General features: G+C 35.3%; 4 protein-coding genes across 6 annotated transcripts; 3 read left to right on the forward strand and 1 right to left on the reverse strand.

The window, feature by feature from the left end:
* Positions 1-2,172: 2,172 nt before the first annotated feature.
* On the forward strand, positions 2,173-5,140 carry LOC132283365 (uncharacterized). Of its 2 annotated transcripts, none has more exons than XM_059785306.1 (2): positions 2,173-4,305; positions 4,812-5,140. In XM_059785306.1, the coding sequence occupies exon 1, from the start codon at positions 3,379-3,381 to the stop codon at positions 4,285-4,287; it is 909 nt and encodes a 302-aa protein (XP_059641289.1). In that variant the 5' UTR covers positions 2,173-3,378; the 3' UTR covers positions 4,288-4,305; positions 4,812-5,140. The 2 variants fall into 2 exon arrangements, with proteins under 2 accessions (XP_059641289.1, XP_059641290.1); XM_059785307.1 differs by having other exon boundaries at positions 4,878-5,140.
* Positions 5,141-7,133: 1,993 nt separating this feature from the next.
* LOC132283822 (NADH dehydrogenase [ubiquinone] 1 alpha subcomplex subunit 1) lies at positions 7,134-14,212 on the reverse strand. Its single transcript, XM_059785847.1, has 3 exons — positions 14,030-14,212; positions 13,799-13,896; positions 7,134-7,526 (listed from the first exon to the last, which is right to left on the reverse strand). Exons 1-2 carry the CDS (start codon positions 14,135-14,137, stop codon positions 13,807-13,809), a joined length of 198 nt encoding a protein of 65 aa, XP_059641830.1. The 5' UTR covers positions 14,138-14,212; the 3' UTR covers positions 7,134-7,526; positions 13,799-13,806.
* Positions 14,213-17,019: 2,807 nt separating this feature from the next.
* On the forward strand, positions 17,020-26,870 carry LOC132282864 (KH domain-containing protein At3g08620-like). Of its 2 annotated transcripts, none has more exons than XM_059784676.1 (7): positions 17,020-17,333; positions 17,466-17,560; positions 18,986-19,137; positions 24,621-24,737; positions 24,860-24,976; positions 25,174-25,317; positions 26,266-26,870. In XM_059784676.1, exons 1-7 carry the CDS (start codon positions 17,254-17,256, stop codon positions 26,410-26,412), a joined length of 852 nt encoding a protein of 283 aa, XP_059640659.1. In that variant the 5' UTR covers positions 17,020-17,253; the 3' UTR covers positions 26,413-26,870. The 2 variants fall into 2 exon arrangements, with proteins under 2 accessions (XP_059640659.1, XP_059640658.1); XM_059784675.1 differs by having other exon boundaries at positions 17,022-17,333; positions 17,463-17,560.
* Positions 26,871-30,014: 3,144 nt separating this feature from the next.
* On the forward strand, positions 30,015-32,204 carry LOC132281941 (putative Peroxidase 48). Its single transcript, XM_059783589.1, has 4 exons — positions 30,015-30,311; positions 30,731-30,928; positions 31,386-31,551; positions 31,646-32,204. The coding sequence occupies exons 1-4, from the start codon at positions 30,015-30,017 to the stop codon at positions 32,146-32,148; spliced, it is 1,164 nt and encodes a 387-aa protein (XP_059639572.1). The 3' UTR covers positions 32,149-32,204.
* Positions 32,205-72,089: the final 39,885 nt, after the last annotated feature.

Below are 72,089 nucleotides of genomic sequence, written 5' to 3' on the forward strand. Positions count from 1 at the left end.
ATATCAATGTAATTGTTTCATATGACTGCAAACATGATTCTACAATAACGAGTTTAGAATAATGAAGGCATATTAGTAAAACGAATATAAAAATCTTGTTTTCCTTCCTTCTGACCAAACAAAAAAATGTACCACCCCATCCATTATTTTTACTATTCATTCCTTTCAACCAAACAAAAAGTGAGAGACACATTCTCTTCCTTAATGATGCCTCATACATCCCTTCCATCTAAACAAAGTTTTCAACAAGGAGAGTTTATGCAATATTATTATTTTACCCTTATAAGCTTCATATTCTAATTGAAGAAAATAATTTCACAACAGCAAAACTGGTATTTTAGGATTTCAACTTACTGATGTCAATAAAAAAAATAATACTAGCTGACAATGTTCGACATTCATGATGTATTACAATTTACAAAACTGCCTGGAACATGAGATTTAAAATGGTTTGATCGTACCATTTTTGTAAAGACTGACTGAGTTAAACAAGTTGAATTTGGCTTTGACCAATACTATCTTCCTTCAAAGCAAGTGGTGGACATATTTAAGGATGTTAAATTTTAAAGAATAAAATTTTTTTCCGGCCTCCACCACATGACCCCACTCACAACATATCCCTTATTCAATATCATTCAAATCCGAAAAATGTTTAAAGTCAAATATATATATATATATATCTGTATCGTTATTTGACGACTCATTCTTATATTCACCAACCTTCCAGTGCAACGCGGAGTTGGGGTGAATGAGGCAACTAGTGAACAATGAACATATTCGTAATGCCTAAGCAAGTGGTGAAGACGTGGGCCTTAAAAGGAAGACAATAACAAACAAAGTGCCCTTTTTTTCACACACACACATTGCTTGCTTCTCACAGAGAGATTAAAAGTCCACTACCAAACAACACTATCAAAATATATTACGAGTAGCAGCAACGTCTTGACGGCCTATCACGAGCCTCCACTTGTTGGTGAAGAACAAAAGTAAAAAATAAAATAAAATAAAAATGAGAGAGAATATACATTAAGGAAAATATCCAAAAATATCTTGACTTGGCACTACTCCTTGACGGAGACACATGATATTCTTCCGCTCATGGATAAGTTCAATCACTGATGTGATGAATGGTCTAATGGTTTAGAGTCTCAGGGTATAATATTTTCGAGATATTGTAGAATTTTTCGAAATAAAAGAAGAGACCATCTACTTAAAGTAATGACTTATAAATTGTAACTTTTTCATTGAATATTTCATAAATAAAAAAAAAAAAAAAATAGGATACATTTTGTTTATTATCACTTTAGAAAAAAAAAAAAAATCAATAAAGTTTATTCAGATTTCAAAGAAGTAGATCTATATTTAGTCTTATATATCTCTTTCAAAACAAACCATTAAGCATAAAGTGCCGTTTGTGTAGGACCCAAAAAAGAACGTTTTATTTTTGTAACACTTCTAGTAAGTTAATCATGTTCTTCGCAAACCTGCCAATACATAAATTCATTTATCACCCCCTTTAAAGCCTTTTTGTTATTGAATTTTAACTTCAAATTCAAAATTTTAATTGTTAGTTGTTTAAAGCCTTTTTGTTATTGAATTTTAATTTCAAATTCAAAATTTTAATTGTTAGTTAGAAAAATAACGATCTCTTGTAACTAACTTCCTTAACTGATTCCTTCCTCATCAAAATCGATCCCGAAGAATTTTGCCATTAATAAATGAACTAAGCTGAACTTGAGCTTCTCAAAATAATAAGTCAAGGTCAAACTCAATTTTTTAAATTTATCACAATTTCAAATCGATCATAAACTGAACCCACACGTAAACGAGTTGAGCCCAAACAAATTTAACCTCAGCTGGGTTCATTTGAGACCTATATTTGCAAAACACCTAGGGCAGAATAGCTAAACATCAAGAGAACCTGTCATGTGGAAACAATGGAACATCATTGACGAAATTACCTTTCCTTTCCTTCCTTCCTCTATTTCTATTTACTTTGCGTTTTTGTCCTTTTTCTCCTGTACACAGCTGTACCGACTACTAAAAACATAAAAGTTTGACTAATTGTGACTGGAAAATACGTAAGTCTTTATACATAAACAGTGAGGGCAATAATGTCAGCACGAAAGAACTGTGTGGTGTTCATCATTTATTGCTCTTATTTTGCATTACCTGAAAAATCTTTCCTTTTCTGTATCACTCTGTATCATAAGTAGAAGTAACAGCAATAGTATTGAACTATTGGGTTTTCATTTCAAACAATTTATTTATTGGATTTTTGATCTTTTTGATCTTTCTCTCTCTCCACTAGTTCAGCTGTAAGCTTATCTCCAAGATTTGTTACCTGAGAGAGACAAAAATTCTCTCACTTTCTCTCTCTCTATATACATATATATGTACACCGCTCAGCCTCTCTGTTACTGGTGTTCTTTAATGCGATATTTTTGGGTCTCTGAGATCATGCAAGGCACTTCTCTGAGCTGCATTTCTCTCTGTTTATTTTGATTAGATTCACTCATATTTTTGAAATGCAGACCGATATCGATTCAACCCCTTAGGGTTTTGGGGCTGTATTCACCACTGTGATCAAAACTGAGTGAAGAAGGAAGATTATTTAATTTTCGAAAATTCGTGGTGTTCTGGGCGAATTGTGGTGGTGTTGGGTGATTTGGTTTCGCATTTGGTTTGAATAAATATTAGAGTTTCTTTGGAGTTTTAAGCCACTCATTGCTTGCTGGGCCTCGGGCAGAGAGGAACACATTTCGCCATTGTTGAACTATCAGCTCAAGTTTAAGGTTTTCTGGGTTACAATTGGACCAGGTAATAATCTTGTTTTGCACCTGAATTGTATTGATTCTACATTGATTTACTCCACCATAGAATTAGAACCATTATTGTTTGGAAAAGATTCTGAATTTTTGCATATTTCAATCAGTTTTTTTGGTTCTCTATTGGGGATACTGATTGAATAATTAGGGTTTTCTTCTACGAAAGGTGGAATGGTGGAAATTTCTCACCTCAATTCTCTTTTAGAAAGGACTCATAAGGGGAAGGGAAAAAAAATATGTGAGCCTCAAGGTTTGAAGCTTTAATGCTGCTTTTTTATTCAGTTTGATAAATTTATTGTGTAGTGAGTACCAGTTTGAGCTCATTCAACAATTAGGATCGTCAGCAAATATATTTTTAGAAGTGGGTTAGGAGTGAGTTTGAAGCTTCTTTGCTCTCTTGGACCACAAATCTGTTTTAAATTTTTGTTTACTGTGGTACTCTGGATCTGAGTGTAAACTCTGTATTTTGGGGTTGACTTTTTAGTCTGTCTGGGATCGACCGGGTTAGATTGATTGGCATTGTGCTGGTTTTCAACACTAAAAAGCATCGATGGGACTTCTCCATAGAAGTCTCGCGATGCTTCCCCTTTTGATATGGTTCTGCTTGTTGTCAAAGCTCAGAGCTCAATCCTTTGGGTCTTCAACAGGCCCTGCAAGGGCTTTAGATGCACTTCTCCAAGATTATGCTTACCAGGCATTTGTTAATCCGAAGACTGGCATTCCATTTAATGGGGATCCGCCGTCAAATTTAACCGGGATTAAGATTTCAGCAATGAGGCTCAGGAGTGGAAGCTTAAGGAGACATGGTGTTCGTACATACAAAGAATTTGGCATTCCTGTGGGTGTGATTGAAGAGCCATACGTGAAGAGGCTTGTTCTGGTCTATCAAAACTTGGGCAATTGGTCCATGATGTATTATCCTTTACCCGGGTACATGTATTTAGCTCCTGTATTGGGTCTCCTTGCTTATGATGCTTCGAATCTATCAGCCAAAAATTTACCTGAATTGAATATCAGTGCTTCTGCTCAACCCATATCAATCAACTTTTCTGATGTGAAATTGGTGCCGGATGGGTCAGTTGCGAAGTGCGTTTGGTTTGACTTAGATGGTTTGGCCAATTTCAGCAATGTAATATCTGGCAATATATGTTCAACCTTTCAACAGGGGCACTTCTCTATTGTGGTTGAGGGTCCAAAAGCGAGTGGCGGAGAAAAGAAGAATAATAATAAGGTCTGGATTATTGTTGGATCGGTGCTTGGTGGTTTGGGGGCGTTTGTTTTGTTGGGATTCCTGGTGTTGTGGGTGCAAAGGTGCAGGCAAAGAAAGAAAATGCAACAAATGGAAAATGCTGCAGAGGTTGGGGAGGCACTCCACATGACCTCGGTGGGGAGCACAAAAGCACCAGCAGCAATGGTGATACGGACGCAACCAACCATTGAGCACGAATATGTACCCTAGTTTCTGCATTTGTACAAGGTCTCCTTTTTCATTCATATTCATGTTCAATTTATGCGTTTAGATATTCTTCTGATCACACCTGTTTTTGTTGGTGTCTTCTTTCTTTGCTTGTTCGTTCTTGCTAGGCTCTTCGTTTAGTGTGGGTACAATAGAGTTTTTGTGTATATAATAATTTGTTACCAGTCACAAACACCTTCCATGCTTCCCCTAGTGTGCATGTAGACTTGTAGGTCGGAGTGATTCTGTATGTGTAAGAATTTTGCTGTCCCATTGACAAGGAATAAATTTTTTTCTCCGGATTGTTGTCGACATTTATGACTGTAGGATGAACTTCGTTTGATAACTTTGTCATTGTGGAACGAGATAATAAAAATAGTTAGGTTAAATTTTGCTGTGTGAATGCACTGAATGGTGTAATGTTAGGCATGTGCAGCGTTATTGGCTTCATCATGTTCACATCTATATACTGGTATGGTACTATTGACAGTGCATAATTTTACAGCCTGTTGCACTACTTTATGCAGTGCCTAACCTTTTTGAATGGTGCCATACACAAGCATTCATTCTGTCTGAACTCTGATGGGTTTTAGGGAAGGAACCAGCTGTTATGTCTAGCTGTGACCCTGTGGATCATAAATCACTTGCTGCTTGTGACAGAAGCCTGCCCTCAAGGCCTGAGCAACCGACCGGCCACACGTAATTTGCCGGCTGCCTACCGGGGCACATTGTGCAGAATGGACTTGGCCTTTTAGCTATTCATATGTGGTTTCTTTCAATTATAGACAATTATTCTTTGAGGCAGATGATGTGAATGCTTCCTTTCCTTCTGCAGAAATTTTTTTTTTTTTTTTTTTGTAAAGTAAAATAACATTAAAACGCGCTCAAAAGGAGAGTGTTCACACAGATTGTCCATTAAAACCCCAGAAATGTCTTGATGCCTAAGATTTGTATGTATCTTCTCTATTTGGTGAGACTGTTGAATGCTTCAAAAAAAAAAAAAATTCCCCATGGTTGAAGTGCTATGCTTATCATTTTTGTAAAGATACGTGATTGTGACTTTTTCATAATTTTATGATTTCTTTTCTCTTCTTTGCTGAGTGCCATGCTTGTCATTCCCCCCACAATGGAAAAAGAAATAGCGACGTGGTGCCAAGATGCTAATAAAAATACAGTAATGAAGTGATTTGAAACATAAAAAAGTGATAACAATAAACAAATAGAGAGAGGAAAAGGAATCTACACAAACCTTTCTACTAAGCCAAATATGTGATTACAATAGGATGGGGAAGAAGAGCATTTTTGGAAATGACGCAATTGCCATCAGTGGGCGTCGGCACATCCGAGTAATGTACATAAAACCATCCCAACCGAGCAAGCAACAACTTTTTGAACCCATGACTTTTGTTTTTGTCTGGTTGTTTTGTGTATGATTTCTTCAGCTACAGTATTTTGTGGTTAGTAAACTCTGCAATAAAATATCCACTTGTCGAATACTGCATTCAATGTTTCTTGTTAGACATGTAGGTAAAGCAATATTCTCTTGCTCTTCGCCTCTGTTTTTAAAAGAAATAAAATGGCATAACTCCCTTTCAAAACACGCACAAACACTATAATATTCACCCACCTTCAAATATATATATATATATATATATATATATATATATATTTTTAGTTAGTACTTACACACATATAGTTCCATTGAGGCTCCAAACTCTTTTTGAATGTCGCTAGAGTGTAAACACTCGCCTCTTGCTCATTTTGAGGGGATTTTTTTATTTCATTTTTTTTTTTTTTTTTAAAAAAAAATTAAGTGGAGAAAAGAGGAATGCTAAAACTATAGCTCAAATTTTTTATTATTATGAATATTTAGCTTCCTTATGCTTGAGAATATGATAAATAAGAGGTTTGAACACACAAATAATTACAGTTGACACACATACCCTTCAGAAATCTTATACAGGTACTACTTTCACATATTGCTATCAAACACATGCTTTCACATTTAGTAGTTCAAAGTTTCATACCCTTTATTAGTTAACAATTTTCAAAACAATGTCAACCGACCTAAAATTCAACGAACTTACTTGAGACATAATAGACAGTAGACGAGTCATTATCAAATTTATTATTTCCAAAAGCTCCAAGTTCCCCACTCACCAGAAAATTTCTCAATAATGCTTAAATTGAATGCCAAAACATTCTCCTTCTATTCCACGTATGATGATTTCACACTACACTTTAAAGACCATCGGTTTAAGTATTCCAAATCACCTCCTATAAGGATCATCATTTGCATCTTATAAAGAGGTAACAGTGACAAAAATCAGAATTAACTAGTGTGAGAAACAAAATCTGAGTCTCAAAGAATCACTCTGCGCACAATAATCCGAATTACTAGATCCCTCCCCAGTCTTCTCCTCTGGACAACCCACCCTAGTTAAGCATCACAATTGTCTGTGCCAAGAATTGTGTGTATAAAGGATTGTAGTATAGTGATATTTTCTTAGCCACATCGAAACTTCAATAAAGTGAGCGTGCGAGATTCTTGTCCGAATAATAATAAACAGGGAAACAGGGGTTTCCGGTTAGTTTGTCAGGTCACGTGGAAGCAGAAAACAATGGGGGGTTCAGAATCACTGCCACCCTTGCACTTGACCGGCACTTGCATCCCTCATTACATAAATTTAACTTCTGCTTTGAAGGGGGTATCAATTGTATCAATAATGACATTCATTGACTGTGTTTGCTGTCAACAAGACACATTAATGTCATGTAACGACCCCCTGCGACATTGATTTTCAAGCCATCATCACCATTTAAAACTCCAAAATTTTCAGTACACGAGGTTCTAGAGAACTGACATCTATAACATTTTATTAGAAAAGAGCTGTGGTAGAATCAACCAAACCAACTCCAAAACAACTGACCATCTCACAGACATCAGATGCATTAAACTAGGACTCATATCGGTCCCATTTAGTACATAGGTCTCAACTACCTGTGGTGATTCACAAGGTAATACGAGTATAATTTAAACAACCCAAATGCTATTAAGATTTTATATGTTAACAACATCAAGATGTAAGCTCGACCCTTAGGAAGTTCAAAAGCTTATCCAGGTTGATACAAGAAAGATGAGAAAAGGAATGCAAAAGGTGACCCAAATCATATCCAGAGAACTTGAAACATCATATGAGCACTTTATTCCTGATGAGTCCAACGGCAAAGCTTCCTGAATTCTGCACAACCACCTTGTAATGTCAGCAAAATAATACATACACACAAACATAGTTATATGTGTGGAAGAGAGAGGAACTTTAAGAATTTCTAAAAGACAAGCTTCTAAAAGGTAGCATATGATGTCCATCGTGTTGTAGCACCATGGATATGTAGGTTTTCTACCTACCAAAAGGAGAAGAAAAATCTGTAATGCACATAATAGATCTTGGGTTGAAAGTTAAACTCTTTAAACTTTAAAGTAAATCATGGCACAATGCAGATATAAAACTCAAAGTTGTGGGGCAGTGAAGTAATTAAAAACAATTTCAAAATTAAATCTAAGAGAAGACGTGTATAACAGAAAAGAATGAAAAAAGAGAATTCATGTGACCGACCGACCCCATTCATATGGGACAAAGGCCCTTATGATGATGATGATTAATCAAACTGAAAACTAAATAAGAAAGACAATGAAGGAATCTAGAGAACTTCTCTAAATAAATGGAGATATGATTTGGATGAAACCCTTGGTAAAGGGACCAAAACTTAAAGTGTCTTTCATAGAATAGAAGAGGAGAAAAAAGAGAAGTTCTAAATAATTTATCCACTCTCTTCTCAACCAAACAAGGTAAAATAGTTTCTCTTCTCCTCTCTTCCCCTCTTCTCTTCTTCACCGTGTTTAAGCCCTACCATACAAGTCTTCCCTTCTCCCAATACTCCCCTTAAAAATATAAAAAAGGGTTTAACCAGAATTCTATCACACCCTCTTGTACCTCATAGAGTCAAATACGGATTGACCATGATTACACGGAGAGCTGCTTGCAGCATATCCTTTGATAACACCACAAGGACATCCACTTTCTTTTTCCCTGTTGTAGAGAATGACCATTACTTATGGAATTACCATTTAATCAGAATCTGAAGAATATCTGATTGTGCAAAGGAATATTAAGTATGGTTTGGTTACCAATAGACCAGTGGCCTAGCACCACTACTTTCCAAAGGGAGGTCAGGGGTTCGAGCCTCAATGAAGGCATGTGTGTGTGGATACCAACTAAGAAATATATATATATATATATATATATATATATATATATATATTAAGTTTGGTTGACTAAAATGCAGAACATAGTGTCAAAAAATGGAAAATATCATTTGACAACAAGATGTTCATATGTTTATCTGAGCAAGAATGCAAGAAATTTCTGTTTGGCCATTTAGGGGAAACTATTTCATGCTGTTAAAAAAACCAAACAGATGCTGAAAAAGTAAAATTCTGCTCCGAAACATAAACAATAAAATGGTGAAAATCTGCTAGTAAATTGCAAAAATCCTCATGAAATATTCTTTTTTTGCAATAACTCCCCAGAACTAAAGCTCGTGCCATGCCAAACAACCCCCTTTTTTTTAACCAGAAAGTTAAAATCCAGGCTTTGGCAGTATACTACACTTAGTGACGAATTGACAATGCAAATTATGAAAATAGCCTTCCTTTACATTAAAGTAAAATGATTAAAAAATTAAAATCTAATTTTGACACCGCAAAAATTTATTCAGTATCCCCTTATTTTATATATAGGTACTAACTACTAAAATACATTTTAGCATACTTTCTTAATTGTTGTGATCCTATTAAATGATTTCAACATCCAAAACAAGACTTCATCCCCTAGAGACTTCCAAGCTTGAATAGAAATATCATCTAGTCCCAAAGTCTTTCCTACTTTTGTCTTCCTTGATGCATTTGTACTGCACATACTTTAATTTTATTGAAATAAAAAAATAAAAACTGTTCCCCCTAATCTCACAATGGTTGTCATATTTTTCTAAGCCTTACTTCCTATTTGATGTTAACATAACTTTGCAAATTAACTTTTCACATTTTCGGGGAGTTTTTAAAACTCTAGCTGTACTGTGCCCGGTGTCTTATCCTTTACATACCGAGACCTAAGTCTAGAAAAGAGGAAGGTTATATTAGGTAGCCAATAGCTAATGCCAAACTGTTAGACCGCCAACAATATACAATGACCATAACAGTGGCTGCATTTGTGAAAATTTTCAACCATTACCACACAAAAAAAAAGCCCAGAACGTACCGATACACTTACTATAGAAACCCATAATCCAATAAATAAATAAATATATATATATATTAATTGATATTAGTGACTAATCATGGGTTCCAACTTACAATATCTGATAATCATGTTCCTGTCGAGTGCTCAACTGGAATAATTATTCTTACTGTTAGATTGATGATATTATGGTTATTGAGAATGATGCACAACAGTACAAGTCATTAATGATCATAAAATGCACTTCATCTATAACATTTTCATATGAAATCCATTTATTAATTAAATAGTTTCTAGGCATCAAAGTTGCTATACCAGATCAGGAGATTCTCTTTCACAGTGAAAGTATATATTTTGATCTTCCAGGGACAAAACTAGTTGACATTGAACAGGTTATAATGTAAAATTTGAGTGAGTAGTTCATTCTTTTTTTATGATTCTGGTACGGAATTTAAATATGTAGATGTTATTCATCCTGATATTACATTTGCAGATGGAGTAGCTAGGCAATTTGTATATAATCTAAGACCACCCTTTGGTCTCTTTAAGTATCTCGAGGGAGTTTCAAGAAACGCCTTAATGTTTAAGCCTTCTAGTCGTCTAACTGTTGTGGATTTTTCTGATGTAAATTGAGCAATATCAGTTTCCATGTATTGTACTTTAGTTGGTGATAAAATAATAGCATAAGAAAGAAAGAAAAAAGGTAATGTAGTAGCAAGATCATTTTGAAATTGACTATAGGGCTGTGGCTAATACAACTTGTGAAGTGATGTCAGTCAATTATTTTTGCATGAGATGGGTTTTACAAAAGATGTGACTATGAGGATGTTTTGTGATAATCAAGCTGTTTTCAACATTGTTCCTAATCCAGTATTTCATGACAGAAACAATCATATAAAGGTTAACTCTAATAAGGCAATAGTAAAAAAATAGCTATGAGTTATGTTTGAGTTTGAAGACTAGTTTAGGTGACTTGTGAGAAAAGGCATTTTTTGGGCTTTGTAACAAGCTGCTCATGCTATAAATCTCTATGCTCCAACTTGAGGTGAGTGCCAAGAGAGTACTTATATTAAGGGTATATTAGTAATTCCATGTTTTTAGTAATAATAAGTCTAACCCAGTAAAAGATTATGCGCTCTCTCTCTCTCTCTCTCTCTCTCTCTCTCTCTCTCTCTCATTGCCTATGAAGTTATAAATTTGTGATATTGATTTCATTACAATAATTATGCAATTGCCTCATTAAAGGTGTAATTCTATCGTCCTCAGCACTTGGATCTTCTTCCCTTCCTTAAGTATTTGTCTGTGTCTTTTCCAAAAAATAGAATTTTTAGTTAGCCAGTAGGCCCAGTACACTTGAGTAGCATAGTATTTTTGCAAGATCTTCAAAATCTAACATATACATCCCAAAGAGTACAACCTACTCGTGATTTCTTGAACATACAAAAATTTGTTCAAACTCAAAAGCTTACGGAATATAGAAAAGTGAAAGGTAAAAACCTGAAGAAATGACATATGAGTGGTATACAATAGTGACTTAAGAATGCAAATCAATAATAAAACAATAGCCGTAGCAGGAGTTACAGAAGATTTGCTGCAAACACAAAAATGAAGCAGCATCTTCAGTAAACAAAATCCTGTAATTAACTAGGATAACAATCTATTTCCCATAGTTTAAACAGGTATGAGAAATACAAATGTATTTTTGATTAGTATAAGCTTATATAAAGCACCAGCATTTAAATCATACCTTTTGACTTAGTTGCGGATAAGGCTAGACTAAAAAGAATTCACAGGAAACAAAGAGCATGGTGGAAATGCAAATGTTCAAGGGATTTTAGATAAATCTAAAAGGATAAATTTGAAGTGAATACATTTGTGAGAAGATGAAAATACACCAAACAGAAATCAAATGAGAGATAATCCCCTAAGATGGATTGGCTATGTACAGTGAAAATCATTAATTGCACAAATGATGAAAAGTGACATGATTCACATTGCAGGTAATGCTAACAGAAATGAAAGATCAAATTAATATGGATTGAGATAGTAGGAAATGACAGCATATGGTTTAACTGAAGTTATGACCTTGGGGAAGAATGATGAAATAAATTTTCAAATAAATGACTCCAAATAGTCAAAACAAGGCTTTGTTGAGTTTAGTTGAATAAGCCATTCTCATTGCAAGCTATTTCATTGTCTGCCTGTTCTGTACTTAATGGTCAAATCCTTATTCAGTGATGTTCCCATAGCATCCTTAATTTGATCTGCTTCCTAATATTTTTGGTTGTATTCGTTTTTCTCATGATCTTACTCCAGGCCTTGACAAGTTCTCATCTCGTTGTGGGTTATTCTCGAACCCAAAAAGATATAGAGGCTGAAATATTCATTTTTGTCACTATTGCATAAGTATAAATGTCACTTTTTCTAGGTAGACCTTTTCATTCTCTACTAGTGTATGGAGTCCTCAGTTGTTCCTTTAGTAGTTGCTTCACTACCACTAGTTTATGATGCCCCATCACTGACAGCTAAACCCACCATAACACCATTCTAATTGTGCATCTCATCAATTTTCTGATTCACCTAGATGTCCTATAGTTCTATATGCAGCATGCTTCCGAAGACCTTTCCATTGCATTTAAGAAAGATAATCACTCTTGTACACATTATTAACTACATAATTTTGTTTTTCTTTTTCTCATTTATCACCATCTCTTTGTTCATTTGTTTTTACCTTGACCTGTGTAATTGTTCATCGGAATAGATTTAAGGCATTATTCTCTCCTACTTCAAAGAAAACAATAGATGGAGATGCTGCATTGCATCACGACAACACTTGGGATCTTACGAGCTTAACTCCAATAACTATTTTGGTAGACCAATTTGAAACTTTTTGCCTGTGGTTCGTTCCATGTATTACTCAGTTGCAGTTGTGAAGGACTAACCTCTTAATCAACAATTAACTTCAAATAAAAAATACTCACAGTGATCTACAGGAGAAGGTTTACATGGAATGATCTTCTGGTGTGTAGAGTAACAATATAAAGGCTTAATACTCATGGTGAAGCATAACCTGATAAAGCATTATGAATCTCTCATCATCATCGTCGCCTCTCTGAAAATTTGGACATATCAGCCAAACAGCTCCACCAACAGTGTGCAAAGGATTAGAATTAGGTCTTATATTTTGAATTGAGCGCATTCCCAAAATGTATTGCCATAGTTAGGTTTGTTACATCCTACTGTCAAATCAAAACCTCACAACACCCACCCATATACACCAGGAATCTCTCACCCAGAACATAAGATTGACAACCCCTCCCAAAACCAAAAATATCAAATAATAGCTCTGCATCACCTTTGCTTCATATCTTCACTTCAAACTACTTTCATCATCTTTATCGATATGATGCAGAACTCAACTTCTCCATTATAAGCCTGTTTATATTGTTAATACCCTCTTTACGACAAAAATAAATTTGCTCACGATATGCACTTTGTTTAGCTTCAATTATTACATTCCTTCTTTCTTTATATAATAATTATATCTTTCTAGGTTAACATCAGTATTACATTGAAAAAATTCAGGACATAACATGTCCCAAAATGACTTTTTGAAATTCATAGAATTGCAACCATTAGTAATTTTTCCTCAAACACAATTGACCAGTTCCGTGCACAATTCTATAGGTTTTTCATATTCCATGTTCCCATTTCATCAGTTAACATCTTAGATATCAGCATTGTATTAACATACAGAGCAAGATCTTAGCCGCAGAGCAGAAACACACATACGATGCATTCCTTCAAGGCCATGTGGTATGAACCTAGCTATTGAAAGATCGCAATGCAAAAAAGTGACAAGATACTGATCAAACGATAACAAATAAACCCAACTAAACTTTCATATTTATTTTTCTGGAAAAGAGGTCATTTTAAGAGTACCCCTTAATTACAGAAAATAATAATAATAATAATAATAATAAAATTAAAGTAATCCCAGAGGCTACGAGATATAGAAGACCTATGCCACCCAGCTCGAAGAACCAACATATTGTCATTGAATTTTGATAATAATTAAGAAAGCCAACAATCTTGTAAATTATAACATCATCAAAGCTGGAAAAATACGACCTAAAATTTATCCTAACTAAGAAAAAAAGAAGACTATAATTCACAAACAAGAAGAAGAAAATTAGTCAAGAGTTACAAAAGTATACCGGAGGGGCTAATTTGGTGAAGCCGCCAATTTTTCCACGAGTGTCTTGTCCCGTCTTTCCATTGCCACATCCCACATATCGTTGCCGATGTGCTTCGGCTATGATTCCAATTAAACAACAAAATAAGAACCCAATTCGTTTTCGGCGACGAAAACACAAAACAACTCGACAACAATTGGATTAGATCTAAAAAGAGAGAAAAAAATTAGTAATTGAAGTGATAAGAAATACCCGGCCATGGGCAGCTTTGTGGATTTGATACTGAGCATTGCCCATGATGCAGAGCATCCCTGCTATGATCCCTAATGGCAGTACTGCTTCCAACCACCGCAACGACATCTCTCTGTATCTCTCTCTATCCCCAACCAGTCTTCTTCTTTCTCAGGTGTTGCCCTCTTCCCTCTTTTACCCTCATTGTCCAATCGGCAATCTTTAAGATATTAAATTACGGTATTATTTTTAAATAAAAATAAACAAAATGTCCCGACCATTTAATAATTTTTTCTAAATACAAAGAATTGTGTGTTTTTAAATTTAATATACTCACACCCAACATTGAATTATTTAATTAAATAATTTTTAACTAATATTTTATACTAAATATAATTAAATAGAGGGTTCAATTTCTTTATTTACTGCACAATTTAAAAGAATAGGTTTAATAATTTACTGTAATTGTTCTATGCAATAATTATTTTTCTTTTAAATTACTTATTATTATATATATATATATATAAGCTTGTTTTTAATAACATCAATTTATTATGCAAGCACTTGAAAAATTTACTGAATTTAAAATTTTGCCCTTAGTGATACTTTATCATTATAAAAAGTTTATTATTTTAAATTTTCACGAGGACATGTGTGTGAGACCGATTTTTTTTTTTTTTTTTTTTTTTTTTTTTTTTTTTTTTCAAAAACAAAAAAATTCAAACTCGCTTGTTAGATCAATAAACCCCAAACTGATCGGATTTCGGTTTCAATCCCATCAATTTTGGGCCTAATTTGACTATAATTGAATTGTAATTGTTACAAAGGGCCTATTCCATGATATATATATATATATATATATATTACTTAATAATTACCAAATAATTGTATACACACGCTACTAATAACGTATATGTTAATACTTGTACCTATTAATGTAATTGCGGACATATAAATATAAATCATAATTATTTAATTATTTGTATCATTGCCATGGATAAAATATAAATAAATTATTATTAATATCTACTCATATAATGCTACAAGTAGGAATTGGACAATTAAACACATTCTTATTACACTGTCTTGGAAAATTTTGACATATAATTTTGGAAAATTCACTAGTGGGAATGCTTGAAACTGTTTTCATCCAGCCCAGCATGTTTTAATTGTCAAAAGGTATTTGTTTACGTAATTATAATGGTATTATATTGAGGCTCCGTTTGTTTGAACATAAAATATATATTTTTATTTTTTGGTGTTTGATTGTCGTATTTACGAAAAAAAAATATTAAAATTTAATAAAAATAAATTATTCATCAATTTTCGACAAGTTATTTTACATGTCCGGCCCTATAGAATCGGGCTTTAACCTTGACGCAGACCTTTGCCAAATACCGACAAAATAAAAATAAAAGAACACTTTAGCTAAAAAAAAATTCAAAAAAAATTATTTTACGTTGAAACAAACTGAGCCTTAATCTTAAATACTATATAACTCCTATTTTTCATTTTTTTATGAGTAAATTCATTTTTTAAGATAGTGAACCAATGTTATGGTAAAAAGTTTGTTAGGCTATGTTTGATGACATGGAATTAAAGTTTTGTAATTAAAATTGATAAAATTGGAGAGTAAATAATTCAGAAAATTAAATTAAAATTTTATTCGTGTACTAATTTTAATGTATAGACGTAACATTTGCAATTATGAAAGGTTATGCATCCGCGCTAAATTCTTTAAATAATTTATTAATCATTTCAAATGAAAGAAAAATGGAAGAATTTTAGTCCTTTCATTCCAAATCCCAGAGGTAAAAATAAGAAGATAAGTGCATTAATAGTGTTTTCCCACTTATTAACAACCTTTTGACTTTCATGTATTTGGTTCCCTAATGACATTTTTTTTTTTTTTTTTTTCTTTTTTCAATCTTTAAGCGACTAATTTGTTATTCTAATGATAATATTTAACTACTCACCATATATTCATGTTATGATCTAATTGCACACATATTGTTTAATTATAAAATTAATATATAAGGAAAATAAAACTTAATTGACCTGACTTTCATTTCTTTATTTTTATTATTATTATTATTTTTAAATTAATAACTAAAAGTAACGTGTTTGTATAACATTGAACAATTTAGATTGCATTAGTGTTCAATATCGGTAGGTAAGTATTATATTTCTTTTAAATACGAGTAATATATTATGGCTTACCTAATTAAACAATGGATGACATGTATACGTAAAGTTTTACGGGTATTTTTTTGTCGCCCTTCCTTTTACAACTCCTTCGCATTTTTACTCATTATTGTGAATCTCCCTGTAATAGATAGAATATAATGAAAAAAGATAATTTACATTCATGTGAATTTATATCATTATGGATATGCCTAGTGGGTTATTACTTATTAGTAGGTCAACCGTCAAACACGGACTCATTAAAGCTTCAGTCCAACCGGCCGCCCTCACATAAAACTTTTTATTTATAATTTTATTTTATTTTTAAATGTCTCTACTTTTTATAAAATTTTTAAGAATGTCTTCATTCAATTTCAAATATTGCCTCACTATATATTATTATTGTTCAAAGTCGCTCCTTTTTATATAATTTTTTTAAATACCTTATCATCTTGAGAGAGGAAGAGAAATTCTAAAGTGGATATTAATGTGTAAGTTATTTAAAAAATAAATTATCTTTTTTTGAAACAATAACAAGATGAGTTAGTTTGCCTTTTTATTTTTTTGTTTTAATTTTTATCCGCACACGCGATTGAGAAATGATACTCCTATAGTGGGACTGTGGGATTAATACATACGGGAAAACGATGAATAAATTAAACTAACGTAACCTTGGCAAATGAATTCACGATTATTCAATTTAGATTTTTTTTTTTTTTTTTTTTTGAACAAAATTAGCCTACGATCTTTTACTTTGTCGTTGAATAGAATCTAGAATCTGATATAAATTTTCCTCCTATTTTCGGATTTTAAGCTTATAATCTTATTTCCCCACAATAGAAATATACGGGTTCCTGTCGTTGAAAGGTATCTAGAATACATATATATAATTCTAAAAAGATTTGGCCTCCTTTCTTCGAATTTCACATCCCTTTTCAGTTTCGACCTCTTTACTGGCGCAATACCTTTACTTTCTCGAATGAAAATATTGCCCCTCTCTCTCCGATTCTCTCTCTTCTGCAACTAAGCAGAACCCTTTACCATTCCATTGATTAAAAGCCATGTCAGGTCTGTATAATCCTAACTTCTCACCTGTAAGAGCTGTTTCTCCACAGATTAGATGTACCCAAGACCTCGATAGGTATACTCTATATCTATATTTCTTGCTTTTTAATATGGGTGTGCTTTTTAGGTCACTTGAAATGGTCCTCTTTTTTTGATCTGTGTATTTTTTTTAATTTTTTGTTGTTGTTCTTTCTTTGCACATTAGAAGTACCCAACAGTACTTGTCAGAGCTGTTGGCAGAGCATCAAAAGCTTGGACCTTTTATGCAAGTTCTTCCGATATGTAGCAGGCTTTTGAATCAAGGTTAGTTTGAACTGAGTTATATCTATTAGTTTTGGATCTAGGTTTTCTGGGTTTTGTGGGTTTTAACTGCATTTATTGGCATGTGACTTTGTTTTCTTGTTTGTCAAAAATACAAAGTTAGATCCATTTGGTAAATTTATACTGTTCCTAATTGTGATCTTTGAAGCAATTCTGCACATGTATTTATTTATTTCTTTTCATTTCCCTTTTTCCCATGGCGAAATCATCCATAGCATTTCTTGTAGTAACCGAAGTACGTTCTTGGTTCTGTGTAATGGGGTTTTCACAAAATTATGTGAGGCCAAGTATACCAAGACCTTTACCTAAATACCAAGTGATCTATCTTCAAACTAGCATAAATAATAACATATAGGCTCGAGAAACAGCTTTGGAAAACGAAAATGTATTTGCTCTGTATACCAGGGAAACAAAATGAGTTTGAATAAGTTTCCATGAGAATGCTGAATGACAATTTTATCTCTTTACCAATTTATTAGAGTGTTATGATATACTCCTAGTTAGTTGTCTCATCAGTGTTGGTGCAAATCTTGGTGACTATTTTGTTCGATTTGTATAATTTGTGACATGGCTAGGGTTTTCAAACTAAATTTTGGCTATATAAATACTTTGTATGCTTATACTTATCCTTAGGGTTGTATGGAAGTTTAACATATTTGTTTCAGAAATGATCTCTAAGTTGGTTGAAATGGAAAATGTTGTTTATTTTAAATCATGACCTTAAAAAATAGAACTCATTGATACTAGAACTTTTCTGCTGCGTGTTTGCAAACTTTTGGCTGATGCATGGGTTTACAAGATGTTTAACACATTCAATTGGTGACAAAAAAGCTGGTGAAAAACCCAGGATAGCTTCATAAAGAAAAATTCATTTGATGTAGTGAAATAAAGTTCACTGTTCTGGATATTTTTCAGTTTAATTAATGTTCTAGCACTCTCTTTGAGAGGAGCCCACTTGTGCTGTGGTAAAATTGAAACGAAAAGAGATGGTGAAACCTTAAGTGGACGGGCTTGATGTCCTTATTAGGCTCCTGTTCTGAATAGTGACTTTAATTTGGGATGTTAAACCTTGTGAACTTCCCATCTATTGATTTCAGCAGTAAAAACGTAGTCTTTCATTGTCTAAACAGGATTGCAAGTAAATTCAGTACAGTTGTATCTTTTTTGTTCTCAGTTGAAATGAGCTTTTAACTAATTTATGTTTCGTCTTGATTATTGCCTCACCTCTTCCTCTGTCTTCTCCTTATTCTTGTTCACCTTGCATGACTCCGTATTTTTCTGGCAATGACTGTGTATTGTTATGAAAATGGTTTCAGCTTATATCATTTTTCTGGTGTTCTTATTTTTGATTTTGGAGAGTGGTTTTTATATTGAAGTTATTCCTTTTCTCTTTTTCTTTTTGTTCAGAGATATTACGACTTTCAGGGATGATGCCCAACCAAGGTTTTGGTGAAATTGATAGACTGCGGCATCGAAGCCCTAGTCCCATGGCTTCTTCAAACCTTATGTCACATGTTGCTGGGACAGGATTAGGTAGCTGGAATGGCTTTCCTCAGGAGGTAAATAGTTTCCTCATTTTATGTTTATCATCAAATTCTGCACCAATCCTTTTTTTTCCCCTTTAAGCTGCAATTGTATACTTTTCTAGTGTTTGTACACTTTGTACGCTTGCAATGCGAGTCATGCCTGCCTAGAGCTTGACATTTACTGTGACAAGGGAATGATCTGGTATTGATGCTAATGATATGAGGTATTCATCATTCATAATCTGCATCAACATCATACATTATAATTGTTGAAATTGATTATTGAAATGATTTTGAAATCAAAGGGTTGATTTCAGTTTCTGATTCCTACCATTGTGGAATCTTTCTGCTGTTATGTCAAGCATCTTGCATAATATACAGCTTTGGATCTGACTTCTTTTTTGGCATTTCACATGGTAGAAATAAGATAAATTATTGAAATTTTCTGCTGGTATGCCATGGATTTCCCTAAATAAAGCTCAATATCAAATTGCTTGTTTCTACCAACAAGAAGCCAGAAGCCTAAAGAAAGCATTTAGAAAGAGAGAAGTGCTCTGTAAAGGTGCTATACATACCGTGACACCATATGATCTTTAACAATAGGTTTCATATAGTGTGCTTGCTATAGAAAGTAAATATACGAGTCACGAGTAAAGAGGAGGTTGGTAACACTCGATAGATTTTAGTATTTGCTGAAATCGTATAGCGAGCTTTCTGACCAAACTACATTACTGGGTTATTGACAAATGTGAACCACGGTTGAACTTAAGCCCGATGTGAACCTTAAAACAGTTTTGCACAAACAATTATCTACTATGAGCCTGTTAAACATGTAATGGGAGGTTATCGGAAAAAAAACATGTAATGGGAGCCTATATTACATGGACTCTTTAATAGTAGGTGAAGTTCCCGTCTCCAACACACATTGCTTGGAAATGGGAATGGGATATGTGCTGTCTGGTCTTTTTGGTTGGACATGCACTCGAAAACCATGTTGAATAATTCAATTGTATCATATTATTGCTTCAAAATTAGTGAAATGCCAATATTGAACACTATGTTACATAAATACATTATTTTACCTAGAAAATAAAATAAGAATCTTAAATAATATAAATATTTGGCAGTGTTCATGCGTCTTTTTGTTTGGGGATTTGACACATCCGCAAATGGCCAGATGTACAGTCTCGGTTGTTCCATCCACTAGAGTGTCAGCTCGGTTAGGAATCCGATTAAGTTGTATGCCCGCGCTCGACACATGTACCAGAGTCCATGTAACATAGATGAGAGCTTGAAGTAGAGCAAAACCAGAAAGTAAGAACTTGTTTGGTTTAGTTTTCTTAAAGCAAATATAAACAATATTTCTATGAAAATAGGCCTTTTTTTCCCCTTTTTAAAACTTGGTTTTCAGAAAACACTCTTTTGAAAACTGTTTAGTTCTTCAATTTCCTATTTTTCAGTTCTCTAAGAATGGGAAACTGTTCTCATAAAACTGAACCCAACAGGCTGTGATTATCCCTGAGTATTCTGTTTTGCTCTATATATATTGTCGGTTTTTTCTTAAAGAGAAAGAAAGAACAACCATAAGTTCAGTAAATTTTTTTTTTTTTTTTTTTTTTTTTTTTTCAATGGCTTTATTTGTCGAAACTATAGGGAAAAAGATTGTTGTCCTACTTAATTACAGGATATTGTTTACTGAAGATGTTACTTCATTTTTGAATTTGCAGAAAATCTTCTGTTAGTCCTGCTACTGCCATTGTTTCTATTGCTGATATGCTTTACGAAACACTATCATTTACCACCCATCCATCCTTTTTTCAGGTTATCGCCTTTCATTTTTTATATAACATAAGCATTTGAGTTGGAACAAAATTATACGTTTAAAAAAGTTATGAATGGGGTGTACTCTTTGTGATACATATGTTAGATTTTGAAGATATTGCAATGTTACCGACTATGTTGCAGTGTAGTTGTAAAATTTTTATTTTATGGAACATGCATGAACAAGTACTTCAGAAAATGGGATTGATCCATGTGCTGAGGGCTATAGAGTTGCACCTTTAGTGAGGCAACTGCATAATTATAATAACAAAATCAAAATCACAAATTTATAATTTCATAGGCAATTAGGGAGAGGTAGGGGTACTAGCAACCATGGTTATCCATAAAGCTACAATTGTTTCCAATTCAAAAATTATGAAGGTACCTAATTATGCCCAATTTGAAAAAAAGCATTTTATGATTCACAGCGGCACTAACTATTCGTAAATTGGAAGGTCCTAATTATGATTTCATAAACACTAATCTTTCCAATTTTTAAAAAGCTCAAACTGTAAAATCTAAAGGTGACAATTATTTGAGTTTGTGAATAATTCTCACTATTTTCAAGTTCTTACCTTTTAATTCTGGAAAGAGTGTAATTTTTCCAACTAAATTGTAAGTTGGTTTAGGATTTCAAAAGTAAATGGTTTGAAACCCCCATAAATTGTGGGAGAAGACAAAAAGAATAAACAGAGGTTGGAGAAATGAGAGGCTCATTACTCAGTGCGTTACTAGATCAAGACCTAACATTTGGCATTAATTGCACACAGTGGTTGCTCTCATTATTTGAACCTATCTTTCGATCTTGATAGCCTGAGCATTTACCAGTGGCGGTCCAGTGCACCAAGCAATTGGCCAAAGGTTGCAGAAATTATATATAAAAATTGCACTGTGGCTCAATGTAGATGGTTAGATTACCTCAAGGCTTACTTAGATGGTTGCAGCCTGTGGGAACTAGTTGGAGATGGTTGTGGGAAGCAGCTGTAGATGCTGTTCCTCTCTCTCTCTCTCTCTCACACACACACACACCCCCCCACCCAAACACACACACACACTCAGAGTAGGAGTCAAATAACTAAATGGTCAAATCCCACTTATCTATTTACCTGAAACTTGTATGTTTTCATTGCTTTGACCTCTTTATCTTTAGAATTTCCTTAGAAAATCCCCTTGTCTTGCCCAACATTGTCCGTGCATGTTGGACTCGTGTTGGTTTCGTGTCAATCGCTCATTTGATTCTGAGAAGATAAAGCATTTGATATGTTTGACACGTCTTACACATGTTGGTGTGTATCCAGTATCATTGACACGTGTCAGGCACTGCTATCATGACCTTTTATGTGTTTATGTGCTTCCTAGTTTCAACCTCTTTTGAACTTTGAGTTGATGCTCAATACACCTTGCAGCTTTAAGATTTTGTAACTGTTATTCAGAATCTAGAAAGATTTCTGTTGCAGGCTAGAGCAGTAGGTATAGACAATTACTACCTCTGTCCCAAAAGAGACATTTATTTTGGGGCAGAGGGAGTAATATGTAACACATTACACATTTCTGGTCCTTCCATTCAAAGTATAGCAAAGTTGTTTCACAAAATATATAATGCGTGTCTACATGTTGAGCAATTGTCGTTTCACCAGATTCTGACATCTTTGTTCAACATAATGGAACTTTTTTATTTATGTTTTTGATTTATCATTTTTTTCTTTTCTTTCTGTTCCCTTTTTTTTGGTGTGCTTCTTTCAAACATTATATATTTTGGGCTTACTAATAGACAAACCTGATGTAGTTTTTTTGTATATTTTGTTGATAAAAGGAAGGGATAACAACCCCAAGGGGCTGTCTCAAGTGGGCAAGTCACTTGGCCCTGGTTCCTCATGAAGCATCAGGTCTAATGTTTGACTCCTCTTGGGTGCAAAATATTCCTTTTTTTGTTGTGTGTGTGTTGGGGGGGTAATTGAGTAAACTATGAAAAAGAAAAGGAAGGGAATAACATGAGGTGTAAAAGCACAGCAAATGTCTGGTCCCACTGATTTGATTTAATATTTTGTTACATTTGTTTAGTTTTTTGAAATTGGTTTGGAAAAAGTCCATTGTTAGTGATAAATTGGTAAACATTTGCTTCAATTTAAAATGACACAAGTGCACTGAAGCCAGCAATGAGATCAGTTGCGGTTTGACGATTTCAAAAAAGGAAAAACAAACAAAGAAGAAGAAAAAAAGAAAAGAAAAAAAAAAAGTTGGGTTTTGGACATGTCTAATCATTATCAAATGCTTCACGCAAAAATCAGATGATTAGAAATCATCTAATCATTCAGGCCGGTTGTTTGTGTAAGCCATCCACTAAACAGGGTTCACTTTTGGTGGATAATTCTAGTTAAAATTAGAGGACTAAAAATCACTTCACCTATCAATTATTAATCAAAGATGTCAGGAATATTTTTCTGTAGAGGACGTGTGTTAACAGAAGAATTGAGCTGACTTTAACACCCCAGTAGGCTGAGTCAAGTTTCAAGGCTTTTGGAAAAATTGACTAATTCTTTTACTCGGATTAGTTGCATACGTATGTTTTTTCTCCTGATGTCTCCAATGTGGGCTGGGAAATAGCTTTTCAGTTTCCTGTATGTTAAATCTGGTGAAGGTCATAGTTTTAATCCAATGAGAATTTGAAATATTTGTTCTAAAAGCAAATATTGGATATACTGCACCTTAGCATGTAGAAGAAAGGGAGAGAAGCGAAACAAAAACAAATCAGTCTTGGCATTCATGACTTCACCAACCCTTTTTGAGTTTGGATAAGTCCAATTAAATTTCTTGGCACTGTTTATCACTTTGCTGGTTTATTATTCCTTCTCTCTCTTGGTATAAATGTACTGGTGCTGTAGATAGATAAACATTTTGATGGTTTTGCTGAAGGCATACGCATTACGAGAAAGGTTGAAAAGATATTAGTGAAATTCTATCCGATCTGATTCCTTATGTATCAAACTAGTAAACTTCCTTCTTTTGGGATTGTTCATGATCTCAAAATGTAATTTGATATTCTTCTACCCTCTGTAAATAGTGCAAATATTGGCAAAATTGCAAGATTTATGCTTGCATGATTATTGGTTTTGAAGAATTTAAGCAACCCATGTGACCTGAACGTGGGATAGTGACACCTGTTGGACAATACTTAATGACAAACCTTGACTCTGCCACATGTTATAAACAACAGAGAATTGGGTGCTATAATTTTATGATCATTATTTGGATTTGCAACAAAATTGTAAGTGGGAAGTAGGGATGCCTTGCAAATTAGTATAATGCGAATAATCTCATCTGTCAGATGAAATTATGAATATCCTTGAAAATTAGAGTTATGACCTGTGATAAGGGTGTTGGTTCTATGACTACCCATTTTCAAGTTCCTGGGTACACATTTCTCTTCTTGCAGTTGTTGGCTGAATAGTTTTTTTTTTTTTTTTTAAGTAATTGTTTATTGAAGTTTCACTTCAGTTGATTTTCTAAATGGTCAATATTGAGTTCACTGGGTGTTCCATCACGTTATTAATTCTAATCATCCATCCCTACTCCTTGGTGTGCCTAACGTCCTCATGCTCCTTTTACTTTTTATCTGATCAATATACTTCCATTTTTCTTTCTTTCTTATTAAGCAAGCTTATTTTAAGCGCCGAGTTTCTTTAATTACATGACAGAGATTAGGTGGACCTCCTGGAATGGCAATGGACTGGCACGGGGCACCAGCAAGTCCTACTTCATATACGCTAAAAAAGATTTTGCGCTTAGAAATTCCCTTAGATAATTATCCAAATGTAAGCTCTTATATATACTTTGATTGATTATAATTGATTAGTTACAATCTTCTTGTTCATTTTATGTGAAGGCTTCTATTATTAGAGAATGGTACTGAGCTATTAACTTCTGTGGGTGTTAGTTCAATTTTGTTGGACGACTACTCGGCCCTAGAGGCAATTCATTAAAACGGGTTGAAGCTACTACAGGATGCCGTGTATACATTCGAGGAAAAGGGTCCATAAAGGACCCAGACAAGGTGATTCATATAGTTTTTTCTCATCTCTTGTGATACCATTGATAGTTTTTCCCTGATAATGCCTTTGTCAAAACCAACAGGAAAATGAAGGACAATATTATGTTGGAAATCCATCACAATTATTTTCGTCTTTATTTCCAATTGAAATTGGCTGTACAATGCAAGCTTAATTATATTTTAATGCTTTCAATCTCAAGGAAGAGAAGCTACGGGGGAGACCAGGCTATGAGCACCTCAATGAACCTCTCCACATATTGATCGAGGGTGATTTACCTGCCAATATTATTGATATAAGGCTGAGACAGGCACAGGAAATTATAGAAGAATTACTCAAACCTGTGGTATTTATCTCCCAACCTAATGCTTCCTGCTTTATCTTTGGACATTCTGTGCAATTTCTCATTTTTTTTTTATAATGTCACATGCTTTGATTGCTTTCTATCTTTTTTATGACTTAATATATGTGAAAAGAATACATAATAGTATCTGTTTAGTAGACTATCTGGTATATATGTAGCAGAGAGGTGGTGGTAACATCGTGGTACATGTGGTTAAGCTACAGCAGACTTGAGATCAGGATCCTCTCCATCATTGCTGATTTTTACTGCTGCATCTAGGGGATAACAATCAATCTTTACTTTAATATGACACTATGGTGTCCACTAGATGCACCAGTGGAAATCAGTGACAGTGGAGAGACAATCCTGGTCTGCAGACTTGACCCTTTCACAAGTCTCTTACTATGGGTTTTCGGAAGCAATTTTTGGAAAATGACTTAAAAACAAAACCTTATGTTTTATCTTGTTATTGGCCTTGAGATCATATTGTAGTCTGTATTTTCGAGTATTTTGGTGTTCGAGGTGGCAAGTCTGAAGAAATATCTTATATTCTTTTCTCATGGATTGTAAAACCGGTTAACTTGATTTAATCCAAATAAAGGAAATGGGTTGATCATTTTGGGAGTTCAAAGATTAGATATTCTAATTAGTTTAGGACACCCTAGTGTTTCTTTTGTTCTCTTTTAACTTTGTACCCTAAAAGAGGATTCTAAAAATGCCAGTAGAAATCATTCAGTGGGATCTGCAGGCTTTATAGATCTCAGTTGAAAACACCATTTGAATCAATTGGTGTGCAAAGTTGGAGAGAAAAAAGAAAAAGAGTTGATCCCACATTCCCACTTTTTATTTCCAAATACGCATCTTATATATGGTAACTACATGCCCCGTGGTCACGGTTGTCTCACTTGTCTCTTATATTTCCCAGTTTTTAGTAAAGTTTTTCTTGTACAGGATGAGTCCCAGGATTTTATAAAGAGGCAGCAATTGCGTGAACTAGCTCTGCTGAATTCAAATTTCAGAGAAGATAGTCCAGGTCCAAGTAGCAGTGCATCACCTTTTAACACTAGTGGAATGAAACGTCCAAAAACAGGCCGCTGAAACCTAATTGCTGTCCAGTTCTTGTTTGAGATTGTCATGCTTGAGTATACCTTCCAATGCATTTCAACTTGGCACAGCTACTGAGAAATGGGAAAAGAAAAAAAATTGACCAGACAGTTTTGTGGGTGAGCTTTCTGTTATCTTTTGTTTTACTTCTGAACGATAGAAAACAAAAGTGAAAGGAGAAAAAAAAAAAAACAAAGGTACAATGAACAGAAAAGTTTTTAATATGGTTGGCTCCAGAGTTTAGGTTTTGGTTGTGTCAGTTCTTGTAAACTTCATTCATTGGATTTATTCTTGTGTTAGTAGTAAGTAGTAGCCTCAAGTAGTGTGAAATATATTGCCATTGATGCGGCATGAGGTGTTGCAAATGAATTGAGATTTCTAGGTTATCTGTATTATATTTTACATTCCATTGAAGATTTGAGATATTAGTCAATTTTGGATTTGATTGAGCATTTGCACCTTTTATTTTATTTTATTTTATTATTTTTTTTTTTTCAGTGAGCAGAAATTGTGAACCATAAAGAATTTTTGACTAGTACTTGTACCCTTTGTCTATTACATTAAACTCCCATTAACTAATTAATTGTTGCAAAGTGATACTATAATGATAAACATGCTCCTTAATATAAATTATTTTTAAAAATGGTTCTCGTCAATATAAGATTAAAATTAATACAAATAACTCTGGAACAATTTTCTTAAATTTTTATTTAAAAAAATAAGAATGGAAAAGAAGACCTAAAATGAAAATATAAACAAAGCTTAAATTTTCTTAAATTTATATTAAGGGGAATTATTGTCATTATAACATCAATTTAATGATTTTAATTTTCTTATATTTCTATTTTTTAACAAACTTAAAAAGGAAAAGATTTTTTTTTTTTAAAATTTATATTTAAAGGCATTTTTATCATTATAGCATCGCTTTGCAACAATGGGATACCTTTCCACTTCAAACAATTAATTCTTATAAACTTGTAAAAGTGCATAAAGGCAATTCATTAGAAAAAAAAATGGTAATTTTTTTCAAAATCTTATTACTTTTCCAGCTCAAACAATTAAATTTTATTAATATCCGTAAGTACATAAAACACAATGTTTACTGTGCATATCCTACTCCTTCTCTAGCAAAAGCACTCTAAAATATCAATTTTGTACAAATAAGTACTACGAACACTTTATATTTTAAATGTACCCAAAAGTTAATACCAATATAAAAAGGTTAATTCATTGCTTAAACAAATAAGTTGAGTCCGTCCCTAGAGACATAGCAGCGTTGGAAGGAATTTGAAATGTAAGTCCTTGAGATCTCGTTTTTGAATCGCACTCTTAATTTAAATAGTACACAGTGTTGTGAAGCCGATATATATCCTAAAAAAAAAATAATAATAATAAAAATAATGGTTTGTCCAAAAGTTCTGACCAATCTAAATACCCTCCATGTCTCCCCCAACAAAGCTAATTTTAATTTCCATGTCAAAAACAGATCATCAATTTTTTTATATTATATTATCATCTCCACCATTTGCTGGTTATATGCAAATAATATAGGTAGAGAAGACAATACACAACACTATTAATATGGAAAACTCCTAAATTAAAGAGTAAATTTATTTTGAAAAAATCAGGAGGCCAAAACTTTAAAATCACAAATTCAAACAGTAAGCAGTCCAACAACCCATCATTATATTTAGTCATATGACTCATATTACACAATTATGAACAATTCTACAAGTCAGTTTTTTACTAGAATTGAGAATTTTTTTTTTTTTTTTTGAAACCACGCATTAAAAAAACTCACTAACTTTTGCTTGTGAATCATGTTGGTTTTCGACTTCATTTAGGACTTTGAAATATCATTTATTGTCTTATAGGAAGACCATTGATAATTTCTGAATTTTTGTTCGGAACCTTAACGAGGTCAGAATGCTCTAAGATTTTATATTTAGTAATTTTTATTGATTAGGTATCGTTTTATATATTTTTTCTTATTTCTATTATTAGTTTTCTTATATTTTTAGTTTCCTTTTAATGTTAGGTTTTTTCTATTATAAATGTACACGTTACAAGAGCAGAATTTAAACCTTTGATTAATAATATTTCAATTACTTTGTAATTTTTATTCAACTCTATGGTTCAGTTCGAGTTTACGTTAATGATGTGTTTCGCAGCCAACCGAACATGCCACTAAACATTGGTGGGCCTCCAGCATATGTAGATTATTTCGATAATTTTTCAGATGATGATGAGTTCAGATTTAGTGATTAAGGTAGACGCAGTAGTCGTAAATTTCAAGTAAAACTTGATTTATTTACTTTCAGTGGAAGTTTCATTATTAAAGATCTCTTGGACTGACTTGAAAAAGTTGAATTATTTTTTGAATATTTTTTTATGTACCTGAAAACAAACAAGTTCCGCATGTGTGCTTCAATTTGGTGAGAACAAATATAGTTTTGTCGAATGAGGTAAGCATCACAGCCTATTCAGTTGTGGTATAAAATTAAACCATTGTTCATAACTAAATTTTTACCACCAAATTATGAGAAGTTAATGTTTCAAAAATTTAGAATTGTCGAAAAGAGTCTATTTGTCAAAAAAAATTACAAAAAAGATAGTGCTGTCAAGAATAATAATAATTTTGTAGTGGCATCTAATATCAGTAGTCTTTTTTGTAAATTTTCTTTGTAGACTTTTTGACTGAAGAACTCTCTTTTCAACAATTTTGATATTTTTGAAACATCAACTCCACATAATTTGGTGGTAAAAAATTAGCCATTAACAATAGTTCAAACTTATACAATGAGGGCTGTGATCCTTGCCTCCTTTCATAAAATTGTATTTGTTCCCACCACATTAAAGCACACCCTTAAAGCTTGAAGGCTTGTTGAAATTTGTTTTCATGTACATAAAAAATATTAAAAAAATTATTCAATTTCTTCCATTGAAAGTAAGTAGATCAAGTTTTACTTGAGATTTACTATGGTTGTGTCTACCTCGATCACTAAATCTGAACTGTTAAAATTTGGAATAATTATCAAAATAATTCGCATAAGCTAAGCCTACATGGATAAATAGGAACATAGCCCATTCGGTTAATTTATGAACTCAAACTGAACCACGATCTTGATTGCCACCAATTTCAAAATCTGTTGCTACGATCCCACCAATTCTTTGTACAACTACTATTGCTCTGTATGCACTTTAATGTAAAGCCACAGTATATTCCTCAAATGTTTTTCCTGCTAGAGTTGGCGAGATTGTAATAATTTTTTATCTATTTTAATGAAAGCTTTCATGGCTTGAAATGATAATATATATATATATATATATATATATATATATATAGGTACTGTATATTAGCGCCGAAAATTAATAGTGGTTTGGTACCACCGGATAAAAATATACAAATAAGGGTAAAGTGAACTTTATATAAAACTAGAATTAGTTACTATGAGCGGTTATCAATATTGAAAAAGGGCATCTTCTTCTTCTTCGCTTCCATTTCCCGCTTTTGTTTTCTCTCTCTGAACTCTTTCGTTTCTCTCTCTAAAAATTCTTTCAGTTTCTTCAACCTAGCTTCCATGTCGAACGTGACGATGATGAGCAAATGGGTCTTTCTGGTACTTATCGTCTCCGTTGTCGTCTCTCTGAGAAACCCCAAAGGTGACACAGAACCCTCTGCTTCACCATCTTCTTCAATCGATTCTTGGATTTCTGTAGATTTTCTTTCTGGTATCGAAGGAGGTGCCCTCAATCTCGAGTACGATTTCTACCGAGAAACGTGCCCTAATGCGGCGAGAATCGTCAGGTCCACCATGAGTCGAATAGTCTTTGAGCACAGGACCGCCCCAGCGCAACTACTGCGTCTCTTGTTCCACGATTGCTTCATTGAGGTTTGATGTTAATTTCATGTCTATCTTCTTATTTTTTTCTCTTTATTTCAATTGGGTTTTACCATTATTGATCCGGACTTTGAGATGGCTTTTTGCCCTTTTTTCAATTGTTCTTTTGTTTTGTGTATAATCATTTTTTTCTTCTTTTGTTTCGTAAATGTGATTCTGTGACATTAATCATCTGGGAATTGAGCTTTTTCTTCTTGGTTTGTATATAATTATTTTTTTGAAACGTGTTCCTGCACCATTAATTATTTGTGCATTAAGTTGTTATTGTTCTTAGGTTTTGAATTCCTTTACAATGATATGAGAATTGAGTTGTTCTTGATTGCGTATATTATTGTGAGTTTTGTTCTTTATTTTTCATCTGGTATTCATTTAATTGTTCTTAATTTTGTGGTTTTTATTTACGTTCTCAGGGCTGTGATGCTTCAGTTCTATTAGATGACAGCAATGGGAATAAGAATCACTCCATTGAGAAGGATGCAATTCCGAACAAAACATTAAAGGGGTTTAATCATATTGATCTGATCAAGGAGGAGCTGGAAGAAGTTTGCCCAGGGGTGGTTTCTTGTGCTGACATTCTTGTTCTTGCTACTAGAGATGGTGTTCTTATGGTTTGCACTACCCTTAATCTTTTCTTTTTTCTTCTTTATTTCCTTTTTATGACCATCTTATTCATTTATGGGATTCTTTAGAGTATATAACCACTTTTGAAATGATGTAAAATTGTACCATTGACATGATGAATCAAATTTGTTATTGAAGGCTTCGAATTTCCTATTCCAGCTTCATTTGTTCTTTAATGAAGTTTTTTGGTTCCTTTACAACCATTCTCCATCTTGTAATGGCTATTATTGTTATAATTGTTCTTTCTAATGTAAAATTGTCCCCTTGACATGATGAATCAGACTTCTAAATATTTTAGCACTGCTGTTTTACTTGATTAATTCTCTGATTTTGATCTTCCCATTTTCTAGCACTTTCTCTATTATTCGGTTGTTATTTATGATTCCTGCTAACTTCCTTTGGTTTTCAGATCATTAATGTGTTTGTTTTTCTTGGAAATTATAGGCGGGTGGTCTATACTATCCCGTGTTGATGGGCAGAAGAGACAGTGACCGGTCATACTTTCAAAGAGCTATGGCTGAAATCCCAAAGCCAGACGGCAATGTCACAGAAACACTTCGCTTGTTTGGGCTCAGAGGATTCAGTGAAAGGGAAACTGTTGCACTTCTAGGTATCCACTAAAATTTACGGTTTTCACATTCTCAAATTTGTATTCTCTTGAGCAAAATGATTCATGGTTGAATTGGTTCTTTTGTTTCCTGAAGGATCTCATAATATAGGCAAAATTGGTTGTGAATTCATACAACCAAGACTAAACAACTTCTTGGAGACTGGACAGCCAGATCCAACCATTGCTGCTGATTTTATTGATGATATGATAACGAACTGTGGAGACGGCAACAGCAGTGCCAGGAATGGGGCTCCTTCGCCCATTGGATCAAGTGCTATGAATGAGTCTAATGTGGGGATGGGTTCCTACCAGGAAATGTTATCTTCTATCTCTTCTGGATCAGGCTTTGACTCTCATTACTATCAGAGTTTGCTGAGAGGGAGAGGGCTTCTATTTGCAGACCAGCAGCTTATGGCAAACGAGAAGACAGCTGAAGCTGTTAGAGACTACGCTGCTGATGTAGCATTATTCAGAATGGATTTTGCCAGGGCCATGGTGAAGTTGTCAAGCCTTGGAGTTCTTACTGAATCTCAAGGACAGGTCCGTCACACCTGCTCCTTGCCTGTAGTTTCTAATAAGCAGAACCTACCAAAGTAAACACCAATTTCTTCTCTTCTTATCAGTTTGAATAGATATACCCCTTTCTCTTGATGTCTGATAGAAAAAAACATTTGACCTGTAAATGCTATTTTCATGGCTATCTTCATCTATACTCATAGTGGTTGCCATTTAGTACCAGCTTGTGGATTATTGACGGGCTTATGTACACTCATATTGGTTGCCATTTAGTGCTAACTTGTGGGTTATTGATGAATGTTTTGCCATTTAGTGCTAACTTGTGGGTTATTGATGGTAATCAAGAGAAGTGGAGAATTACTGATACCTCTCTCTATATCCCTCTCACACACATCACACACATGCAAGCATATCTTTATGTTTTATTGATGGGGCTGCTTTCTTTAACTTGTTTAATGTCAGTATAGTGGATCTGTAACATCTGCATCAACCCTGAAGTCAGGCATCTCTCTGTACGTCCCTTACTTCATTATATATGTGTGTGTGTGTGTGTGTGTGTTGGCCTGTTTGTATGATTTGTGTTATGTCTGCTATATCTTGATTTGTGTTATGTCTGCATGTAGACATATAGTGTCTACATTATTTTGAGTAACAGATTACTTGTTTTTCCTTTGAGTACATGGGTGAGATCTGTAGACTCTAGCTATGAATTATCCCTTTTTAGGCTAAGTATTTGAAATTTTGGGTTTTCATAGTTTTTACCTAAGACTAAGAAGATGGAAATAATTCTTAATGTGAATTGATTACCGATGTTGGTTCTAGTACTAAGATTTTGATTTACATATTTACACATGATACACGCAGGAAAAAAGTGTTGAGTTTAAAATTAATGCAGAAAATGGGGTTTGCTGTTTACGCGATGTTTGGAAGAGTACTTTTGCCAAAACATCACATGCCTCTGTATAATATGCACGACTATATGCATCTCCCCTTTCTTCTTGGCCTTTCCTCCTTTCTTCTTTGTGGCCCCACACACAACGTGCAAATTAGTTGTAATAGCACATTTAGGCAGAATCATATGAAACAATTAATTACAGTCATATTAAGTTTGAGATTATTGTGCATTGCAATTTTACAAGAGACCAAGTAGTTATTGTTTCTAAATATAATGATCATGTGCAATACATGCCATGCTAGAGATAGAATAGTCGGCCTGAACCACTTGGTTGGACTGAGCATAAACGATAAAATTCAATGACTCAAAAAAAAAAAAATACTCCAACATAAACATGTTCTTAAAGCTCTTTCCTACTGTGTCAGAATTTAACATAAAAACCTGTAAGCTTACAAGATTTAGTTGATTGATGATTTATGAACACAAAATAAGATCATTTGGGTGCATAGGGTTTACAAACTTGTAGTCAAACTGAACTTCACACCACATTGCTTCAATCACATTCGAAAATACAACTCAACCTTCATATTGGATTATGAGGTCATAATGATGTTTTGGAAATCGTAGGTAACCACCAGCCAAGATAGTACGAGCTCTCCTCCCCAAAGGGGAATGCGAGTAATTCGAGTCCAACGTGGGACAGTGTGGTGTGTAATTGCGTGCATTGCTTGCCTACAATAAAAAAGACTATTGTTGCCAGGTTTTCTACTACCAAGGAAATAATACATCTCCTTTGTAGTAGTTTTATATAGGTAGCGTAGGTGTGTGGGTCAAAATTATGTCCTTCTGTAATATCCTATTCAGAAGTATGTAATTCAAGAGACAATTTTGTATGAAATCTCAATTCCACATAAAATTTAAAATGTCACACAAAGAAAGTCATCTTCATCCTGTTAGGTCATTATTGTGCTTGGTAAATTTTGTAACAGAAGAGTCAGTTTTTTCTTTATTTATTATTTTTTGAAGTTTGTTACGGTTTGAGGATGATGATGACAAGGAAATATTAAGGCAAAGCGAAGTCACATCAAATGGGAGCGGGAGCGTAAGAGTGACAAAATTAAGTCATAAGCAGTGAAAATTTGAGTGAAAGCGCGCGCAGAGCGTGAGAGTGCTCGAAGCGTGAGAGCGATACTTGTTGAGAAGGATTGTGTGATTTAGAGCCAAAGCCTATATGAATGCCCTTAGGTTTTAAAAATAATACTATACAATAAATATTAGCATCCAATGTACATTCCTATGGTTAAACCAATGATAGTAGGAAATTAAGCTATCAACTTTGACCTGATACATCAATTGAAGAATTTTAATTTCAGTAAGGCGAAGCTGAGAAGAAATAAGGCCATTTGGAAGCCAATAGTCCAACAATAATCCAAGTTAAATGGGCATACCTAAAGAGCAATATGTATTAGCTTTGCATACTAAGTATTCCATTTGAGACCAGAACTTGCCCTTTCAAATACTCATACTCTAGTTTGGTACTGCTTCTTTGATCACAACAACAATAACGTCACCAATATGAGCATATCGGCGATTGCTAGTTCCTATGATTTGAATACACATTAATTCTTGAACCCCGCTGTTATCTGCTACATTCAAATGGGTCTGCGGTTGAATCATATCATTTTTTTTAGGACATGAAAAATAATGCATTAATGAATGCTCTCGATTCTTGACATATGAAATCTAAAAGGTGACAGTTTACGCTCAACTAATTAATATAAAATTTAAAAATAATAATAACAATAATAATTCATTACAGTTTGTGAGGAAAAAAAAAAAAAAATTCCAACATACTTCCAAGAAAAAGAAAAAAAAAATTCCAACCCATCCTTTCATCAATGAAGCATGAAAAAGAAGAGCATTTAAAAATCATCCATTAACAAACCATAAAAATAAAATGGGGATACAATACTTCATGATGGATACAGAGAAAAAAAAAAAAAAAAAATGGCGTTGTTGGTTTTGATCAAAGCACGCATTGTGGAAGATGATGGATGGGTCTAAGACTCCCAAATCTTGAGGGATGCATAGAAGGAACAGAATATATATATATATATATATATATATATATATATATTACAAGTTTACAACCAAACCAAAGAATGAGAGGAACTTAACTTACCTTGATATTGATCGATGTTGGATTAATTTCCAATTAATCAGCGGAAAAAGTGACAAAGTGGAGAGCAGGGAAAGTCATAATTTTATTGATATGATAAAGGAGGAGACGATTTCTTGAATCTTGATCAATAAAATTATGACCTTCGATACTCTTCAATGTGACCACTTTCTTCGATCTTCATCGCTTTCTTTCTCGACTCGACTTAGTTGTTAAATCTTATTTTCGTGTGTATATATATATAGGGAGATTCATATACTCCATATATGAATCAGTAAAAAAAAATCAGTCGAGATCTAGGTTTAACGTAATTGCATGTTTTGATCCCTCCGGCTCCAAATCCATTTATTTAAAGAATAATAAATATTGTACATCAAGCAGGGCTGCAAAGTTGCCTTTTTTGGCTTGCTGTGAGAGGAAGGCTTTACACTTTTGACTCCAAGCCAATGCTCAACCAACATTATGTCAATAGGTGTTATTTGTGTTGCACAGATTGTGAATCCATGGATCATTTGTTTTTTAACTGTCCTTATAGTACACAAGTTTGGAGGTTCATTCAGCACATTGCAGGCTTTTGCATCCTCCCTAATTGTTGGTCGGACCTGGTAAAGTGGTGTTCAAACACTGGAACTCTCAAAACTTTTTGACACACAAACTCCTATTGTCTGCTGCAATCTACTTCCTTTGGCAGGAAAGGAATGCAAGGGTGTTCAGAAATGTTGAAGCATATACCTCCACAACATATAATCTCTCAGATTAAGTCGTGCACCAGAGCAAGACTTGCTTCAATCAACCTAAGAAGGTCCTCAGATCAGAATCTCATTTCCACAGAGCAAGACCTCTATAGCCTTTTTCTGCAGGCCTGTTCTACCTCTCATGCTCAAAGCTGGTTGCTAACATGAGGTATATAATGTATGTTGCTGTCACTTGTCTGTCAAGGGTGGTGTCGCTCATAAGGATGGATATTGAGTTTAAGATGTTGAGTGTCAATGGTGAAATAGGGCATCCACTTTGTATGTTGCTGCTACTGAGCTTTTGTTCGCTGTCCTACGGGTGGGTGTTGCTGGTTGTTTTGTTTCATTGTTTTCGTCCCTGCTATAATTGGGACTTCTTGTACACTTCTCCAATATTTATACACAAGCTTACCTTTTAACCAAAATAAATAAATAAATAAATAGGGTTGCAAATGAACTGAGCCGAGCCTTAGACTGCTCGGGCTCGTGACGAGCTCAAAAAACTGGGCTTGGGCTCATCATGGTGTTAAATAGTTTGGGATCGGCTCGGGCTCGGCTCATTTAAGAAAATAGATTGATTTTATAATCAAAATTTGTTTAAGCTCGTTTTTGAGCTCGCCAACTCGTTTAGTATTAAATTATTGTATATTTATCTTATACTTTCAAAAATTAAAGAATTTCATTAAAAAATAAAAATAAATGTAAATGAGCCCTATAACGAGTCTATAGTTCATGAATATACATGAGGTTACACGAGCTGAGTCCAGAATTGCTCGGGATCAGCTCATTTACTAAACGAGCTTGGAAATCGAGCTCGAGCTCGACTCATTTGTTTAATGAATGAGCCCGATCCGAGCCTTATAACGAATTTACAATTCATGAATATAAACAAGCCTACACGAGTCGAGCCTAACATTGCTCGGGATCGGCTCGTTTACTAAATGAATTTAGAAATTGAGCTCAAGCTCGAACTCGGCTCATTTATTTAACGAATGAGCCTGATCCAAGCCCTTAACGAGTTGAGTTCGAACTGTTCATGAACAATTTAATTCATTTGCAACCATAACTGTGACACCCCCTAATTTCGGAACATGGGTTGATCAAATCCGCGCACAAAATTAAGGGATATCAAAACAATTAAAGTATTTAACAAGCACAGAGTACAAAAAGAAAATAAAAAGAATAAATAACTCGTTGAGGGAAAATCTATTAAATAATAAATCCATTAATAATTCTCCAATGGTTACGACTCAGGAATCCTGTAATTCAAGGACCCCTTAACCAAAATCCACTATCCAGAAATTCATTAATACATACTTAAGTAATAATATCCTACTTTGAAATAAAATAGAAAGAATGGATAAGTCTTCCAGCTGCGGATCCTCAACCTTGAGACTTGGAATTTCTAATAACCTGAAAAACAAATCGCGGGTTAAACTCTACGAGCAAGCTCTCTCTACCAGGCCTCTGAAAACTAATAAGCAAATCATCTTTCACCAAAACCAATCCTATTAAAGTTTTTATCTTTAATAAACAATGATACACATATGTATATATAATTATATATAATATACTAATCATATCCATTAATAGGTTCATTAAATTTAAAATCATTAAACAATGATTAAATTAATAATCATTCCTATACCAAATAACAATTTCTTTTAAAGAGAAATTCCTTTAACCTTAATTCAATCCTAAACAATTATTAAACCATTACATAATAAAATATAATTAAAAGAAAAATATATTTAATCCAGTCCCTAATAATAATTGTAATTATTTAAATCACATATCCAATAACTAAGTTTTGACAAATCATTCATGTCTGCACCAATATTATTTTATTAATATAAAATAATATACTAACCTTTAAATACTAGATTATTTTAATATAAAAATATTTAATCCTAATCCAACTTACACATTCAATAACCATAGATGAAATTTTAATCATCTAATACATAGCAATTTAACTATGCTTTGGCAAATAAACCATGCCATTATAAATATATTTATTTATACATTGGTAATTCAACCATGCCTCCACAAGTATATATATTTACACATTTGGAAAATCAACAATGCCATTATAAATATATTTATTTATACATTGGCAACTCAACCATGCCTCCTTTAAGTATATATATTTATACTTTTAAATTCAATTCAACCATGCTTTCTGTGTATGCATTTTATTCATACAAATATTTAGGCAAAATACTTACGCCTATGACAACTTATCCATGCCTACAATTCAACTATGTATCAACTTTAAACTTAAAAATAAATTAATTCACCTATAACCATTTCATGCATATTATATGCATAAGATTAATTTAATAACTAGCTGTGGAGGGAAAAAAACTCCCTCCAATAAGAAGCGTACACGTCATCACTACACGTATCTACATTCCAAGGACATATAAGGCCCATCATGCTCAAGCCCAAATTGAGTGTATTTTTAGCCCAAGACCATTGTTATTTGTCTTCCAACCTCCATTAAGGCCGAATCAAGAGGTCATCAGCCCAACTTGTTAATATTTAACATCTGGTCCGTTACTCAAGCTCAGCCGGATCAAAGTATGTTCAGCCCAGTTATTCAAGAATGCACAAGTCCTACCAGTTGAAGGATTTACCTAGAAGGAAAATTCTGAGATAGGAAGTTCTGTACAAGGCAAGTTCTATGTATGGAAAATTAGACAATGGAAAGAACTCTATTAGTAAAGAATGTTTATATAGAAAGAATTAGAGGACAAGTAACGCGAGTCCTACCATAATTTTACAATCTTTTGTATATAAATAGAGGCTTAGACCTCCAACAAAGGGATCAAGCAATTCTACGCTTCAACATATATTGTTCTTGTTTATTTTTACTATTGATTGAGTGAGTTGTTTTATTTTTCTTAATCATTATTGGTTGAGCGAAATTTTGCACCTACACTTTGGCGCCGTCTGTTGGAATCGTATAAAAATATACTCCCACTTGTTCTTCAAATCAAATCCTTAGTCGTATCTGGAATATCAAACGGAGAGTCAGTAATGAATCAACAGATAGAATTGATGCAAAAGATGTGAGAGGAGTTCTTGCACCAATTTGAGACACTCCGGCAAGCAAACGATACGAGTGTCGCCCAGATAGCTGCGCTTCAGCAGCAAACTCATACGCTGTACACGGCAATGGCCAGGCTAACGCCACAACCACCACCAGGCGATGCTGCAGCACCACCCCCCGCCCAGAATTTACCTCCAGTTCACGAGCCTCCGGCCAACGGGACACCACCCAACTGGGCTCGACCTAATGAGGTTCAGCAACAGCAAGGGACGAGGTCCGAGGCGGTTGCTTCGGATAATCTCCCGCGTCACACACAGGACGAACAGGCCGAGTCCAGCCATAGGCTTACGGTATGGTCCAATGGCGTTCTAGATGGCGCACGCGTACAAGATGCCTTCGACGAAAAGAAGCTATTAAAAGTTCAGACACCAGCCGAGATGGCTAGAGAGCACAAGAACTCCTTGGTCAAGACCCCCTTTACTGATGATGTGTACCTTGTGGAGAGACCAAGGAAGTTCACTATGCCATCCTTCACCCAGTTCGATGGGGCAGGAGACCCCTCTCGGCATCTCGATCATTATGCGCAAAAGATGGCACTGGACGATCATAACGATCCGTGGATGTGTAAGGTTTTTCCTACCAGTTTAACCAGAGCAGCGTTAGAATGGTTCAGGAATAGGCCACACAAGTCTATCTCTGATTATGAGACCTTGTGCACTATGTTCTTAGCCCAGTATTGCGGAAATAAGAAGCAGAAGAAAAGTATCGCCAGCCTTTTCACCATAAGGCAAAGGAAGGGAGAAACTCTGCAAGATTTCTTATCCAGGTTTAACATGGAAGCCTCGCAGATAGCAGATTGCCACCCTGCCACGGCAATCGAAACATTTAAGTTGGCAATGATCCAGGGAACCAAGTTTCACACATCTTTGATTAAATATTCCCCCTCGGATATGCAGACTTTAAACGCTAGGGCACAAATCTACATTCGGTTGGAGGAAAACGTAGCCCACCGTGCACAGCACGCTACCCTCGTCACAGTGGAAAACAAGTCTCGAGAGAAGGCTGCAAGCACAAGGATGCAGAAGGTTCCTCATACCGCCACACAAGTCACCCAAGCGCCTGAAAAGAGGCAAAGGACAGAGGACAGGCTTACCCCTCTCCGTACTACCTTAGCGCGCCTGTTCCAAGAGAATAAGACGAGGTTCGCAACTCCTCAGCCCATGAAACAACCCTTGGAGCAGAGGGACAAAAGCAAACATTGTGCCTACCATAGAGACTATGGGCATACCACCAATGACTGCAGGTCCCTTCAGCGACAGGTAGAAAGCATGATAGCGAGAGGAGAGTTGGTAGAGTATCTCGCCACGAAGGAGTACGTAAAACCTCGGGATGTTAACCCTCGACAGGTAGAGGGCGGTCAGGTAAAGGTTATCCATGCTATCCACGGAAGGTCAGAGGATGATGAAGAGTCTGAAGAGTTGTACAGATCCAAGCTGAGAGAGGCTCATAAGTTACGAAGATTGTCTTCGGTAAACATGGTTGCGCCAGGCAACATCAACATTGGATTCGGTAACAATGATCTATCTAGAGTCCAGCGCCCGCATGAAGACCCCTTGGTCATCAGCCTCCTAGTGGCGAATTATATAATCAGGAGAGTGCTGATAGATCCGGGAAGTAGCGCCAACATCATTACAAAAGCAGCCTTCGATCAGCTGGGGGTTTCACCATCGTCCATCAGGCCAACTTCCAGCCCCCTAATGGGGTTTGATGGTACTAAGGTAAATCCGCTTGGGGTGATCGATCTATCCGTTACTGCAGCAAAGAGGACTCTGAAGGAGAACTTTGTCGTGACGGAGATTCATCCATCTTATAACCTCATTATGGGAAGAGGTTGGATCCATCGTATGAACGGAGTCCCCTCTACCCTTCATCAAGTAATGAGGTATTTATCCCTAGATGGCAGGGAGGTCATCGACCTCTGGGGAGACCAGGTTGCTACAAAAGAATGTTACATGCTAACGCTGTATGAAGCAAAGAAGGCGTCGAAATCACCTCAGTTAGAGGCGAATCCCAAAGACGCAATCAAATAGCAGTTACAGTACCCTCTGCCCAAGTATCTCAAGGCAGAGGAAGAAGCCGAGGCTGAAGCACCTACCGAGGAGTCCCTCGAAGCTATAGAGGTAGTCTTCGGAGACCCTCAGAAGGTTACCTACATGGGCTCATCTTGCACAGCCGAAGAAAAGGAAGCATTGATCAGGGTCATTCGGTGCAATTCGGATGTCTTTGCCTGGGATCACTCGGACATGGTAGGGATCGATCTTACGGTCTCATGCCATAGTTTGAGGGTTAACCCAGAATTCAGGCCAGTCAAGCAGAGGCACCGACGGTTCGCACTTGAACGGAATCGCATAATAGCCGAGGAAGTAAATAAACTATTACAAGCAGGATTCATTCGAGAGGTGCAATACCCGCAATGGCTCTCAAATGTAGTAGTCGTTCAAAAGAAGAATGGGAAATGGAGGGTATGCGTAGATTATACCAACCTTAACAAAGCTTGCCCAAAAGATAGCTTCCCTCTGCCCAAGATTGATCAAATGGTGGATGCTATGACAGGTTATGAGAGGCTCACATTCCTCGATGCATACTCCGGCTATAATCAGATTCCTATGAATCCTGAAGATGAGGAGAAAACCACTTTCATCACAGAGACGGGCACTTACTGCTACAGAGTGATGCCCTTCGGTCTAAAGAATGCCGGAGCCATCTACCAGCGACTTGTCAATAAAATTTTCAATAATCTACTGGGGAATACAGTTGAAGCCTATATCGATGATATGGTGGTCAAAAGTATACGGAAAGAGGATCACCCGAAGCACCTCCAGGAGGTCTTTGATACTCTCAAGAGGTACAATATGAAGCTGAACCCCACCAAGTGCTTCTTCGCCGTCTCTTCAGGACAGTTCCTCGGGCACATTGTAAATAAAAGAGGAATAGAAGTAAGCCCAGCTCAGGCAAAGGCACTCATACAGAACCAAGAGCCAAAAACCCGCAGGGAAGTGCAAGTTCTAACTGGCCGAGTTGTGGCCCTCAGCCGGTTCATATCCCGATTATCTGATAAGTGTAAACCTTTCTTTGATGCTATTCGATCCAAAAACAAAGATATGTGGGGACCTCAGCAGCAGGAAGCTCTCAATCAATTGAAAAGCTACATGACAAAACCCCCAATCCTTTCTGCTCCAACGCCCGGAGACACTCTCATCCTGTACTTGGCAGTATCAGCTGTAGTAACAGGCGCAGTGTTGATCAAAGAAGGAGGCAAGATTCAGCACCCAATCTTTTACAGAAGCAAAACGATGACGGATGCCGAGACACGGTACAGCAAGACGGAAAAGATAATCCTGGCGTTAATTTATGCCAAGAGGAAATTTTGACATTACTTCGAATCTCACAGCATAGTGGTACTTACAAATCACCCTATACGGGCTATCCTAGCTAAACCAGACTTGTCTGGTCGAATTACAAAATGGGCTATTGAACTTAGCTATTTTGATATCACCTATGCACCAAAGGTATCTCACAAGGGGCAGTCAGTAGCGGATTTCCTACTGGAGTATGAAGATCAATCTGAGGAACCGACACTTCAAGAGCCGTACTGGGAGTTACGGGTTGATGGCTCTTCCAACCAGAAAAGGACAGGGACCGGGATTGACATCACAACACCCGAGGGTACCAAGGTGCAGCAGTCAATTTGGCTAGATTTCCCAGCTACTAATAACGAGGCCGAGTATGAGGCGTTGCTTGCCGGACTTCGGCTAGCTAAACAGCTACAGGTATGGTGTTTAAAAGTTTTTAGTGACTCACAACTTGTGATCAATCAAGTGACAGGGCACTATTATCCCAAGGAGGAATGTATGAAGTCATACAAAGATGCTGTAGAGAATGCCATCCGGGAGTTCGATCAAATCGAATTCCATCAGGTACCACGAGATGAAAATGCCGAAGCAGATCGATTGGCCGCAGCCGCATCATCTTCAGACGAAGAGTTGATTCGGCTTGTTCCAATCGATGTCCTCGAAAAACCTAGCATTAATCCCTGGCAAGAGGTGATGGTGATCCCGGAAGTTCCACGCGAGCCATGCTGGATTGATCCAATCGAGGCTTACCTCAAGGAGGGAGTTCTCCCAAATCAAAAAGCTGAGGCAAGGAAGCTTAGGCTTACCGCGGCTAAATACTCAATCATCAATAACCAGTTATACCGAAGGTTATTCTTCGGTCCTTATCTCAAGTGTTTAACCCCTACTGAGGCTCTCACAATTCTAAAACAAATTCATGAAGGAGATTGTGGAAATCACTCGGGAGGAAAATCCCTTGCACACAAAATTCTAACCCAAGGCTATTTTTGGCCATACTTGGCTCAGAATACCGAAGAATACTCAAGAAGATGTGACAAGTGTCAGCGCCATAGTCCAATAAAGCATCAACCTGTCGAAGGTTTGCACACCATGGCTAATCCATGACCGTTCGCCCAATGGGGGATTGATGTAGTAGGACCGTTACCCAAAATCGTGGAAAAAAAGGAGCATGTGCTTCTGGCTACGGATTACTTCACCAAGTGGGTGGAAGCTGAAGCCTTCTCTAGCGTCACCCACGAAGAAGTAAAGCATTTCATTTGGAGCAACATTATTTGCCGGTTTGGGGTACCAAAAGTCATCGTAATGGACAATGGTAAGAACCTCGATAACAGAAGTACAAGAAAGTTCTTTAACGAACATGGAATCCTGCAAAAATTGGCTGCAGTTAGTCATCCACAAGGCAATGGGCAAGCTGAAATAACTAATCGCACGATATTTGGGTGCTTAAAGAAAAAATTGGAGAAATTAAAGACAAAATGGTACGAGAATCTCCCTCAAGTGCTCTAGGCCTATTGAACCACTCCAAGACGACCCACGGGAGAAAGCCCATTTGCTATGGCATATGGATCCGAAGCTGTCATTCCTACCGAGTCTATAATCCCAACCCTTTGGACATCCTTGGTACTGGAAGGGAACAATGAGCAACAATTCGAACATAGCCTTGATCTTGTGGACGAAAAGAGAGATGCAGTAGCAATTCGGCTCGCGGCATACCAACAGTAGGTGTGTAACAGTTATAACAAACGCGTCAGATTCAGGAGCTTTGTGGTAGGCGATTGGGTTTTGAAGTAAGAGACAGCTCATGTAAAGAAACTGGAACCTAATTGGACCGGACCCTACAGGGTTACTGAAGTAGTGGGGAAAGGAGCATATCATTTGGCCGAAGCTGGCGGACGTCCCATTGCGCGTCCTTGGAACGCAATACACCTTAAAAGGTATTTTCATTAGATAAGTTTGTCAATTTTGCTACAAATTCTTCACAAATAAGGCTGAGTATGTCCACAGTCAGCCAAACTTTTCTTTATTTTGCTTCTATATTTAGTACAACTTTACTCTATTTATTTCTTTCTATAAAAATGGGGGCCATACTACTCTATGATTATGCAACTTTTATGCATGCGTCGCATTAGGCAATTTGTATGCATGCCAAGTCGCACTATGCAATTTTTATGCAATTAGAAGCAAGCTGTTAAAAAGCATTCGTCACAATGATTTTTAAGAAAAAAAAACATGAGTTATGGCCTATGGTTAAAACTTTCTATCCCACATCGACAAAAAAATATGTGCTACATTCTGTTATATATGGGAATATTCAAATAGTTAATTATGGTGTAAGGAGGGCCCACTGGTATTTAAGGCTGTCAAGCTCGATACCAGAGGCATTCCTTACACCGACCTTTTTGACAAAATTTAGTCTATATCCCACATCGGATAGAAATAGAAAAGAAATGCGTTTCATATATGCGTAGTCCGCTACATTTGGTTGCCAAAAAGGGAGTATCAATGGAAGAGGAAAGTCTCCAAAGTCAACAAATATGAAACTTCACAGCCACTGTTACTCGCTTTCTTGGCCTCTTATCATTTTTGAATCCTCGGGCTCATGATAAGTTGTTTGAGAAAAAATATAAACAAACTTCCCCTCAGGCTTAGCGCCGGGGAGTAGTTCATTCGCCTCGGACCCTAAGTGTCCGGCTCGGCAAAAATCTCACCTCGGACCCTAAGTGTTCGGCTCGGCAAAACCTCCCCTCAGGCTCAGCGTCGGGGAGTAGTTCATTCGCCTTGGACCCTAAGTGTCCGGCTCGGTAAAACCTCCCCTCAGGTTCAGCGCCGGGGAGTAGTTCATTCGCCTCGGACCCTAAGTGTCCGGCTCCGCAAAAATCTCGTCTCGGACCCTAAGTGTTCGGCTCGGCAAAAATCTCGCCTCGGACCCTAAGTGTCCGGGTCGGCAAAACCTCCCCTCAGGCTCGGCGCCAGGGAGTATTTAATTCGCCTCAGATCCTAAGTGTCCGAGACAGCTTCGGACCCTAAGTGTCCTATTCAGCATTATTCCTCCACGACTAAGTGCCGAGGAACAATTCGCCTCGGATCCTAAGTGTCCGAGACAGCTTCGGACCCTAAGTGTCCTATTTAGCACTATTCCTCCACGACTCAGTGTCGAGGAACAATTCGCTTCAGACTTCTGGTGGCCGGATCAGAACTTTTTCCTCCGGACTCCAAGTGTTTAATACCCTGTGGATGTGGATATATCATAAGTTCATCATGATCCACCCCACATCAGGAACACATGAGAAAGAAAGAGTATGTATACGTCTACTGCAGGCAAGTCAAAGGCAAGAAGAGTTCACTTAACAATTAGATCATTGTCCATATGAATCATCCTGAGATATCAATTAAACTGTTAAAAGGATCTCCTTCTTCCCACCATCCTTGCTTTTTCTCGGATAGCATAAATCCGAAGCATAAAGACAGTGTGTTTTGTTTGTCATAAAAGCATTACCAGTTAGAAAAGTATGAACAATATCAAAAGCATACAGCAAAAACAAATCAGGTATTAAAAGTCTAAAACAAAAATTATATTTATTATCCCAAACATACTGTCAATAAAAACGAAATACATGGTTCTACTTCCTCTTCGGATCGAAGGGAGTAGATTCAAAAGCATCCACTACAGTAGGACTTGGGGTAGGAGGAATTGAAGCCGCAGGGGCAGAAGAGCTAGGAGTACCCTTCAGGTGCGCCTTTACCATCTCGGCAAAGCGGATTTTAGCTTCCAAAGCCTGTGGCCTTTCATCATATGGGAAGTGCACCCCCATTTGCTTGTGAAAAGCGTCCAGATCCATCGTCCTAGGGCTTGAGCCCTGATTATAGCCAGACCGGAACGCTTTAGCACTAGCCAGGTGTGCCAGACAGGAGTAGCGCCCCTGCATTTGCTTCCCCGCCTTGAAGCAAGTAGTAAGAGCCTCGGTCAGGCGTTGAATTTCGGCCTGAAGAGAATCCACCTTAGCCTCAGAGGCAGCCAACTGCCTCTTATACACATCCTTGGCTTCAGTAGCTATCTTCAGATTGGTAGAGGTAGTGGTGGCTCTCTTCTCTGCATTGTCAAGATCGTTCTCCAGCTTCTTGATGGAGAGGGATTGGGCTTCAGCAGTGGCGCAGAGGGCCATGGTGTGGTATAGACTCTGTATAATAGAGGAACAAATATGAGCATAAATGGAAACATGAGTAAGCAAGAGTAACATAATTCTGAAGGAGCAATACGAACCTCTATGGCCCGGACCGGGGCAGAGGGGAGTAGTTGTTCCAACCCCATTTGGTTGATGGCTTCCTCGTCCTTTGGGAGCCACATCCCTTGGGTCACAGCCAGTGCAGCTGAAGGGTCTGTGATCACAGAATCCCCTGAATGCAGGACTGACTTGTTAGCCCTGGTGAAGGAAGGAGTCCAATGAGCCCCAGTTTCAGCCAGAACAAATGCCCTGACTTCATCTTCAGGTTCAGCCTCTTCAGCCTTTTTCCTTCTGCTTTTAGAAGGGACCTTGCCCTTGCCAGAGGATGAGGGGTTGAGGCGAGATTTCTTCATTGGTGGTTCCTCAGCCTCCACCTCACCCTCGGTAAACCTAATAACGCCAAGGGTTGGGCATCTTCGGCTTTCTTTTTTAAAGCCTCAGCCCTCCGTATCTCCTCCTCAGTTATGGGGAAACTATCAAAAGATGGTAGGGACAGATCCATGAGGTCTGCAGCAACAGCACTGGAGGCAATATCCTTGAGGTTTGAAGAATTTAGCAGGTCCTCGATAGGCGAGGGGTCACTCTAGACTCGTTCCTCAAGAAAAGAAAGTCTGTTCCTTGCTGCAGAGGATGGGAATGTAGCTGAAAAAACACCAAGAAACTCATAAGTACGGCGAAACATTAAGACTTGGCAAGGAAAACAGCCAGAACACTTGGTATTAAGGGAGGTTAAGTATTCTATACCTAATTTCCCGAACTTGCGCCGGATGGGGAGCGTAATTGATTGGGGCACGAACCATTTTCCTTTAACTATAACCATCCTTTCTTTCCACTTCTTCTCGGATGAAGGAAGGTTCGTGCATATCCTCTGATGAAGGGGAGAGGTAAAAAAGAAGCGACTAGGCTCGGTCCCATGCTTAGATATATTATAAGTAAGCAGAAGGTCGGCAAAGGTCAAATCCAGAGCCTCCAATTTCTGGCGCACCAACAGTGCCGAAAGGATGCGAAAGAAATTAGGATTTACTTAAAGGGGGGTAAGACCTAACTTGTTGAAAACTAAATGATATCAACTTTAAACTTAAAAATAAATTAATTCACCTATAACCATTTCATGCATATTATATGCATAAGATTAATTTAATAACCAGCTGTGGAGGGAAAAAAACTCCCTCCAATAAGAAGCGTACACGTCATCACTACACGTATCTACATTACAAGGACATATAAGGCCCATCATGCTCAAGCCCAAATTGAGTGTATTTTTAGCCCAAGACCATTGTTATTTGTCTTCCAACCTTCATCAAAGCCGAATCAAGAGGTCATCAGCCCAACTTGTTAATATTTAACATTCGGTCCGTTACTCAAGCCCAGCCGGATCAAAGTATGTTCAGCCCAGTTATTCAAGAATACACAAGTCCTACCAGTTGAAGGATTTACCTAGAAGGAAAATTCTGAGATAGGAAGTTCTGTACAAGGCAAGTTCTATGTATGGAAAATTAGACAATGGAAAGAACTCTATTAGTAAAGAATGTTTATATAGAAAGAATTGGAGGACAAGTAACGCGAGTCCTACCATAATTTTACAATCTTTTGTATATAAATAGAGGCTTAGACCTCCAACAAAGGGATCAAGCAATTCTACGCTTCGACATATATTGTTCTTGTTTATTTTTACTATTGATTGAGTGAGTTGTTTTATTTTTCTTAATCATTATTGGTTGAGCGAAATTTTGCACCTACACCAGCCTAATATAATATATCAAATAAGAATAATAATTTAATTATCTTAAATGATATATACATATAACCATATATTATATAATATATATATATATATATATATAATGCCTTTAATAATAATATTTGATTATTTAAAATCATATATACATATACATTAATGATTTTATATATACATATAGTTCCTTCCATCCTGTACATAAATTAATTAAATCATATATACACATATATAATTAAGTATATATATAACTCATTCCATCACCAAACTATTAATTAATGACATTTACACAAATTAAACGTCACTAAATATCGTCACAAATGGTTTCCCATAAATACTCCATATCAGTTTAAATAATTTTCTAACACCATTTCACTAAAATGTAAATATTTCTTAGTATGATAGGAATCTGATAATGAAATTGGTACCATTGGAAAGAGGACGAAAAATCCTTGAATTTGAGCTTAAGAATGACCTAATTTCGATTTAAGATGACTAAGTTATGACTGTTTTAATTTTATGTCACAAACAGGCAAAATAATTGGCTAAGCTCAAACGCTACTGTGAGCGTGCCCACACTGGATTAGTTCACATGAGCTCACACAAATGCACCCACACCAGATTAGCTCACTTGAGCTCATATGTATGCACCCATACCAGATCAATCTTCTGTTGATCAAACCTAATCCATGGTTCAAATTTGAACATGCACCATACTATCATGCATCGTGATGCACCAGATCAATCCTCTTAAAATTAAATAATTGAATGGCCAAATTACCATGTGCACCCTCTTCCTATAGCACGCCCACACCGAATCCAAAGCCCTTGGAATGCGCCGACGAATAGAAGCCTTTTAATAGTTTAATAATTGTGATTTTTACATATAAATGGGCTTAGGGCCTCATATTTACACATTGATGGAGTCAAAGTCTTATATTTTCACAAAAATGAGTTTGACTTAAATGATGACATGGCACATAAAGTTTTACTGTTTAAAATTTTTGTTGCTTAAAATGCCCTTCTCCCTATTCCAATGCATTTACCTTATTACCCTTGTTATTTTCTCATCTAATTTAAGCCATTGGAGCCTTAAATCATTCAGAATCCTTATTCGTGCGCCCTCTTTGGCTGTTTGGGGCTTTCCGAGAAAATAGACATTGACGGCGAGCTAAAGCACCAAAGTTCTCAGTCTGCAATCTGGTGGACAACAGCAAGACGGAGGAAGGTCCAGTCATGGAGAATGGAACTTGAAACAGCACAATCCTTCAACAATCCCATTTTAAGGCTCGAAGAGATGGTAAATTTGGGTTTCTCTGTTATATTTTCTGGCATGTGTAATGAGATTAGGGAACACAAGATTTGTGCATGATTTTGTGTATTTGGTGTTTGTTTTTTGTTACAGATTCAATTTTTGTTGTTAAATGTGAATGAAAATGGGTTGGTCTCTATTGATCATGGTTGATTTTTGGAGTTTTTGAGTGTTAGGGTTTTTGGGAATCCTGCCTCGTTTTTTATTTTTTATTTTTATTTGGTGCCATTAGTTTCATTTATTTTTTTCTCCATTTTTTACTTCTCTCTTCATATATTTGAGCACCAAAAGTACAACCATCATCACTTTCTTGACTGTGAATGCTACAAAATTGGCACATGTTTATAAAACTGGCATGTTCTTAAATGTATTTATCTATTTGGATGTGTAAAATTACATTTATATTGTACAGACTTTTTTTTTTTTTTTTGTATATTTATTTTCCCAAAAAAATAAAAGCAAAAATTACATGTATATATGGAGTATCCTAGTATGGTTTTCTCGAAGTCTTAATAGAATAAGATGAGGTTTCTGTAATGATTGAGTGGCTAACTTTAGGTGTCTGAAAAATTACATATCCTATAAAAAAACATATTTTTCTCTTATATATGTGTGTGTGTGAGATTATATGCCAACACATCAAATGGGCAATAGGCTAGCTGGTACAAGCCCCTCCTTCCCAAAGGGGGAGGTCAGGGTTTGAGTCTCAGTGGAAGCATAGGTGTGTGTGTGATTGCTTAACCTTCCAAAAGAATAAAAAATAAGATAAGTCCCAACACCTTAGATGAGACAAATCCTTTGACCACAACTGGGTATTTGGATTAAACTAAAAAAAAATGTGAACTGGAAAGCTGCAATATTTATAGGTTATAACAGTTTACCTGATTGTTTTGAATTAATGTTAGCCCTTTTCTTCCATTTTTTTTTTCGTTGTCAAATCTTGTGAATTTTTCTTGCAATTATTGTGGACACTTATTTACGGTAAAGGAGCTCACTTTGTTACTAATGCACATTTCAATTGAAGCCTCATGTGATATGTTAAGTTAAGTTGGAAATTGCTTAGTTAAATGAGTTCCCTCTCATACACAAACTCTAATCGGGGGTGGTAGGAATCACATGCATGTTTAGCAAGGACATGTTAGAATATAATGTTGCTGAAAAGAATTGAACTATCTGAAATGTTTCTGTTTATATTTTGGATCCTACATTAATTTAGCTGTATTTTTGTATGTTACATGAAGACTGTGTTCTTTGTGATGATACTTTGGGGATGATTGGACACTCCACTACAAGAAAAATACTCTTTTACAACCTGTGATTAATGACATGCATAAAAAAAACAAGCTTTATTAAGTACTATTTAAGCCTTTATGTCTTGGACAAGTCGTTAAATGTTATATTCACGGCTTATATTTAATTGCCCATTTTATTTTATTTTAAAGGCCTATCTTCTTCTTCTTCTATTTATTTATTTATTTTTTTAACGACATGCTTGTTACATCGTTCATATTGGACCCAAAATTACTTTAAATTAATACCATTCCCTCACTATTTACTTATGGAAAAAAATATCGCCCAATAAGCCCTAAATTTCAGCTTCATGGTTGATCCCTTCCAAACAATAGAACAAGAATCCTGCCTAATCTTTCTCCGTTCCAAGGGAAAACTCTGCAGCTGGTTGATCTAGATTCAAGGAGGAGTAACCTTGGTTATGGCTTCCATTTTTGCTTCAATCTTGTACTCTTTACCGGTGCTTCAATAGTTCTTCAATTTCATCCCTAATTGTGAGTTTTATTATACTTTCTACTTTCTTTTAGTTTTGATGTTGCGAGATAGATTACGAGAATATGAATTTGATTGTGAGATTAAGGGTATATATATATATATATATATATATATATATATATATATATATATATATAATGGTTGAATCTGGTTTTTGGGGCTGCTTCGCTGCACTCCTCTATAGCGGTATTTGCTGTCTTGTGATCTCTTTGTGGGTGTGATTTGGCTTGGATAGTTCGGTGGAGATTGGCATTAGGTATGCTTAAAGGAGAATGGGTTGTTATTGATTTGATGTTCTCCCCTTAAATGTTGAAATTAATCCAAACTTGAATGGATTAATTTCAACATATACCCTCTTTCAATCTCAGAAATTATCTCAATTTTCCTGCCAATTCCAATTATGGGTAGCCAGACAGCAAAAATGCACATCAATTGTGAATTCCATCTAATAGCAGATAATGAAAATTAATAGGATAATTATTTATGTCAGCAAGTTGTCTTTCGAGAGGCATGATGAAAATTAATTTGGATGTCATTCCCTTATAACATACAGTAAAAATTAATTTGTATTTATAATATATGTAAATATTAAATGGAAACAAAGTATGTAGTTAGCCTTTACTCGAAGTCATCAAATACTACTCTAATGGTGTCAAGCTTCCCAATATACCCATCTTTTGTGTACATGTTAGAGACTTGAAGGAACTCTGCTATTTAGTTTAGGCGAAATATTAACGGATAGAATTCCGAAAACTGACCAACATAGGGCATGATTTGTTTGGATGCGAAATACTTTCCAAAAAATGTTGAACCATGTTTGGGGCACTGAAAACTGGAATTGCGTTTTGTTGTTTCTAAAGACAACATTTTAGGTATTTTTAGCAAAAGTACCTTATCTATTGTACTTGTTTAAGGACGTTCTGGATCTGAACTTTCTTATTCTTTTAGCTATTGGCTTAAATTCTAGGGTTTTTGGTTTGTTTTGCCACTCTTTTGAGATTATTATTATTTTATTTTTGTATATATTTTAGAAAGCTAAGAAGCTTCACCAATCATCTTAAAAGTGAATTCCCTTATGACAATTTGTATTAACCTTCCTTTATTTATTTAATTTATGCACAAAACCTTCCCAATCACTATGACTTTTCATGTTCAAGTAAGTTTTAAATTCGTTCAAATATTATTTTTTTTTGCATTGTGTGCTACTAAATTTTTAATAGAGCCATGTGCTGATTTCATTTAATGTAATAAACTTGAATTTTTTTTATTTATTACATGAATGTGATTGAAGGATCGATTGTTGCCGTCAAGATTTTGTTCGAACGAGGGAATCTAATATATGTTCATAATTGATGGTTATGTTCTTATTTTGAAAAAGATGGTTTTTTCTTTTTTAATTTAGTGGTTTAGTTTTTATTCCTTATTAACATTATCATATTGGATGGATGTGAACTTTTTTAATATTCATGGTGGCTTTAAATATTTTGTAAACATAGTACTGGACTTAATTTTTTTGCTTAATGAAAAGTAATGGATTTTTGTTATTTTCATTAATACGTCTTATGTTGTATGTGGTGATATGATATGATGTGTGCATTATTATTATTATTTTTTTCATATTGAAGACATGCATCATTTATGTATTTAACACAGGCACAAGACATAGATTGTTAGTTCCATTAGAAAGTAAAAGGGCTTCTATATATGAAAAATACTTGTATCTTCCTTACCTTTGGTTAATATTTAGCTGATTAGCAATGTTCCATTTAGATGTACAAATGATTATTAAGAATGTTTTTGGTTATTTATTCAACATTGCCAATCAGCTAGATATCAAGTAAAGTAGAATTATGAAACTGGCTTAAAAACAACTTCTTTACCTATCAAGTAGAGAATAATTGTGTTTAGGATATATTGTAGAATTAAAAAAAAAAAATAGCAAAGAAACAATGTTCCAAGTGAAGGTACCACTTTCAATTGCAAAAATAAGTCCATTTTGTGAAGGTACCACTTTTTTTCCAAAGGTACCATATTTTTGAATTGAAAGTACCACTTTTGGCATTCAGGTACTATGTTTTCTAAACACTCGCTTAGCTAACTTGGAGTATATTTTGTATTATTTATGGTCATAATGGAGTTGTTTATGGATGTAATATGCAACTTAATTAGCGGTGTGGGGTGTAATACCATTTTCAATTGCAAAAATAAGTCCCTTTTGCGAAGGTACCACTTTTTTTTTTTCCAATGGTACCACGCTTTTGAACTGAAGGTACTACTTTTTGGCGTCCAGGTATCATGTTTTCTAAACACTAGCTTTGCTAGCTTGGAGTATATATTATTCATGGCGCTAATAGAGCTATTTATGGATGTAATGTGCAACTTAATTAACAGTGTAGGTTGTAATACCATTTTCAATTGCAAAAATAAGTTTCTTTTGTGAAGGTACCACTTTTTTCCAAAGGTACCACATTTTTGAACTAAAGGTACTACCTTTTATCATCCAGGTACCATGTTTTCTAAACACTCGCTTATCCAGCATGGACTATATTTTGTGTAATTCATGGCGCTAATGGAGCTGTTTATGGATGTAATATGCAACTTAATTAGAGGTGTGGGGTGTAATACCATTTTCAATTGCAAAAATAAGTCATTTGTGCAAAGGTACCACTTTTTTTCCAAAGGTACCACGTTTTTGAACTGAAGGTACCACTTTTTGGCATCTAGGTACCATATTTTCTAAACACTCATTTAGCTAGCTTGGAGAATATTTTAAATTATTCATAGTGCTAATGGAGCTGTTTATGGATGTAATGTGCACCTTAATTAGTGGTGTGGGGTGTAATACCATTTTCAATTGCAAAAATAAGTCCTTTTTGCAAAGGTACCACTTTTTTTTCCAAAGGTACTACGTTTTTGAACTGAAGGTACTACTTTTTGGCATCCAGGTACCATGTTTTCTAAATACTCGCTTAGCTAGCTTGGAATATATTTTGTGCTATTCATGGCGCTAATGGAGCTGTTTATAGATGTAATGTGTAACTTAATTAGCGGTGTGGGGTGTAATACCATTTTCAATTGCAAAAATAAGTCTCTTTTTGCGAAGGTACCATTTTTTTCCCAAATGTACTATGTTTTTGAACTGAAGGTACTACTTTTTGGCATCCAGGTACCATATTTTCTAAACACTCGCTTAGCTAGCTTGGAGAATATTTTGTGTTATTTATGGCGCTAATGGAGATGTTTATGGATGTAATGTGCAACTTAATCACATTATATATGTATATAATTGGATTAATTCCACCTATACCCCCTGACCTTTGACCATATTGGATTTAAAATGACTGAGATATGAGCTTCACAAAATACTTGATTCTGTTCTGCGAAAATTCTGACCAGGTTGCACTTAAACAACCATAAATTTTTCTATGGTTGGAATTTTTGAGCAAAGCTAGTGGGTTTAGATAGCTGACTTCAAGACAATAAATTTAGACTCAAATTTCACCTCATTTGGAGTTTCATGGACTGAGTTATGTCCATTTGAAGTCATGCACTTTTTTTTCTGTCCAATCCAATTTAGCGGCAGCCTTTATGAAGCAAGAGCAGCCTCTATAAGAAATAGAGCCAGCTCTCTCAAGGCCAATCGAACAGGCTTTATGAAAAATTAGAGAAGCCTCAAAAAAATAGAGAAGGCTCAATGAAAAACTAGAGAAGGCTCTACAAAATTAGAGAAGGCTCTACAAAATTAGAGAATGCTCTACAAAACTAGAGAAGGCTACATTTTTTTATTGAGCCGCCTCCATTTTAGAAAAAGAGCCTGCTCCACTTTTTTAATGGAGCCGTCTCCATTTGAAATTGAGCCACCTCCACTTTTACAAAGAGCCGGCTCCTTTGAGGGTTTTGAATTACAACGGCAATTTTTCTGCATTTAATTCCTCTAACCACTTCTAACAGCTATATTGAGTTACGAATTTCTTTATATATACAGGGGGCTTGTCTGCAAAGAATATACACGATTTTAAGAGACATTATATTACATTGCAAAGAGAGCTTTTGTTCTTATCTTTTCTTCATCTCTCTCATTTCACTCTTATTCTATCTTGAGAGATTCTAGTAAAGATTAAAAGGGCTTTTGCTCTTGTTTTAATCTTCATAGAGTTTTTGCTCTATTATACTACCTGTGATACCCTTCGGATCCGAGACACGGGTTGATCAGGCCCAGGCTCAAACCCGAGGGAATATCAAACAATTAATATTTTATAATGAACACGGAATACAAAATAAATTAAGAAATGAAATTAAAGCTGGAAGGAACTAAAAATAGAATCCGCAAAATATTATAATTATTAAAATCCATCAAACCCAAACTCCAAAACTCCATCAGTTTACAACTTGGGAATCCAACTCTAGTGGACCCCTATTAAACATCCAAACGGAAGATAGAACAACTGTAATAAACGTCCAGAAATAAAACTATAGAGAGAGCCCTACATCGTCGGAAGAGTGAATAGAGACCTCTGCTCAGCACAAACACGTCTAAGCCTGGAACTGTCGTGTACCTGAAAAATAGAAGTGGGTCAGGCCCACGCGCAAGTTCTATATTACTACAATCTAAACAGAGGCCCGATATGCATGTACATCCTAAACAATTCAACAATAGCTATTAGTCCGTAAATATATATATATAGTCACACTAAAGGACTCTCACTGGACTACAGGCCGGTCTCAACCTGAATAGAGGTAACATGCTAAAACGCACACGAAGTGGGCATATGTACCTATACCTAAACAGGGTACACCTCCAACCATCGTAGCCAGCTACACATCCCGATGCATATATGCTCCCTAGCCATCGGTCCTGAGGCTCAAGCTCATACCGAGGCACCATAACAGTACATATATAAAATCCATCCAAAATCCCTGGTATTGCCGCTTAACAAGTAGTTGCCATGACAATACAAATCCACGGGACTTAACTTTTAGTTAATCCCATCCTTATTCCAAGTAGGTGGGTAATGGTATTGTTTTAAAAACCAAACCCATCCTTAGTATGCCACCATCTCATACCGGTGCCTACTTTCCAATCCTCTAGTAGTTAATAATACCAATAAATCAAGTATATATCAACTAAATTCCAACATCCAACATTCAATGTTAGCAGTGATAAAATAAGCATTGATAAACAGGGTCACAACAACAACATATACATGCCCAATTTAAGTTGTTCCCTTTAGTCTGATATAAAGACAGAATTAATTAAAACTTCCATTTAACACCTTACAAATGACATACAGATATGTAGGGTATGTATCACAAAATCCTAACCTCCACAGTTGATACTAACTGTGATAATGTAAGCATTAAAACAATATTCACACTATGTATGTAGACATGCTCAAATTATAGTGTTCCACAAAACTGATCTAGTGTTAAACTCAAATCCTCCTAGTATTTAAGTTCCAACAGTTGCTATTACAGAAGTTAAGATAGCTATCATCTAGACCCATCCTTCCAATAATTTATACTAGTAGTGGTAAGGAAAAACATGAACCACAGAACCACAATGCATCCACAAACATGCTTAGTCTAGGTTGAACAAGCATACAATACTACTGTAACTACCAGTTTCATAGCAAAACAGATATCATTTTAGTTTGGTTTAATCTTCATTAATCCTGGAATCATTTAAGAGTGTAAAGAGTATAAAGCCTAAGGGAAAGAGTAAGGATAGAATCTTGCCTCAGAAACTTTTGTTCAAAGTTTCAACGTCGTCTTCTTAAAAAATCCCGGCGAGTTCCAAAACCCGGTTACTGTTCACGGGTACGAAACACTATTCCTGAACTCAAAATCTGATCTCCACCGTTCAGATTGTGCGACACTGAGTCATGAACCTATCCTCCAAATTTCAGCTCAATCGGACCACGGACGAAGCGGCGGGTGTGTTGTGGGCGGGTGCAAAAGACACTGTCAGGCTACCACATTGGCGAGCTACGGGTGCACAAGTCCCACATCGCCTGGGTAGAGGAAAGGTAAAGTGCTTATATGTAAGTGTGTCACCTCCAATTGGTATGAGGCCTTTTAGGGTAAAGCCCAAGAGCAAAACCGTGCGGGCTCAGGCCCAAAGCGGACAATATCATACCATGTGGTGGAGCGGGTCGTTACAAATGGTATCAGAGCCTGACCCAGCTGGAAGTGTGCCGACGGGGACGTCAGGCCTCCATGGGGGGTGGATTGTGATGACCTTGTGGGCGGGTGTGTTGTGGGTGGGTGCAAGAGACACTGTCAGGCTACCACATTGGCGAGCTACGGGTGCACAAGTCCCACATCGCCTGGGTAGAGGAAAGGTGAAGTGCTTATATGTAAGTGTGTCACCTCCAATTGGTATGAGGCCTTTTGGGGTGAAGCCCAAGAGCAAAACCGTGCGGGCTCAGGCCCAAAGCGGACAATATCATACCATGTGGTGGAGCGGGTCGTTACACTACTTAAGAGAGCATTCAAGAACATTCATTCAAGTGCATCAAAGAGAGCTTTTGGCTCTACCTTTATATAAAGCTTTCGTTCTGGTTTTACTCACTCATAGAGCCTCTGTTCAAACATCAATCTTCATCTCATATACAAGCTTCCATAGCTAAACCAGAGTGAACTTCAGAGAGCATTTAGTGAGCCTTTGCTGAACTTTTGTTCTAGTATTTCATCAGAGCTTTTGTTCTGCATTTTCCTCATCATCTCTCATACATTTCGTACTTAGAGTTTGAGCTTCACTTGATTTCATATATACTCTATTGTGAGGTTTGATTTGTATCAGTTCTTGAGAGGATTTCTTGTACTACAAATTCTATCTACAAATCTGCTGTAAGCCTAGGAGGAAGAGTTTCTCTTAGCAAAGAAATTATAAGGGCTGGTGTGGCCTATGTAAAACTAAGAGAGGTAGTCTCTTAGCAAGGATACTATAAAGGGTTAGTGTGACCCAAAAAGAAGCCTAGGAGAAAAGTGTTCTCCTAGCAAGAAAGAGAAGTAAGGTTTTGCTTCAATTGAAGGTTTGCTCTCCACCATTAAGGAGAAGCTCTAAGGAATTTGGGAAGTTTTAAGAGGGATCTTAAGCCGAGGAGTAGGAGTTTCCGAACTTCACAAAAATCGCCGTGTTATTTTTTGTAATTTCTTTTCCCTTATCTTTTTTACAGTTGTGCTAAATTGATTACTTTCATATCTTGTTTATTACATAATTGGTTATATTGTTGATTAGAAATTGTATTTCTATAATTTGCGAAAATTGGCCATTGACTCTATTCACCCCCCCTCTAGAATCAATTCTTGGGTAACAATTGGTATCAGAGCCTAAACTCTATTAAAGGACTTAACCGTCTTATAGTACAATCATGGGCAATAATAGTAGTATCACACACTTAGAAGGTTATCCCATTGATAAACCTCCTTGTTTTGATGGAAATGATTATATTTATTAGAAAATTAGAATGAGGGCCTTCTTAAAAAGTATTGATATTGATTTATGGAAAGTTGTCAAAAATGGTGGTCATATCCCAACCAAAGTTATTGAAGGGAATGAAATTTCTAAATTAAAAGGCGAATGAGATGAAAATGATCATAGATTAATACAATGCAATACTTTAGCCATATGCCATCTTATTGTGCATTAAGCAAAAATGAGTTCAATAATATTATCTTTTGTAAAACAGCTAAAGAAATTTGGAACTCACTTGAATTAGCCTATGGAGGATCAATTAATGGTGAGGAATCATATTTGCCTATGCTTATTGAAAAAGATGCTGCTTCCATCATAAATGAAAATGAATTAGTTAGTGAGATGTATTCTAGTTCTACTAACATTACTAATCATTTGAATTTTCTTAGTAGAACTTACTCTTCTTCCTATAGTGAAGTAAATAAAGCAACTCAAAAGAAGAGTATAGCTCTCCAAGCTTCTAGCAAAGAGGCAAGTGACATTAAAGAGTTGGACAAACTTTGTCTCATGGCCAATGAAGATGAGGTAAATTCTAATCATGAATTTTTTTGATATAGAAGCCTCTTATAATGAACTAGTTGATGCACATAATGAATTACTTGATGTGTTTAAAGAGTTACATGGTGTGCTAGAAAATATGACTGTGAAATGTGCTTCTCTTAAAAAGGAAAATCACAATCTCTCTCAAAGACATGAAAAAGTCCAAATGGAAAATGATTCTTTGAAAATGAAAAACCATTTTCTTGTGCAAGAATTACAAAAGATCCAACTTGAAAATGAATCCTTGAAAAAGGAAAAGGATAATGTACTATTTATAGAGCCACCATCAATTGATTGCGTTTCCGAGTATAATTTTTCAAAGGAAATCATTGATGATCAAAATAGCACTTTAGAAAAGACAACCAAAGGAAAAGAGAACTTAAGTTCTATGCTTGGAAATCAAAGAGTTGTCTATTTCAAAAATGAGATAAGACATGATCCTCATACTATAGATGGATGCTTGTTGAGAAGAAGAAAACCTTTGTATGATCACTTTGTCAAAAGTGGTACCCATTCCTTTATATGCAATTATTGTAAGAGGCTAGGACACAAAATTCATGATTGTCCATTTAGAAAGAAGTTGAGGTCAAAGAAGGTTTGGGTTCCAAAAGGAACTTATGTTCCATTGCCTAACTTATATGGACCCAAGAAAATTTGGGTACCAAAAGAAAAATATGCAACCTTGTCTTATAGGGTTACTTGTTGGCATCAATCAAGGATTAAATGATGCATCACTTTGAAACAACTTCCAAGCTAATGGAGTTAGTACCATGGATAAATAATTCCTTTCTCATTAATATGCTTTTATATGAAGAATTCAATTATGAAATTCTAAGCATGACGTTCTTGATATGCTACTTGTTCCTAATAGATGTAAAAATGTCTATGTTTTGATATTTTGCATAAAAGTAGTTTGTTTTTGCATATGAGTTATGAACATGCTAACATGAAATGATTCTCTGTCTTTTAAATGATCTTTAGATTTACTATGCCTAATCTTTGTGATAGATTTATTGGAAGATATGCCATCAAATGAAAGCATACGTTATCTAATGTAGACCATCAATACTATTTCATGTGAACCTTATCAAATGTATTAAAGTTGCAATATATAAAAAGTCATCTATATGCTTTTGTGATCTTAAATGTTTTATCTATACTTAATTGTGTCACTTCCATGCATATAGAAAATGAGATTGTTTAACTTGAGGAACAGATCTCATTGGAAGAGCCATCTCATTAAAATGAAGAATGAGAATGTATATTGCTTTCCTAAGGGTTGGAAGTGTGTGGTCTATACAAAGGCTATTATAGCAAATTGAAAGAGTGAGCCTCAAAGTAATAAGAAAATCCTAGAAAAGAAAGCTAAATGAGAGTGTCTTGAGAGGCCATATGAACATATGATTTCCTGAGTTCTTAATCAAGAATGAAAGCTGAATACATTCTTAGAAATCAGTGAGCAAATGCAAAATACATTGAAGTGATGATGGATGCCTAATAAACTGAAAATCTGGTGCAAAAGGTGTCTGGAAGGACTTAAATGTGCTGGAATCACTATCTTAGCTTGAAGAAGGTTTAAATAAGCTCTTATATCATGTTTACATCTGCAGGAGGTGCTCACTTGAATAAAGTTAAGTTGAAGTAAGTTTTTCATATCCCTAACCCTCATTTAAGCTTATTTTCTGGTTCAGCCTCTGATTTATGTAAGGAAGTGTTAATATCTTGCTGTGATTCATCTGTCAATCATTCTAGAAAGTGTCTGTAGTTAAATAGAGGCTAGTGAAGTTCAGAAGTTACATCAAAACTGACCAACTTGAAGTTTGGCCTAGTAAACCTAAGCTGTTAAGGTTTAAGGCTTGAAAATCTGGAATTCAAACTATGAAAATTGTATACCATGCTTATCTTGATGTAATTATTGTCTGAGTAAGTGTATTAACATGAAATATGTCTGAGGGCTTCGAATTCAATGCAGTGGTGCAGTGATTTTACAGTTTTGTCCCTGAGTACAGAGTTTCTACAGAAACTGGTCTATAACAGATTTTGAGGCTGAAATTAAATTGTGAAATGAATTACTTAACCTCTGAGCTTTTATGAGAAGATAAACCAATAAACTGCAGCAGAGCCAGCTCCATTCAGAGTAGAGCCATTTCTTTGAAGAAAAAAAGAGCCATCTCTACACAAAACATAGCCTACTCCACAAATGGTATCAAATTGCATGCTCTCGGGATCTCAAAAATTTTAAGAAAGAGTTAGCTCCCTTTACATAAGAGCAGGCTTTATAAATTAAGAGAGCAGGCTCTATAAAAACAAGAGCCGGCTCCTAAAACCTGCATATTTTTTTTACTCTCTGGATCTCTCTGCATCTCTCATAACTAGCCACAGAGTCGGCTCTAGAAACTAGAAGAGCCGGCTCCATAAGTGCATCAAACAAGAGCCTGCTCCATTCACTAAGAGCCAGCTCTATAGAAATTCATTGAGCCAGCTCTATAAACATGTGAGCCGGCTCCCACAATGTTGCCCATTTATATTGCTCTCAGCATGTTTCTGTATTGCAACTCAGTTGGAACTTCCAGTAACATAGACTAAAAACTCAAGGTTCATTTGAGTTCTATTAATTCCAGTACCAACCGAGCTACTCTTTAGCTTTATATCAGTGCAGCGAAACTTTGACCAAGCAAGCTTCAGTCTCTCAAATTGATTCGGTCACAGTTGTAGCATCACCAACATGATGGCAGATTCCAACAACTGTGAGCTCCATCATTGATGTTAGATACAGGTCTAGACACTTCCTATTTTGAGCTTTTAAGATTGAATCATTCCAAAAAGCTTTCCAAAAGCAACAGTGGGTAAGCATCTCGGCTAGGACTCTTGTTGGGCATCTTTATAAGTAAGCTTCCTTTATCAAAATTCTCTTTAAAGTTCATATGATTCTTGCCTTTTAAATGATTTTTAGTGATTAATTTCTCACTCATCTCAATCTTTAATCCATCACTACTTGCTTCTAATTTATATATTCAGTCATCTGTTCTTAAAATCTTCACTATTGAATGAGTATATGAATTAAATCTCCAATTTCATTTAATGTTAAGTTCATCCTCTAAGGTAAGACTCATTTACTTTTCCTCTTAAATTCATGCCTCTTTGATATTCCCGTCACCATTATTTAAGCATGATTCTCTCTTTGCACTTTATCTTAAATCATTCTTTGTCAAACCCTCATAACCCCAGAAATATCATGTGGTGATTTGAACACAAATTTTGGGCTTGTTTTGTGAATCTATGCTCTAAATTGTAAGTTTTACTGTGATTCCATTCAAGTTCCATATTAGGTTTCCATTTCAAGGATGATTTTATCAATTCCACATCCATTGACCTTGTTGCTCAACAATTGTCTTAAGGGGTTTCAAGTATGCATTCTCTTTGCTCTTAAAACTATGGCTGGATGTGCAAATTAAATTAGTTTTTATTTGCACAAATGCTTGGGATTTTAACTTTTACTTCCATTGAATTTCTATTTTGAGTGTTTTTTGAGTATTCAAAATTTTTATTCTATAGCTTCTTCTTCACGTATAAAGAATCATTCTCATAGCCAAAATAGGAGTACTCAACTTACCCATGATCATGAATCTGGCCCTAGTGATCCCAATCCTCCTCCAGATGGCATCTGTGTCAACATTCTTCTTATGTATTGAAATTTGCTATTTATAAAATGAAATTTTTGCTATTTATATATCTTCATTTGCCCTTTAATTCATTTTTTCTCTGTTATTTCGTGCGATGGCAAGTAACTTTTTTTCCCCCCGCCTTTTTGAGATGATAAAGGGGGAGAAAGATGTGTTCTTATGCTTATGTGTCTATTATATTGCTTTTTAATTATATATTTTGAGAGATGCATATTGATAGGGGGAGACTCCTAAAAATAATTGTTGTAAGATTAAGCATGATGTGATATTCAAAATATGCTTATTGATAGGGGGAGCATTCTTTCAAAATGCAACTCCACCTTGACAATAAACACATTAATGTTTTGTCATCATCAAAAAGGGGGAGATTGTTGGCCTAAGGATTTTATCTCAAGGTCAATCTTATGTTTTGATGATTACAAACCATTAATGATGTTTATGTACTAATATTTTCATTGAGTGATGTATAATTGATCAATCATTCAATCCTCAATGATGAGCTAGAAGTTCTATTTCAAGCATTCTAAACACTCAAACAATGGATTCAAGGAAGCATCAAAGTGCAAGAAATTAAAGAAGAACTCGGACTTCAAAGATCACACAAAACATTTCAAAGAAAGAAAGAAAGTCTTCATCAAGCCTAAACGATCATGGTCAAAGAATGAAGAAAAGGGTAGATAGGATGGTGAGAGCTTAAGATTCAATGTCAAAGTCTTTATGAATTCATTTGAAGCTCATCTCTATAGGACCATGCATATCATACATCATTTACATGCTCCAACATCATTAGCGTTAGACTATGAATTTCAATACATATATATTTAACATATGAAGTCTTTGCTAAGAATGAGTTAGTTCAAGCATGCATAAGCTTTGAAAAAACTCACAACTTAAGCTAGAAATGCTAAGACCATGCACATTAATCATAATATTTATTTTGGTCTCTAAAAAGAAAAAGAAAAGGCATTGAATTAATTTTTCATCTTTAAAGCCTTTGTTGCCAAAATTTGGTAAATGACTCTAGGACACAATGCACTTGAAATTTATCATCTTCATATGTCCCTAGACTCCTAGAAATAGCCCTTGAACAAAATTGAATCATTCATCAAAGTCCTAGGTGCTAGAAAGATGGATATCTCAAAAGAAACATTTTTCAGCCCAGAAAATTTCAGACCAGCTTGCACTAAAACTGCTATAACTATTTGTGTAGTTAGAATTTTTACACAAGGCCAGTGGCATTGGAAATCTGACTTTGAGCCCTTGAGTTTAGACTCAAATTTCACCTAAATTGGGTTTAAAATGACTGAGATATAAGCTTCACAAAATACTTGATTCTGCTCTGCGAAAATTCTGACCAGGTTGCACTTAAACAGCCATAACTTTTTCTATGGTTGGAATTTTTGAGCAAGGCCAGTGGGTTTAGATAACTGACTTCAAGAAAATAAATTTAGACTTAAATTTCACCTCATTTGGAGTTTCATAGACTGAGTTATGTCCATTTGAAGTCATGCATTTTTTTTTTTCTGTCCAATCTAATTTAGCGGCAGCCTTCATGAAGCAAGAGCAGCCTCTATAAGAAATAGAGACAGCTCTCTCAAGGCCAATGGAGCAGGCTCTATAAAAAATTAGAGAAGGCTCAAAAAAATAGAAAAGGCTCAATGAAAAACTAGAGAAGGCTCTACAAAATTAGAGAAGGCTTAGGAAAGTAGAGAAGGCTCTACAAAACTAGAGAAGACTCATTTTTTTATTGAGCCGCCTCCATTTTAGAAAAAGAGCATGCTCCACTTTTTTAATGGAGTCGCCTCCATTTGAAATTAAGCCGCCTCCATTTTTACAAAGAGCCGGCTCCTTTGAGGGTTTTGAATTACAATGGCAATTTTTCTGCATTTAATTCCTCTAACCACTTCTAACAGCTATATTGAGCTACGAATTTCTTTATATATATAGAGGGCTTGTCTGTAAAGAATATACATGATTTTAAAAGACATTATATTACATTGCAAAGAGAGCTTTTGTTCTTATCTTTTCTTCATCTTTCTCATTTCACTCTTATTCTATCTTGAGAGATTCCAGTAAAGATTAAAAGGGCTTTTGCTTTTATTTTAATCTTCATAGAGTAAACTCTATTATACTACTTGAGAGAGCATTCAAGAACATTCATTCAAGTGCATCAAAGAGAGCTTTTGGCTCTACCTTTATACAGAGCTTTCGTTATGGTTTTACTCACTCATAGAGCCTCTGTTCAGACATCAATCTTCATCTCATATACAAGCTTCCATAGCTAAACCAGAGTGAACTTCAGAGAGCATTTAGTGAGCCTTTGTTGAACTTTTGTTCTAGTATTTCATCAGAGCTTTTGTTCTGCATTTTCCTCATCATCTCTCATATATTTCATACTTAGAGTTTGAACTTCACTTGATTTCATATATATTCTATTGTGAGGTTTGATTTGTATTAGTTCTTGAGAGGATTTCTTGTACTACAAATTCTATCTATAAATTTGTTGTAAGCCTAGGAGGAAGAGTTTCTCTTAGCAAAGAAATTGTAAGGGCTGGTGTGGCCTATGTAAAACTAAGAGAGGTGGTCTCTTAGCAAGGATACTGTAAAGGGTTGGTGTGACCCAAAGGAAGCCTAGGATAAGGGTGTTCTCCTAGCAAGAAAGAGAAGCAAGGTTTTACTTCAATTGAAGGTTTGCTCTCCACCATTAAGGAAAAGCTCTAAGGAGTTTGGGAAGTCTCAAGAGGGATCTTGAGCCGAGGAGTAGGAGTTTCCGAACCTCGCAAAAATCGCCGTGTTATTGTTTGCAGTTTCTCTTCCCTTATCTCTTTTACAGTTGTGCTAAATTGATTACTTTCATATCTTGTTTATTGCATAATTGGCCATACTGTTGATTAGAAATTGTATTTCTATAATTTACGAAAATTGGCCATTGACTCTATTCACCCCCCCTCTAGAGTCAATTCTTGGGTAACAGTACCCTACCTTCATGTTTGAGTTAGCAATTCAAATCTGCTTAACAATCTACAAACTAATTTCCCTTCTATTGAGTGAACATACACCAAGTCATGAACCTCATAGTATCTACAACTGATTTAAAATCAGAACTAGCATACCTGACTGGAACCACATCATCACATCCATAAATGAGTATGAGATCATTGGTTCTCCTAAGATACTTTATAATATTTTTCACAATAAACCAGTTATCAAATCCAGGATTGGACTGATATCCACTGACTATCCCTACTATGTAGCGGATGTCCTGTTTAGTATAGACCATGGCATATATAAGAATCCCACATGCCGAAGCATATTATTCCACTCTCATTTTCTCAATCTCCTTTGTTAGTCTTGGAAAACTACTTACTAGAGAGAGCAATCCATGTCAATAAAGTAAGAACTCATTCTTAGAGTTATTTATACTAAACCTAGTCAAAACTTTATCAATGTAGGATTATTAATATAAGCCTATTTTTCTTTTAACCTGATCTTGCAAAAGCTCGATCCTAGGAATATAGCTTATATCTTGAAGATCCTTTATTTCAAAGTAATTAAACAATTACCTTTTTACTGATGACGAAACTTCCACAACATTCTAAATGAGTAGGATGTCATTAATATATAGAATTAGGAAAAATAATGACATTACCTTGCACACACATGGTTCATTCATTAAAAAATCTTATGGTATCCTTTTGTAGATTAACTTGCCTTCTATAGGTATCACCCTTTTAGAAAGTTCTACAAGATCCCAAATTTTATTAGAATACATAGATTCCAACTCTGATTTCATAGCAACTCGCCAAAATGATCTGTATCCATATCGGTTCACGCTTCCGTGTAGCTTACTGGGTCCAACTCATGTTTAATAGGGATGTCTATAAATGTCTTACCTAAAAACATGATTCTGTCAGATTGGATGATAATCCTCCCACTACAACAATGTACCGATGCAGGAATCTGTGTACTAAATGATGCCAACGCATTAATAGGGAATTCAAATATAATTCTTAATTTCTATAATAAGTATGTTCATATGTGGTACAACTGGTACTAATACCATATTCTCTAACATTATGCTACTAGGTATATGATTCATAATATGATCCTCCTATAGATAAACAATGAGTGTAAACAATCAACTTTTATCATTGAGATCATAAATAATCCATCCTAGTGCCTTTAGAGTAGCCATCAAATCAATCATGCATATGATCTGCTTCCAACTTACTTGTCCATATCAAGCGCACATGTGCAAGACTACCCCGTATGTGCATGTGATTCAAACTAAGATTTAGTAAAAAACACAGCCCAAAAGATATCCTTGAGACAGACTAAGATGGAATGCAATTCATAATGTGTATCGATATCCTTAACACTAAACCCTAAAATGAAAGAGATAATGTAGCATAACTTATTATAGATCTAACCATGTTTAAGCAAAATTCTGTTATTCCTATTTGACACCTCAATTCATTGAGTGTCAATTGCAAAAAAAACTGGTACACAACACCCTCATTGACCATATAGTCTTTGCACTATTCCAAGAAATACTCATGTCCACGATCAGATCGAAGTGTTTTAATAAGTTTACCTAATCTATGCTCTACATCAGTCTTGACACTTTCGGAATATACCAAAAATTTTAAAACTTATCTCACATCAGATAAATTTATCCAAAATGTGAGTAATCTTGCTTGGATGTTCATAAGACCACACGTGTCTATGTGTACCAACTTCAATTGTTCTTTATGTCTATTTCATTTGGCTAATTAAACCCTTAGGGTTATCTATCCTTCAAAACAGGATCACAAGTTTGGTTTAGGCTCCCCTACCTCACTTGGTTATAAACTTTCTTTGACCAATCTTTGATTCTCATTTTGACTGATTACAACCCATAAATAGACACTAAAAATACAATGAGTCAGGAATAACAAATTTTCTCTTAACATTCAATCTAGAAGATGCAATATTAGTATCTACATCCTGCAAATATTAAGAGCTTGTGGTTATAGTATATTAACCATCTTTTAATGCACCAGAAACAATCGCACATCTATTCAATTTTATAAAACCAGTTTTACAAAAATAATAACACAGTTTTTATAAACTAAAAATGAAACAAGAATTAGATTGCGTTTAACATCTGTGCATAAAGATAGTTCTTTAATACTAATATCCTCATACTTTCTAATTTCAGATGTTATACTCCCACTAACTTAACTACAACCTTGGCATCAGATCAAAAGGCAAATATATATCTATATCATCGAGGCTTCTGGATTCCTGAAATCCTTGCAACGAATTACAAACATGTTTAGTGGCTCCAGAATCTATCCTTCAGGAATTAATATATACAACCACATAACATGGCTCAATGATTAAATATACATTTTCCTATGCCACATCATTGCTTAGACAGTTTATCCTTTAGTGTCTTAGTTAGCGACAAAAGAAACAGTTTCCTTCGCCCTCAACATATATTGTCTTATTCCCTTTAACCTTTTGGATACCCATGTTTTGTGCTAGCCTAGTTCTATTATCATCATTCTCCTTTCCTTTGCCCTTCCACTTGAGTCTAGAAGAAGATGGTATATACTAGGCTAGATTGATAGGAACACCCATACTTTTGATTATCCATTCATTTGTTACCAATTCTATAAGAATATCAGCGAGTGTGAACTCAAACTGGTTCCTTATTTTGTTCACTCTAAAAGAGTTGAATGAGTTTGGTAACAAGCCAATAATTATGTCAACTTCAAACTTACCACCCAAGTCAGCCCTATTGACCTCCAGTTCAATTTTTAAATAATAAACAATCATTTTCCAAAATTTGACCTTTTACTAGAGATCCTTAGGCTATCTTGATGGTATTTAAACCTGATATAGTACTTAGGCATATACTCTATCTAATCTCACCAAAATATTTCATTGACATTTAACATAATACTTGAAGTAAATAAAATAATATAAATATTAGCTTTGGAATGTATTCGAGATAAACTCTAGAATATTGCACCAAATCATATCATTTGTCTTATTTCACTTATTAAAAGTGTTAATGTTTTTTTGAGTATCTTAAAGTAAAAAGATTAGGTTTAGGAGTAAAAAATACATTTTGTACCCTTACGTTGTGAGTAAAATAGCTAAGTTCCTTTTCCAGTCTGTATAAATGATGTCCAATTACATTGAATATGTTAGCAAACAGATAAAATGGATTAGACACAATAAATCTGAATATAAATGCGTTCATACAATATTCAAGGTGAATTATTAATACTATCATGCATATTTAAAATTAAAATGAGTTTGTCAACCACATAGTATAATAAATCTAGTATAGGAATTCATTATCACTATTGGTAAATAATCCAATTTAATTAATGTGGGTTCCTCAACTTCGTAGCATAATAAATCACACAATCAATACATCAATAACTTATCCTGATGGAGGAATTTATTATTATTATTGCTGAGATTCATTTGCTATTAGGCGAGCACTTCCATTAAAATAGTATGTGGGTCCCTCTACCACTGCATGAAAAATCGGATAACCAATACACCAATAACTTATTCAGTTGGCGAAATTTATTATTGCTATTGGCTGATAAATCCCATCATTTCCATATCTCTTAAGACAATGCCTTGTCCATATATATGAAATGATTTCTGATTATGTTTAGTCTTTTTAAAATCACCTAGTGCAGACCACTCCGTTGGTGAGCTAACACTCTTGATTTTAGATTAAGTGTATAACGTTATTAATGTTCTAATGAAAAATAAAATATTAAATATTTTATCATTATAATCTAGACTCTTTAAATCATGCATAGGGCCTTATTTTTAAAGATCTAATTACAATGAACATTTAATATTTTTATTTTCATGAGACAACCATTCTTGTAATATTTAGACTCTTCAAATCATGCGTGGGGCCTTATTTTTTAAGATTTAATTACAATAGTTATAATAACGAAGGCCATGGGGTAATGTATAAAAATCCCCGCTCTCACTCAACTTTTAATAATATATAATTAAGGTTTTCAATTCATGATTCAATGCATGCAAAATGCTTTGATTTTAATCCAATTAAATTTAGAAAATATCTGAATTTTAAATGATTCATTAATATTTAATTTGAGGCACACTTTTAAAAATAATTTTCAAAAATAATTTTACCGTTTCCTAATAAATGCCCTCTAATTAATTAGTAATCAAATCCAATTAATTTTCATAATTCAATTAATATAAATCAAGGCATGTACAAAAAAATTATGGATCCAATGCATGAACAATAATAATTAACATTTATCTATTCCATACATTTCATACGTCAAATAAATAAATAAATGACAGATAAAGCAAATAAAATGGCCAATGGGTTTAGCTTTTAACATTTAATTGCTCTAATAATTGCACGTGAGTCCTTTATCGGCTTGCAAACACCTGCAGGAGGCTGGTATGCGCCCGGAGAAGCAAAATGGTGTTTAGGACGCGCCCGGATGGTCCTACCCGTGCCTGGACGCACCTCTGGAGGTCTCTAGTGCGTGCCACGCACTCTCACACGCCTGCACACACTGGGAGAATGTTGAATTGCGTGCCATGCATGGGCATGTGAGTGTAGAAAATAGCAGCGCAATCCACACACTGGCACGCGCCTTGTGGCGCTGACTTGGTCTTCGGCGCATGGTCCTCACGCGCCTTTTCACTGGTGGCGCATGGAGCGCATGCAAGCCGCGTTACACAGGATTATTCTTCCTATTGTTGACTGATCATATGGTTGATGATTCGGTTGCACCTTATGACGGTGTACCGCGGTGCACCGGATCACCATCTAACCTTCCGGCAGTTCCTTTGCTGCCGGCATCCCACCGATCACTGGAAAGATGCCGAAAAATTCCAATAAATAATTAAAAAAATTCCAGAATTCATTATTTAGCCCAAAAAATTCCAGAAAAATTCTAAAAATTTCAGAAAATTCCTGAAGCCAAATTAAACCCTCTTGGACCTTCTTGAAGCTTCATAGTATCCTTTGATGAAGATTACATGACTTTAATAAATATTTACAATTTGAAATACAATGAAAAAAATTAAATTACATCATTGAACTTTCAAACGGCTAAATCAAAGCCTTAATTACATTCATCCAAAGATAAAATTACATTCAATTAACTTATAAGTTTCATCCATGGCCCAAACATACATCATCATCCATTCTCGAATATGCATACATCATGATCATATATTCAAATATACATATGCATATATAATTTGGATCCATGAATGATGATTTTCACAAAAACATGATTTTTAGTAACGAATCAAACCATGCTCTGATACCACTGTTGGGAAACGTGTAAGTTTTAAAAAATTTCTGAGGGATTTTCAATCATAGATCTTGATTTATCACATAGAGACAAGTTCTATGTAAAAATAAAATATGATGTATCATTCAATTAATAGATTGAATACTTACATCAAGGTTTGAGTAAACCTTAGATCTCTCCTCTAAAGTGAATGTTCTCACTTATTGTAGATCCCGTTTGCTAGATGCCTTCTCCTTGGATCTCCATTTTTTTGGTAATGGTCTGGACTTCAGGAATCACTCATAAGTCTCCATGAATGACCTTGGAAAACTAAACTTATAGGAGCCTCCATTAGATGAGAAAACAAACCCTAAAATCTAGAGAGAGAGAAAAATATATTCATTTTTCTTTTCCAAAAGTCTCACCTAAAAAATACATAGACCATGTATATATAGGCAACATAAAGATAAGAAAAAAAAAAAACAATAAATCCTTCTCAATCTCTAATTCACATGTCTCAAATCTTATAGGATTCTAAAATCAAGTTGGGCTATGAGTAAGAATCCTATTGGGCTTATTATTTTTTTGGTTACAATGAATTAATAATCGGCTCAGTCCATCGACCCAATTAAATTAATTCATTACTTAATTTCTACTTCTCTAAAAGAAATTAATTGAACTCCAA

The sequence above is a fragment of the Cornus florida genome, unplaced genomic scaffold, assembly GCF_030987335.1.
Source record: "Cornus florida cultivar Cherokee Brave unplaced genomic scaffold, ASM3098733v1 CherokeeBrave_3.0.0_Hap2_Chr11, whole genome shotgun sequence".
NCBI lineage: Eukaryota > Viridiplantae > Streptophyta > Magnoliopsida > Cornales > Cornaceae > Cornus > Cornus florida.

Excerpts from the sequence above, each read along its gene's own strand:
- LOC132283365 (XM_059785306.1), top strand. The coding sequence starts at position 3,379 with ATGGGACTTCTCCATAGAAGTCTCGCGATGCTTCCCCTTTTGATATGG.
- LOC132283822 (XM_059785847.1), bottom strand. The coding sequence starts at position 14,137 with ATGTCGTTGCGGTGGTTGGAAGCAGTACTGCCATTAGGGATCATAGCA. Across the intron at positions 13,897-14,029 it reads ACAAAGCTGCCCATGGCCGG|CCGAAGCACATCGGCAACGA; the intron begins GTATTTCTTATC and ends TTGGAATCATAG.
- LOC132282864 (XM_059784675.1), top strand. The coding sequence starts at position 17,254 with ATGTCAGGTCTGTATAATCCTAACTTCTCACCTGTAAGAGCTGTTTCT. Across the intron at positions 17,561-18,985 it reads TAGCAGGCTTTTGAATCAAG|AGATATTACGACTTTCAGGG; the intron begins GTTAGTTTGAAC and ends CTTTTTGTTCAG. Across the intron at positions 25,318-26,265 it reads AAGAATTACTCAAACCTGTG|GATGAGTCCCAGGATTTTAT; the intron begins GTATTTATCTCC and ends TTTCTTGTACAG.
- LOC132281941 (XM_059783589.1), top strand. The coding sequence starts at position 30,015 with ATGATGAGCAAATGGGTCTTTCTGGTACTTATCGTCTCCGTTGTCGTC. Across the intron at positions 30,312-30,730 it reads TCCACGATTGCTTCATTGAG|GGCTGTGATGCTTCAGTTCT; the intron begins GTTTGATGTTAA and ends TTACGTTCTCAG. Across the intron at positions 31,552-31,645 it reads GGAAACTGTTGCACTTCTAG|GATCTCATAATATAGGCAAA; the intron begins GTATCCACTAAA and ends TGTTTCCTGAAG.